The 71,523-nt window shown below is 37.4% G+C and overlaps 4 protein-coding genes across 6 annotated transcripts; 3 read left to right on the top strand and 1 right to left on the bottom strand.

The window, feature by feature from the left end:
• Nucleotides 1-1,586: 1,586 nt before the first annotated feature.
• slc25a28 (solute carrier family 25 member 28) lies at nucleotides 1,587-10,282 on the bottom strand. The gene is made up of 4 exons (XM_028469325.1): nucleotides 9,748-10,282; nucleotides 5,468-5,696; nucleotides 3,468-3,524; nucleotides 1,587-2,327 (listed from the first exon to the last, which is right to left on the bottom strand). Exons 1-4 carry the CDS (start codon nucleotides 10,090-10,092, stop codon nucleotides 1,780-1,782), a joined length of 1,179 nt encoding a protein of 392 aa, XP_028325126.1. The 5' UTR covers nucleotides 10,093-10,282; the 3' UTR covers nucleotides 1,587-1,779.
• Nucleotides 10,283-16,285: 6,003 nt separating this feature from the next.
• On the top strand, nucleotides 16,286-27,992 carry pyroxd2 (pyridine nucleotide-disulphide oxidoreductase domain 2). The gene is made up of 17 exons (XM_028469609.1): nucleotides 16,286-16,419; nucleotides 16,652-16,874; nucleotides 17,722-17,741; nucleotides 17,851-17,944; nucleotides 19,890-19,963; nucleotides 20,046-20,201; nucleotides 20,338-20,491; nucleotides 20,610-20,671; nucleotides 20,754-20,851; nucleotides 20,920-21,061; nucleotides 21,828-21,959; nucleotides 22,040-22,112; nucleotides 23,134-23,287; nucleotides 24,733-24,884; nucleotides 25,842-25,948; nucleotides 26,221-26,341; nucleotides 27,310-27,992. The coding sequence occupies exons 2-17, from the start codon at nucleotides 16,751-16,753 to the stop codon at nucleotides 27,378-27,380; spliced, it is 1,734 nt and encodes a 577-aa protein (XP_028325410.1). The 5' UTR covers nucleotides 16,286-16,419; nucleotides 16,652-16,750; the 3' UTR covers nucleotides 27,381-27,992.
• Nucleotides 27,993-28,869: 877 nt separating this feature from the next.
• LOC114476930 (eukaryotic translation initiation factor 3 subunit A-like) lies at nucleotides 28,870-38,571 on the top strand. Of its 2 annotated transcripts, none has more exons than XM_028468946.1 (19): nucleotides 28,870-29,107; nucleotides 29,918-30,108; nucleotides 30,193-30,329; nucleotides 30,439-30,602; nucleotides 31,698-31,897; nucleotides 32,052-32,260; nucleotides 32,556-32,727; nucleotides 33,157-33,261; nucleotides 33,349-33,447; nucleotides 33,528-33,644; nucleotides 33,739-33,921; nucleotides 34,006-34,338; nucleotides 35,590-35,694; nucleotides 35,759-35,863; nucleotides 35,946-36,068; nucleotides 36,147-36,300; nucleotides 37,122-37,303; nucleotides 37,592-38,096; nucleotides 38,184-38,571. In XM_028468946.1, the coding sequence occupies exons 1-19, from the start codon at nucleotides 29,059-29,061 to the stop codon at nucleotides 38,537-38,539; spliced, it is 3,489 nt and encodes a 1,162-aa protein (XP_028324747.1). In that variant the 5' UTR covers nucleotides 28,870-29,058; the 3' UTR covers nucleotides 38,540-38,571. The 2 variants fall into 2 exon arrangements, with proteins under 2 accessions (XP_028324747.1, XP_028324748.1); XM_028468947.1 differs by lacking the exon at nucleotides 28,870-29,107 and adding an exon at nucleotides 29,143-29,226.
• Nucleotides 38,572-45,272: 6,701 nt separating this feature from the next.
• Nucleotides 45,273-68,263, top strand: LOC114477171 (uncharacterized). Of its 2 annotated transcripts, none has more exons than XM_028469328.1 (16): nucleotides 45,273-45,510; nucleotides 57,680-57,759; nucleotides 57,842-57,922; nucleotides 58,030-58,083; nucleotides 58,160-58,357; nucleotides 58,483-58,596; nucleotides 60,569-60,614; nucleotides 60,748-60,838; nucleotides 60,924-61,065; nucleotides 64,122-64,226; nucleotides 64,304-64,397; nucleotides 64,505-64,538; nucleotides 64,653-64,730; nucleotides 64,840-64,942; nucleotides 65,029-65,177; nucleotides 67,391-68,263. In XM_028469328.1, the coding sequence occupies exons 1-16, from the start codon at nucleotides 45,453-45,455 to the stop codon at nucleotides 67,524-67,526; spliced, it is 1,563 nt and encodes a 520-aa protein (XP_028325129.1). In that variant the 5' UTR covers nucleotides 45,273-45,452; the 3' UTR covers nucleotides 67,527-68,263. The 2 variants fall into 2 exon arrangements, with proteins under 2 accessions (XP_028325129.1, XP_028325128.1); XM_028469327.1 differs by having other exon boundaries at nucleotides 64,502-64,538.
• Nucleotides 68,264-71,523: the final 3,260 nt, after the last annotated feature.

Below are 71,523 nucleotides of genomic sequence, written 5' to 3'. Positions count from 1 at the left end.
GATTTACCAATTAATTCATTAAAAATCCTACAATGTGATTTTCGGAATTTTTTTCTCCCCATTTTGTCTCTCATAGTTGAGATATACCTATGAAGAAAATTTTTGCCCCACTATGTGTAATTATTAATATTATTACCATCCAGTTATTGACAGAAATGTTATTGAAGATTTACTTTTTCATCCCTCCAAAGATCTGGAAAACCTATTCCCTCATCAAATTAAACACAGCAAAGAAGTTACCTCTGAGATCCATAGAAGGCTCCTTCAATTTAAGTTACTATTACTCATCTCTACAGAAAAACATATTTTCCACATTTCCATCAAAACTCCCATCCATTTATTTTGCTAATAGATGACAGGAAATGGACACTGGGGACAGTCAATTGAAAATGTTTGCACCCAGTACTTAAGTAAAATGTGTTCTCTGACAAATAACAAAGTAAAATCAAAGAAATTAAACATTTGCCTAAGTTCTTAAAAGTTGTTCATATAGTTTCAAGGATTGGTGTTGATTTGGTTATATAATGAATTGTCTTTTGTCAGAGACATGAGTTTTAAACTGCAGACTGAGTGTCAATGGGTTTACGTTGCATTTTTAGTCCCGAGGGTCAAAGTGGAAACGTGCACCTGTGCTCAGGTCTAAACAAACTGTCCCTGCCATGAACAGGAAAGCAAATACCTGCAAACACACACATTGAATCTTAATGTGCTGCTGGTACTGAAGATATATTGTATGTTAATATGTCACTTTCGTTCATAAAGACAAAAAAAAGAAGAGAGAACACGGTTTTATTGTTGATGAGCAGCTGGTGGCGCGCTGCTGCTGAGTCTTTATTCAACCAGTGCAATTCTAAACAATCAGACTTAATTTGGTAAATATGGCAGCTCTCTCTCAGGTCCATTCAATGTGGATACAGTTGGATGGATTTAAAGCCAAATTAAAGTCAAAAACCAACTGCTTACGCTGATACACAAAAAATAATGATGCTAACCAAGTCTGCTCCACAAAACAACCAAAGTGTGACAAATCATACATGTGGGGATAAAAGAAAAAGAAAAAAACATTTCTTTAAAAACTATCAAGAAATCAAATTTAAGGTGAAAATAAATAAACACATCACTGTGTAAAAAGTGATACATGTATTTTGAGTCAAATTCAGTAGTCACTCACTTTCGAATGAGAAATGTCTTAAGTCTTAATTTTTGAATGTTTTCAACAAAAAGTAAATCAGATGTTTTACTAATTCATCGCCCCAATCTCTGAAGAGAAAATCGTTTTTTAAGGAAACATTAGATGTGGATGTTGCCTGGACTTGACTGACTTCTTTCAATAAGAGCACGTTGTTGTTACATGACACAAAGGAGTCATGACTTTGCTCTTTGGTTGCTATGAAATGGATCAAAGTGAAATGTGTAGAGTTGGAATGAGAAATCTGGACCAGGCATCAGTCAAAGTCAGAAGTGAGATAACACTGTGGCTAGTTTACACAGGCTGAGCTATGAAGCCAATAATAAAGCAACACTACCGCCCTCTGCTGAACTTTTGTTCTCCTCCTACGACTGTCAATTCATTCCAGGAGAACAGGTTCTGTGATGCTGTTTAATGGGAGACAACACTACTTAAAGTTAAAGAAACAAGTGAAGATTTCTTTCTCATCTGCTGTGTCTGAAGTTGCTCCCACTCTTTTCCATTCATTGAATTATGTGTGCGTATTAATGTGCGTATTCTTTACCAAAGCAGGACAGAGAGCATTTCAAAGGCATTAATTATGCAAATATTTAAATTTCAGCCTCCATTTGTTGCACTTTCCTCTTGTGCTGGTGTTTAGTGAGCCCATACTTGAAGAACTCGTAGACGGACCAGCTGATGGCGGTGGAGGGCATCTGATAGATGATCCTAGCTTGCACTCCCTTGAAGAAGCCCTTCAGGCCGCCCAGCCTGTAAACTGTCCGGAAGGCGTGGGCTAGGCCTGAGATCTGTCTGTGGGCCCCCTGGCTTTGACTCTGGGAGGTGAAAGCCAGTGTTTCCTGGGTGTTGAGCAGGGTCTTGCAGACGTCGAGGGGCGTGGTGGCCGCCGCCGCGATGGCCCCGGCCAGAGCGCCCGACAACATGTGGGACGAGGGGTTGTACTGTCTGTGAGGGTTGAGCTGCTCCTGCAGGTACTCGTACGTCATGAAGTGGAGCGCCTGGAAGGGCACGTTCATGGTGAGCTGGGTGGTGTAGCTGCGATAGAACGCGGCTGCGCCTTCGTTCCGCCACACAGCGCGTACACAGTCCATGACGCTGTGGTAGGGGGAGTTATACATCTGCATGCGCTGCTTCACCACTGAGGAGGAGACGAGAGCCCATGGTGTCCAGGTTTGACATTCAGGAGGTGAAAAATAAGGAGAAGGAAGACAATTAGCAAAACATTTGTATAAATAAACCTGTTCAAAATCAAGTTAGGTTTTACCCACCAATTGATTAAGCATAAAATGATCATGATATTTTTTCAAAGTGCTGATCACATGTTGCATGCAGTGATGTTCCTCTGGGGTCAATTTGAGCCCAAGCTGTTTTAGCTGTCTAAAACTTGTCTGGAAAACATCCCTGGGGTCAGACTGACCCCAAGTAGGGCTGAGTATTGCCAGGTACCTCGCGCTACGATACATCACGATATTTTTGCCCACGATAACAATATTATCACGATACAGAAAAAAACGATATTCGGTGGGCATGTATTGATAACGCACCCCAAGATGAAATATTGTGATATATCATTGTATTGCTATTTTGGCACACCCCTAAACCCAAGTGTAAAAAGTGTGAGCAATATTTGAGGATAATAAGTTAAAAATCACTAGGGTGTCCCGATCCGATATTGATATCGGTCCGATATCAGCCTAAAAACAAATATCAAATTCAATTTTCCGATTTTCTTTTTTGCAATTAATTTTTTATTTATTATATTAAATTGTAGAATACTGTACATATTATGTTGAAGGTTAAAATGTATGTAACCAATTAATTAATAATAAATGGGTCAGTTTTTCTTATACCTACTGTTGCTGACTATTATCTAACATTCCATGCTAAAAAAATAAGCAATTCTTTTTTTATTAAAAAAAATCAAAACAAAAAAAGTAATAAAAGCATGTATGATTCACGCTGACATCGGATCAATATCGGTATCATCCAATACGCAAAGCTGCAATATCAATATCGTCTGTTCTGTTTCAATGTATTTTCAGGGCAGCTGCGCTGTGTGACAGCTGCACACAAGGACTCACAACCGTGTCCTTCTACTGACATGTCGGGGCAGGTGGGGGCGCAGACAGCTGTGCGACTGCAGGGCCGAGAGCATCAAAGAACACCTGGAAGTCCCTGGAACACTAAACCTCTGTGCAGACAGTGACGACGTCCTCGCACGTTTTCATTTCAGCAGCGTCGCAGTGTAAAAAAATAAATAGATAAATATTGTGCTTACCCTCAGCTGGGTTCATGGCTGCGTCGTGAAGCAATGTAGCCACACAGCCCGCTGCTCCTGAAACGCACACACTGAAGACATTACTACAAAGTGAGATAGTTGAAGAAAAAAGAGAAGTAGTGGACACGACTGGAAATAAGTTAAGAGCTTACGATGTTTTTTGAAATATAAGTAAAAGGCAAGAAATGCTTCATGTTTGTAAAATACCTAAATCAAGCCTGAGGAAAGGGAGCCCCCTAGAGGCCCATCCATATATGTACATGCACTGCAACCAGGGTTGGGATCAATTATAATAGCAATTGCGTAAATAATATTTCATTACAATTACGATGTAATTATAAACATAAGTGAAAAACTATTTTGCCAATTTATTCATAATTGACTTCAGATAATTGACTATGTAATTGGCATAAAATTGTGGACTCATGTTACAGTTATATTGGCTTACACACATGTAGTTAATTATTAAAATATATTTCAGATCAAGTTTTCCTACTACCTAGTGAATCTTTACACCCATACAGGTGGTAAGGGTTAGAGGAGTAAGGGGTTAGGGTATAATACATATTATAGTCAATGCACTAAAGTGTAAATGTAAAGATGTTAAAACTGTAACATTCAAACTGGGCAAAAAAAAAAAAGAATTAACGAATTTGTCGATTAAAACTATTTTCATTTTGCAAATTCAAGTATTTTTTGCCCCCACCAGTTTTTTTCGCACTTTTTCACATTCCATCCTTGTGGGTTACCGTAGCGCGATGTGAGCCCGCCCCCTCTTTGTTTACATTTGTTTACCCTTTGAGTAGGCTATATGTGTGCCACAGGCATGTTTAATTTTTTTATTTTTTATACTATGCTGAGATGCTAAGGGAAGAGTTTATTATTTTTTAATTGTAATGTTATAAAATATGTAGTTATCTGATTTCTTAATCAGAAACTTTAAGCTATTGTGAAGTTGCTGTTGCACTTTTGCTTAAACTTGGGTTAAATCTTAAAATTGTTAAATGATAAAACCTCAATTACTTTTTATTTTGGGATTGTTTTATGCATTTTAACTCTTGAGGACAATCACAGTAATGAAGTTGCACTTTTGACAATATATCTGATGTCTGCAGACATTTTTAAGGGCATTGGAAGAAAAAATAATAAATCGAATCAAAACTCAAATTTTCTCTAAAAAAAATCTGATTTTTTTTTTAGGCAAAATTGCCCAGCCCTAATACAGTAATCATAACAGGCCTATAAATGAGCATACACAGTACACCACAATACATACTACATGGGATCATTAGTAAAGCACTTTGGTCCCACGTGGGCAGTTTTTGATAAAAGTTAGTAAAATTGTAATTGAACTTCAATAACTGGGAAAATAATTGTAATTGACTTTCAGAGGAAAAATTATACGGTAATCATAAATAAATTGTAATTAAATATGGATCATTGAAAAGGTCATTGCAACTGAAAAATATAATTGACCCCAACCCTGAGTTCAACACTAAAACCTCTCGATGGTTGCATTTATACTGAAAATGATCATAAAACAGTGACTAAGGTCTTTTTACTTCGGATTAAATTGCAAGCGGTTGCATTTTTGGTTTTGGTGCGGACTAAACTGAACACAACTTGTGAACTGAAACATACAAAAAAAAAAAAAAAAAAAAAAAGACCACTGAGCGTAAAAGAAGACCGCATGGGAAGAAGAAAACTTACCCAGCCTCTCACTACACTGAAACAAAGAGGAAGAGGTCAATTCAAAGATTTAAAAAGTTACGCTTTGCTCACGTTGAATCAACAGTTACTCATTTGTAAAGTTAGACTGTTGACCCCCTCACTGCTTTAATATGTGGCTAAAAAAAGCCGTGATCCAATTTTTTTTGGCTCCGTCTACGCTTACTCAGCAGATTTAGAGGTGACTTGAAGTAAATAACGTATGAAAACATCTTCCAAAGACCTGCTGTGTTTGTGTGGCTCACGGATATGTGTGTGTGTGTTTATGGTACCATTAGCCAAATGACTGTTAGCCCCTGGGTGAATGACATCGCCTAAAGTCTTTTTGAGTTTCTCATAGCTGGCAAAATAGAGCGCATGGGCAGGTCCCGCTCCGACTGCGGTGGCATTCAGCCCTCTCATTGGCCGCCAGATCCCTTCTGTGGCAACGATCCGCCGAAGGGCGTCCATCACATTCCTATAGCGTGCTGCGGGGTCGGGCTGGAGACTCTGCATTCGTGTCTGAAAGTAAAAATAACACACACACACACACACGTTTTAGTATAGCATGAATTTGTGATAAAAATAGGACGTAATACATATTTTAGGTTGCACCTTATGTCGTCCTGTGAATAAACAGAGCAGAACTGGAGTTTAGGAAAATTAAAAAAAAGCTATGACAAGAATCCTGAATATTGTCCAGTGTAAACGAGGGGGGGGGTCACAAAACGGGGAAATGAGGTGTCTGACATTGTGGGTGCTGAATGTTGGTGTACAACTATAGTTGAATAGAAGGAAGTGAGCCATTGCATGTTCCAAGGTCAAAAAAGGACACAAGCTAACTTCCTGCTGCACTTCTTTGACCCTCTGACCCAGAGGCCACGCCCTTTTCTATTCCACGCAGGAAAATGTGGGATTATATAAAGACGATGTTCGAGAAGAATCAGCGATTCAGGCACCTGCTGGGGTTGTCTGGGGACACACAGCGAGAATCTGCCAGTTGTTTATCCTCATTGAAATCTCTTTTAAAGACATTTTTAATCGATATGCTTTTTAATCTTTTTTAGGCATCATCACAGGCAGGACTTCTAATTGTATGTCTCTTTATTGGCTGATTGTTTTAATTTTCCTTTGTTTTATTTAATATTTGAAAAGTTCTATATAAATAAAGATTATTATTATTATTACTACTACTCTTAGAAAACCAGTATGACCGCCTGATCACCCAAACCTTGCAAGTCAAATTAGGTCACGTCATGTGACTGAGAGGCACTTTAATAATGTGAATAAAGTCGCTTTACACCAGCAATCATTTCTTTTCAAATATACTTCACACACAAATAGTTCTTAAATCTTATTATCTGACATTGTTTAAAATGTTAAGGTTGTTTAAAAGCTGTTTTCAGGCCACTTTCTACGCACACACGACACGTGGAGGCTTTGTTAGAGGCGTATATTTGATGCGTATGCATAACTGGAAAGCAAAAAAAAAAGAAGAAGCTTTGTGCGACTTGTAATCAAAACTTTCAGTGTTATTTCATCTAATGCTGCGTTTATCCATACACACAGCACACACACACACACACGGTGTACGCTGTTTAATGTTATACACAAATGCAGCACACGACTGCAGATCCACAGCAAAGCACTGGGATTTAGGGGGAAACGGATGAACGACAGCTTTTTATAAACTGTAATTACACAATAGACATAAGTGAGAAGCTTATTGTAAAGTATCTGCTTTAGGGAGGAACATTCCTTACAAAGAAGCCACTCGTGAAAGGAAACAAATGAGACACACTTCAGGTCTTTGTCAGTTTTCTGACATAAAAGAGTTTCTTTATATTTAAGTGTCTGGGACACAATTTTAAACTACAGCATGCAGTTTAAAACCTGACTTTAAAAAAAAAAAATTAGGATTAAAAATTATCTATTTTATATATAAATACAGGTTGATTTCTGTACCATAATATGTCAAACTTTCAGTCATGGGGAATACGTTTAATAAGAAAACATCAATAGGTTTGAATGAATGAACACCTCTACACTCACAGCTTTACGTGAATAAATAGGACTGTGTAATCATAATAAGTGACACGTTAGATAAACATTTGTCTTGTGACCGACAGGTGGAAGAGACAGAAATGACGAGCATATTGTTAAACCTGACCGAAGCAGATGACGGTGCTCTTTACACTAGTTACAAGTCCAGTAGTACAGCTTCATGTTGCAAAAGAAAAGCACAACAATATTCATTACTTATATCATTTACTACCAACAAGCTACATTACTGAACTAATGGTGGGTGAAATAGTCATTCTTAATAAAACTGTACCACTATGGATGCTCCGGAGTGAAATTAAAGACATTAAAAACAATATTGTGTAATGAATTATGCAGTTTCTTTTAGGGTTGTTCCGATCCAATATCAATATTGGATATTGGTCCGATATCAGCCAGAAAACGGATATTGCATTTCATCAGACTGCATCTAAAATCTCAGCTATGATATATATTGGTTTTTTGGATTTATTTTTTCAATACCTTCTGTTTTATTTTTAAATTTATTTTATTCAATCATAGAATATTCTTATTCTAAAAGGTTAATTATATGTAATCCAATGGTTTATAATAAATTGGTCTTTTTTTTAAAATAACCAAGCCTTTTCTAACATTCCACATGACAAAATAAGTAATAAAAGTACTGTATGTATGATTCGTGCCGATATCGGCCAATACTCGAGGCCACAATATCGGTATGTATCGGAGAGTGAAGAAGTTGAATCGGGACATCCCTAGTTTCTTTACATAAAGACACTTTATAGATTCACGCCTATATCAGGAGTCTTTAGTTTAGGTCTACTGTAAATGGACAAAATAAAAACCCAGAATGTCATCTCTCCCTGTTTTAAAAGAAATGTTTTCTAATGTGTGACCTCACAGAACATGACGAGCTATCTCCTGAGCACATACTATATAAACACGTAGATTTTTGAAATATTCCTACTGTATGACTGTAAAACATTGCCTTTCACACAATGTATTTGATCTGAGTCTTTCAATCTCACTGTTTTCCCTTGGCATTTGCAGTTTATAGTCCTTTATATAATAAGATGCTGAAAAAAAAAAACAAGACACTGACATCTGAAATTGTGCTAAACAATGTTTTATCTATATGTCATGTAGATAAACCATGTATATGTTATTCCTCTATCATTTCAGCTCGGTGCCAGTCTGAACAAGATGTTAATGACAAGCCAGATCTGGCCAACAGGCCTGTTTTAAAGTGTTGAAAAGGGATGCTTGTAGGTTTAAATATGTAACTTTTATTATGTGCAATTGTTTCGAAATCCTTATATCAATCATTTATTACGTGTTTTCTACCGTATGCAATGCAGTGTTGTGGGCTCAATTCGCAATATCAACATTAATATTTTTAATACTGCACCAAGTTAAAGTTCGTTTCTACAGCATGAGTTGTAAATTGGAACGCTCCATGAAATACGCCCAATAGAATTGAATCGTGAATCAAATCAGGAAATCTGTACATATACCCAGCTTTAACTTTAGAAGACTAAATGGTTTACATATTTACTTGCCTATGTCTTGCACCAGGATCTATGTTAATGTCTGAGTTTAGAAAGGCACATTGTTTTAGGGATTATTTTTGTAATATATTGGGTATATACAGTACCCCAATGTATGTATAATAACTGGGTATATAAATAGGGCTGAGCAATATGTAACAAAATTCATATATTTTTACTCAAAATGTTTATATTTATATATATATATATTTTTTTTAACTCAACAGAGTTTTACCAGAAAGAAAATTCTGGGTTTAATTTGCTGATGAAAATTGCCACAGAGGCACATTTATTAACAAACTGCTGCATAATGTGTGTCACTTTTGGCTTTTTTCTCCTCTAAGGGACAGCACGTGTGAGTGAGCTCTGTAGTGTGGCTTGTTTAGGGGAAGGTCCGTGTTAGAACACACTCATTGATCATCTAACTGAGCTTTTCATGTTGTGAGATGTAGAGAAAGCAGCGACTCCTGAAATGAGTATTTAAATGAAAAATAAGCTATAAAGAATAAATAAATTTGGATATAGGCGATATTGCAATTTTTAATATCGCCAAAATAAGAAAACTCAATATATCTTCAATCTCGATATATTGCCCTGTGCTAGTATAACAGTATGTTTATGTCGTTGTGAAGTTTGTAAAACGTGCTACAGAAAGTACAAGTGCTGTAGAATGTCTGTCAGCACATTTCATGTGGTTATGTAACATTATATTGGTGCGTGTTGGGCGAACAGGAAAGTTTGACGTCCATTTGTCACAGTAGAGTTAGTTCTTGTATTAGTAGCGTGTTGTTTTTGAGCAGTTTGCACTGGTGATGTAGCTTCATGCTAACAGGTTAGCTGACAGTGGGGGACGTCAAACTGACCTTGTCCCGCAGCCGTCAGCTTTACGGCGTGTTTACATTAGCCTCTGAGCTAAGCTAACACACACACACATGGCGTTCCACCACCACCACAACACCCTAGTGTGAGTCAGTGAGCGGTGCTACCTTCACACAGTCGACGGGGAACATGAGGCAGTGCTCCATGATGCCAGCCACGGCTCCAGCCAACATGTGGGTGCCCGTGGAGGCTCCCTGTGGTAGACCCTCATAGTCCGCCTCACTGTCCTCTGCCTGTGCATCCGCAGCACAGCACACTAGCTCCACGGTCTGTAGCTCGGTTTCCCCTCCGATCCGCGGTGTCAGGGTTCCCACGATACTTTCAGAGACTCCCCATAATCTGCCCCCTATCCATCGAACTTCTGCCCCGGCAGAGGCTCCTGCAACCCCGGGATCAGCGCCGGCCGTCTCCGCTGTCATCCGACGCTTCCTTACAAACCCATCTGCTTCCATGAGAAACAAAACGGAGCGTAGGGTAATGGTGGCTCTCTTCGGTTGACAATTTCCCCCGCTACGGTGTTACATCCCCGGGGATGGTGAGCTGTTCTAAGGCCGCCTCTGACCCACAGAACAGACCCAGCAGGAGGCCGTGATTCAGGATCCGGGACAAGCCCACGACAGGCCGCAAAGCCAGGAAGTCTCCTCTGATTGGCCGATAGGGTCAGTCCTCCTCTGCCCATTGGCTGTTGTACCTGTCAATCAAGTTTGGTCACACATTTTGGCGGTGACTACCTGTCATGTGGCGACAGACGTGATTTACGCGCTGCAACATTTTGGAATAACAGAACATATATAATCATTCTCAGGGGTTTTAAACTCATTTTAGTTCAGGGGCCAAATCCGGAACAGTTTTATCCCAAGTGGACCGCAGATTGTGGCAATTTCAAAATGATTTTGCCCTAGTTTGCACTTCCACATATAACATATAAACAGTATCAGTAACAGGGTGATCCTACCAGATTCGGTATCGATTTACATACCCGGTGGCACAGATTCTTTTTAGTTTCCAAGGTTGATCATATGTCATCAAACTGCTGACCTTTAGTTGTTTTTGTTATTTATCCTTTGGATGATTTAGTTAAACTTCAAGCACACCGCAGACATTGTGACCTAAAAAGTTATTTTAAATGATTTCTCAGGCCACTATACAGCATTTCTCGACCCGGCGCCATTGCTGTGGGCAGCTGAAACGAGTTAGCCTTTGTTTACAGCCAAAAGAGCACAATATGGTAGTTTCGGGTTGGGTTAATGGTGCACTAATCGCCGTGACAGTTGAGTTAAATGTGGATTCTTTAGTAAGGGAAGTTGGCAAGTCAGATCCATAACTTCGGGATAAGGATCGGCTCTAAGAGCTGGGTCAGTTGGGCTGGGTTGCGAAGTGGGGCTGGGCGACAGTCTATGGGCTGGAGGAGCAGCCGCCTCGACTGCACTCTTCTCCCCGGCACTAGAGACCCGGTGCTTGACCTGCCTCGCTGAGTCGGTGGTGCTTCTTCCCTACTCCCTGGCCTCACCGCCGTTGTCGGCCCGTGAGTCAAATATTACCGCCATTGGTGGAACCGAATCATTGGCATATACCAATATATAAATGGGATCCATTACCCCTTACATGTCACTGGGACGCCAGGGGGACCTCGGGGGCCCAATTTTTCAAATAACTACTCCTCTGTTAGTTCTCGTTAGATAGGGCCCACTCCCTATTTCCGGTAATTTCCAAATTTATGGGATCATAGTCGTGTGACATATTGTTCCAAAGATAATTCAACGCAGATTATGATTATGCCTCACACAATTTGAGGGCCCTTTTTAGGCAATTTCCATTAAAGTCGTTTTCTCATTTATTTGTGTCAAGTATTGCGACAGCTGGTGGTACTGAGTCATTGACACAGACCAATATATGAATGGGGCCCATTACTCCGTATGTGCCTCTGGGGCACCAGGGGGCCCCCGGGGCCCCATTCTTCAAATGACTACTCTTCCGTTAATGCCCGTTGAATCAGGCTGAAATTTGACATGGACATTCTTTGAGCGGATGTCAAGAGCCTCTCGGAGACCTTTTTGAAAAAGTCGGGGGCCCACCCCCCTTTCCTGTAATTTCTGAATTTATCGGAACATAGCCGTGTGATAAATTGTTTCAAAGGCAGTTCAACATAGATTTGTTTTACTTGGTGGAACCGAGTCAATTCACTGAATTCTCAGGAAAGTGGTACGTGGTATTTCACGCGGAGACGTTCCGCGCCCCCGGCCATAGTTCATCAGAACTTGGTTGGATAAGATGGTACTAGATTTTCCTGTTTAGTTGATCTGTTTTGTGGTCAGATTCACATAAACCAAGTATTCAAGACTTTGGTTTGTTTAATACTAGTAAGAACTGAAATATTTTTCCTAAAATTCTGACAAATTGGGAAAATCTATAAAAAGTGAATGTAGATAATTAAATTTATACATATTTCATTTTTTGGGGTTCACTTACACTGATTTATGTGAAATGAAATAGATTTTCAGAAGCCACTTAATTATGACAAATAAAAATTTTAATTTTGCATTTTAATTGGGTGTTACTGGAATTCCTGAATTCAAATAACAATATCATATCTTAACACCTCTACAAATCATCAGATTAAAAGATTTTTCAATTCTGTGTAGAGACCTTCTGCATGTATAGTTTAAAATATGTTAAAATATATTATTTATTATTTATGTGAAGAGTTAGAAAAAAGAAAACAAAAAACAACAACAACCAACCAAACAAAAAGCTCCTAAATGTTCCTACACTTGGGGATGGTGTATTGCCAAGTATCTTCAGGCAAAAATGATTTTTACATTTTGGTTGTGGTTTCCTTGCTGGCAAAACAATATATGACAATTTTGCAAATGAATACATAAATGATGGCCAAGTTGTCTAATCTGTATATATAACATGAAAGAAGATAAAACAGCATGAGTATAAGTCTTGTTAGAGATTTAAGGATTTTCCATATTATCATATTGTATGTTGTCTGTCTGTCTGATGATTTGTTCAGATTGTATACATTTGTAAACAAGGCACAAGTTAAACGTATTAACAAAACAATTATGCAACTCTAAGTACCTGTTATGGCTATTATTATATTCATCATCATATCGTCAAATGTGTGTTCAGGTGTACAATTTGTCATGTTTTAATACATGATGACTGCATTACTCTTTGCACTTTTGAACTGCTGAGTCATGTTAGATTAAACAGTACAGATCGTATTGTATCCACAGTGCAACTCACTGTGTCTGCTGAAGGCCCAACTCAAACTCACATGCAGATATACATGCACACACACTATCAAGGACAGATAACATTGGCGCCCAGCCTTCCTCATATACCCGTCTTCATCATCCTCAAACGTTTCCACTGTTGGGCATCTGACCCCCCTCCTTCTCCTCACCTCAGGGTGGAACTTTTTCTGTTATCTGTATAAAAGCTTAAGCTGTGAAACTGTTAGTTAGTGGGTCTTGCTTTTTGCTCGGACAGGAGCCTTTTGACCATCCTTGTTGGGGGGCTGCCTTTCATTCTACAGGATGGAAGCTTCTTTTTTTTTACTCCTTTTTTATTTAATTTTATAATAAATCTTTTTTATAAAATTATCATGCTTCGACTGGACTCCATCATTCAACCAGAGCAATAAATCATGTCTCCAAATGAGGTCAACCGCAAATTTGCCGTGACATACCCAAAATAACATACTTTTTGGTGCCCAAGTGAGGTTGTCGTCGTGTCACTTATCTGGAATTAAAAGAGTTGCGGGTTTTCACCACATCATATGCAGCAGATGTGAAGACAACACAGACAAGACATTATTCAGTAAATTAATGCTGTAAAATGTGTTTCTAAATTGATATGTATTACTTTCTCTGTAATCCAACAATCACTTTTCTTTTTTACTGTGAGTTTAGGATTTGTTCCAAGAAGGTAACGGTGACAGTGTGATCCCTTTATGGACTGCTCAGGGACAGCATATGATATTTTAGAATTTTTAAAAAATGATATGATATTAACGCTAAGAGGCCTTCTCCTCTACTTGCAGGCTTGGGATCACATTTTTAACCCCCCAGAAAATGAGGTAAGTGTGTTTTGGTCCAGAGCTGTCATACCATAATTGAATTTTCTTTTATTGCCTGGGAGAGCCTTCGAGCATTGAAGTGTAGAATTTCTGCCGACAAAGGGGAATGAAGTGTTAATTTCTGCTTACACGAACAAAATCTCCATCCTGGATATTCTGATCTAGTTACTGTTGATTGGCTGTTGTCCGCAGACGTTCCTTAAAGGAAAATTAAGCAGACAGCATATCAGGATTATTCCACTTTCCTGAAAGTAATGCGACTCTAGCACAAGTCTAGCGGGAAATCTTAGATGACTATAACGCCTCTTTTCATTCCCTTTGCTGAGAGAGTGCACAATCTATGAAAACCACAGGAATTATTTTACACTGTCGAAGCAAAACCCAGACCAAAAATCTGCATCATACAGTTAATGTGAGAGGATACCGAGCTTGTTTTTAGCTGTTTAATGGTATTTTACCAATTGACATCCTCCCATTCTGATCTGTTATACCTTAATGCTCAGACATCCTCCCCAGACAGCTGCTTGGGACCACTATGGCCACTTATGTAATTATTACATAGTAAATGAACCTCTTAGTCTGCATGCATTTTCAAAAGCAGCTCATAGAAACCATTCAGGGTGAAGAGTATATCTCAAAGCTCCTCAAGTAGTCCTTTACCTTAAGATGATTCAAGTTCCAACCCACTCCAAAACATTAAATAAGCTTTAAATAAGTTATTTTTTTTAAATATCATTATTAGTCATGTGACTGAATGTATCAGTCTGAACCTCTCTGGCACTATACAGATGCAAACAAAATGTTGGTATCCTTCCATCAAAGAAAGAAACAATGGTTACTGACATTATTTTCATTACTCGATGATTCTGGTGGACCACAAAAAAAAAAAAAAGAAATGTCTGGTTTTCATTAGACAGTCTTAAAAATATATATTTATTAACACCTTTGTCAGTTTTTTTTTTTTTATCAGTGACAACTGTTGGATTTTCTTTCTTTGATGGAAGGGTTTCAATTAATGTGTCCACAATGAACACATTAAAAAAAACAAACAAACAAAAAAGCCTGTTCTAAATCGTCCAATGAATACAGTTTAATAACTAAATAAATCAAATAAACAAAATTTACCAAGAATGACAATGCAGAAATGATTCCCGCTGCCACAATATTTATACAACTACGACATTTTCTTTAGGGGCACATTTGAGATGTTAGCTGTGCTGTGTGACCAGCATATCAGCAGTGTTGAATTATTCCTAAAATGTTTGTTTAACAAAGTGTTGAATGATGAAGATCTTTCCATTTCATTACTTTTTCGTGTTAACGGAGTGGAATGAACAACATTAAAGTGGGTCACAGCCACACTGAGGTACAACTCAATGGGTCCTGATGTAACCTAATGTCCTTCATTGTCTATTTAAAGATTGACATCAAAAAGTTGTTCTTGGGTTTCCATGGATACGGTTGATGGTAACCGTGTGGAAAGGAAAATGAAAAACCGTCAATTAAACTATAGGGAAACTAGAAAGCTGTGATTTTTCTGCTTTATTAAGCAATACACACTTGATATTTTAGTGGGTAAAATGTTTCCTGAAAACAATATGTTAAAATACAATATGTTAAAAAGTGGCATATTTTTTCCCAAATGTGTCCCTGCCAATATATAGTTGTATATATATATTCACCCATTTTCTGACCTGCTTACTCCTTCAGGGTCATGTGGATAATATAGTTATATAGTATAGTTATATGTCAGTAGTTGTATTATACACACTTATACATACTTGTTGTAAATCTATCTATCTATCTATCTATCTATCTATCTATCTATCTATCTATCTATCTATCTATCTATCTATCTATCTATCTATCAGTATTTCTTTTTCTTTTTTAGTTTTTTAATTATGAAAGTTAGGGTTTTACTGCAGAAAGAGATTAATTGAAGTAAAAAGATAAAAAGGGTTAGGAATTATTCCTTAATCAACAGAAAGGCCAATTATTTGCGTGAGTGTGGTCACACATATTCCAATATTGATTTACTACTTTTCAATAAAACTTTTTTTCCTCTTTTTTTATTCTTATTAATGAACATTACACACAAACAAACATAGGCACATTATCATAAACAACTTAAGGATGCCATCTTCAAGAGGTTGAACATATATTATTGAAGAGGAAGAGAATAAAAAAAAATAAAATAAATAAATAAATAAATAAATAAATAAACAACAACAACAACAACAACAACAACAACAATAATAATAATAATAATAATAATAATAATAATAATAATAATAATAATAATAATAATAAAGTAGAATAAAATATATCACATATTTTCCAGTAACACCAATACCGTAACACCAATACCTTATCAACAATAGCGTACTGGGGTCAGGATATAAGTACTTTTACAATAAAACTATTTAAAAAAAGTAAACACAAAGTCTATTTAAAACAGGCATTTGCTCGGATGCTCCCGTCTTTACCTGAGGACCCTTGCAGCCACTTAGCTGCCCCCGATGTTGCCTGTTTGTATCCCCAACGTCCAATATAAACAGTGTGCAATAACTTATTGACATTTCAGTGAACTTCATTGACTTTATTGTCCATAAAGTTATTGAGAGGCTTGAGGAATAGGACAACAGCGCCATCAAGTGGCCAGAACAACATAATATCTTATCAACTTCCTGTAAGTAAAAAGTTTAAAAAACTAATGCGATCTATGGAATACAGTATCCAAACTGATGTTAAATCTATTAAATGCCTTTGTTTGAGCATGAGGTGTGTTTTTGTGAGGTTCTCTAAATCAAATGGGAACAAAACAACATCACAACTTAGAACAAAATTAGGATAAAAACAAACCAGGACAATATTGGATGAATAAATGACTTAGATGTGTTTTGTTTGTTTGTCTGTGTTAGATAATAAATAGAGTGGCGGGAAACCCACTTAACGCATGTGAGTGGAGTGGAGTGGAGTGGGCGGGGCTAGAGTGCACAGTGAGCTGCTTCATTTCTGCTATGGCTGCAGCCTGGAGAACCGAGCGTGCACGGAGAGCCGTAACCATTGTCAGGACTGTTACAGGATCGAGATCCAGTCACACTGAAGTAAAGTCCCAGTATGACGCACTGGTCATCGGAGGAGGTGAGCATGTTCGTGCGTCAGAGACACAAAGCGAACAGGACAGCTGCTAAGTACCTGCAGAGTTTGCAAAAGACACCAACAACAAACGCCTTATGCTCCTAGATGTCATTAATAAATAACATATACTATTCTTTCTTACTGTGTCATTGTAACATTTTAACTTTGGACTAAAATGGCGATTGAACAACAAAAATATCCATTCAGTTTTTTTTTCCCTTCTTTTTTTTTGTTTGTTTTTTGTTGCACAGAAAGTTCTGTTTAACTATGGAAGCCCGTTTCTGCCACTAAAAAAAAAAATAAATAAAATAAAAATCACCACTGCAATTCATAATTATGAGTTAGTAAAGTCAGAATTGTTTGAAACTGAGCATTTGCAGCAGTCTATACTGACACTGACTGTTAACATTCTTATTTACACTTTGAATAATAATTTATTCAAAACACATATTGTGGCTGTTTATTCAGTTCTTAAAATGAAACACATGGTATATAGTGTAGAAAATAGTAGAAGTACATAAATAAGTCTTTTTTTGCAAAATGATTCCGTCACCTTTTTTGCATTGATAGTAATTTCCTCATAATTATGACTTTCTTTCTCATAATTATGACTTTACTAACTCATAATTATGACTTCTTGATTTTTTATTTATATATATATATTTTTTTTTTTTTTGTGGCGGAAACAGGCTTCCATAGTATATCCAGGCTTTAAAAGTGCAAATATTTACTCCAAGTTTGGTTGTTTTTTTTCTTCTTCTAAAAATATATTTTAAAGAGAGATTTTTATTTATTTTTATTTATTTTTTGTCAAAATTAAATCTCAAATCTGTTTTTTCTTCCCTTGCAGGACACAATGGACTGGTGGCTGTGAGTTCATCTACTTGTTACCCAACACCTGTTTTATGCTGTAGTGTATATTGTGTAGTCATATTGATAAGCAACCGGTTAAAGGGCAGATGTGCCTTGTGATGTGCAGGCTGCCTATCTCCAAAAGGGAGGCTTAAACACAGCAGTGTTGGAGCGTAGACATGTGCTGGGAGGAGCAGCCGTCTCAGAGGAGATCATCCCAGGTTGGTTCAGGTTGTAACCAGGTCCAAAAATACAAGATCAATGGTATAATAAATAATAAATTATTTTTCCACATATCACTAGGGGTGTCCCGATACAACTTTTTCACGTCTCATACGATACCGATATTGCAGCCTTGAGCTTCGGCTGATACATGTATTGGTTCGATCCGATATCAGCATGGATACATACTATATTATTGCTTATTTTGTAGTGTAGAATGTTAAAAACAACTTGATCAAGTGATATTACTCAGAGAACAATTGTCAGCAACAGTAGAACTTATACCGCCATTATAAAATAATGGGTTACATACATTTTAACCTCAAATAAAAAAAATTATTCCACAATTTAATGCACAAATAAATTAGAAGCCCTGGGAAAAATAGATAATAATATTAAATTCAATAAATGGGCTGCTTGTATCAAATATTTTAGATTATAATATAATATATAATTTGTCGATATTGAACCAATATCCGATATCAGTATCGTATTATGACACCCCATATCACTTAGTAACAACTCTACAACACAAGTGTGTTCCCATTTTGTCCTTATGGCATTGAAAGCACCTCAGGAATGTGTAGGCCAGAGTTTTTCAACCTTGGGGTCGGGACCCCATGTGGGGTCACCTAGAGTGACTGAAAAATGAAAATACATTTTAATTTGTTTTAGTTATAATTTTGATTATAATTGTGGTGTCTTTCTCTCTGGTGCAAATGATGAAAGTGGTGCAGAAAAAGTCTTTGTCGACGCTGACTTGTAAATAATACAAAGTTTATTAATACAAGATTCAGAATGAAAACAGTCTAGCAAAAATCACCTGTACAAAGTTTTTACATACATTCAAATACATGCAAAACATCTGGTTTTAATCTCCAGGTCACATCATTACAAAGTAATAATAAACAGGAGAAGACATACATCATTTGAGACGCTAAGGCCCCTTTAATCTATAGAGAAAGCACATGATCACATTACCTCAGGAAGCAGAGCCACTCAGTCTTAACATACACGGATGTAATTCTGGTTATTTTCAGTAAGGGTTTAATATGAACAAGGTGGATGCAAATCATACATAATATTATACAACTGTATTCTATACTTTCACTTTGTAAAATATAAATCTAGTTCAACTAAAATGCACAAAATCTGTTAGTACAACATGTCACTAATCCTGGCTACTCTGTATTTGTAAATACAGTAAAACAAACATGATAAAAAACTAATTCTAGAAAAAAAAAAATAGAGGTCGACCTACAGTATATGGGCCGATGCAGATACCTATTTTTTACAAAAAATTTCAGCGATGGCCGATATTTGAGGCAGATATTTTTATTTTATTTTTTTTTTAAAGCACATTGATTATGAAAGACAATTGAAACACATATATGATATAAATGCGGGTTCCTTCTGTCAGTCAAGTGGTGGCTGCAGCTGCCCACATGGGTGCCTGATCAAATATCCTTATCTGTTATATTCTTTTCCTATTAGGGATATAATAGGATAAGGATATTTGATCAGGCACTAATATATTATATCTTTATTCTATTATATCAGCTTTTTATTTGTAAGCCTGTTGGCTTTATACTGTACCTCTCCCATGCACATGCTATTATTATTATTACTTCTTTTTTGTTGTTGTATATTCATACATCCGAATGGATGTTTTTTCTGTTCTTTCTTTTTTTCTTTAATGGCTGCTCTAAAGTGCTAAATAAAAAAAATAAAAAAAAAAAATGGAAATAAATTTTTGATATCAAATTGGTCACCTTCCAAAAAAGGTTGAGAACCACTTGTAGGCTGTCAGTTTTCCTGAAGAAATTTATCTGACCACAGTAATATTACCCTTTATCTAGTTTCTGTGATTTCAATTATTTTTTTTGGGTGTGTTTGAGTTATGATTGAAATCCTGAAAAATAACATACTTTTTAACTTTCACAGGTTTCCACTTCTCTCGATGTGCCTACTTGCTGAGTTTGTTACGTCCACACATATACGCAGACCTGGAGCTCAAGGTAAGTACGTCTGTGTCCAGCTAAACAGGTTCTAATCTGCATGTGTGCCTTTTTCAATGTGTTATATGTGTGTATGTTGTAGAAACATGGGCTAAGGGTATATATGCGAGACCCCCATGCTTTTACACCCATGCTGGAGGAGGGAGTGAACGGTGCTGCCCCACGGTCTCTCATGCTAGGTTCAGACCTGGCCAGGAATCAAATGGAAATCGGAAAGTTTTCACAGAAGGATGCAAAGGTGATCAATGACCGTGTGCAGCACATGTGGTTTAAAATGTCTGCACTATTACCACAATCTCAGAGGATGACGCAGCATTTTATTTTCTTTCCCATACCTTCAACATTCTCAAGCATTCTCACATCTTTGTTTCTAGGCGTATCCGGAATTTGTTGCACACCTTGAAAAACTGGCAGCAGCCGTCCATCCATTACTGGATGCCCCACCTGTAGATATCCCAGGTTTAACAGCTGGATCACTGAGGAAGAGAATGACTGCAGCTAAAACTCTGAAGCCTCTTGTCAAGTGTGGTGCGTAGGAAGAAATGCACTTTATTTCTGGCCTGAGTAACAGCAATTGTTTTTTCATCATTGTTTTTTTTTGTTATTATGTCATGCTGAGATGTGTTCTTTTAATTGGATTTTAAAGGCTTGAAACTGGGTGGAAACATTCCTGACTTTTATGAGCTGGTAACTGCTCCAATAATGAAGGTTTGTGAAGTTTTACACTAAACTTTGTAATCAGCAGGTGTTTACTTTATGTTTCCTAACCGGTTGTTGTTTTGTGTGAAAGATTCTCACTCGGTGGTTTGAGTCGGAGCCGCTGAGAGCGACGTTAGCCACTGATGGTGTGATAGGAGCCATGACAAGTCCCAGTAATCCTGGTAGTGGGTGAGCAATGGAAGGAGCAGGAATGAACAGATATCTGTGTTATAACGTACTCTGGTCTTGTTTTGAAGGTATGTGCTCCTGCATCATGTGATGGGAGAGCTGGAGAAGGAGAAAGGAGCATGGGGTTATGTAGAGGGCGGCATGGGGGGCGTGTCTCAGGCTATTGCCAGTGCTGCCCGCTCGTATGGTGTAGACATCTTTACTGAGAAGGTAGGCGATTCTAAAAATCTTTGATTGCATTTTCAACAGCAATCTCTTTGAAAATGTTTTTTGGCTCACACTTTACTTGAAGTTTTATACATAAATGCTGACATTACGCTGTCATTATTATGATATGACACCTGCCATTAGCATGAATAAGGTGTCATGAAGGCTAGTGTCGTTTGTTCACACCAAACGCGCTTCAGGCGTCAGGTGTCTTTTTTTTTTCTTCATTATTCTGAATATGTCACGGTTGGGAAAAGCTCCTGATTGGTCGATGCGCTGCGATATGCCCCAAAAGTTCAACAATCCCAACTCTTGTATCAGCGGCGCCGGACGCACGTCAAAATCTTGAAATCTCAAAACGCGTAGCGTCTGCCACGCGTAAAGCTTCAAAACGCGCCGCACAGGAAGCGGGACCTCTCGACGCTCCTAGAAGTGCATCCACCATGTATTGTCTATGTAAACCTTTTTATTTTCTTTAAAATTTTATTATTTTAAGTTTAATTTGAGTATACACATCTTAAGAGAATGCCCGTGCCTCACCTCTAGTTCCCTATAACCCTACTTAACCCCACTAGATCCCTCCACCTAACCCAAAAAATGCCAACATTGCTCCAAAGGTGTCACAATTTAGCGAACGACACTTAATGACAGCCTTCTTGACACGTTGTTCATGCAAATGACAAATAATGACAGCGTAATGTCAGCCTTATGTGTAAAACGTCAATAAAAGTGTTACGGTTTTTTGTTTATTGGTTTTCGTCGCTGGCAGGATGTGGGACAGATCTTGGTGGATTCAGACGGTGTGAAAGGGGTGACGTTGAAAGACGGCTCAGAGATCAGGAGTAACGTTGTTTTATCAAATGCTACTCCGTATGTTACCTTCAAGGACCTTACGCCACAGGTGAGTACAGTAACACCACATGCACACTGCACTTAATCAGCCATTTTGTTTTTAAATATAAAACTCTGCTTTCATTGCAGGCGGCTCTTCCTCCAGAGTTCATCAAAGCTGTAGATCAGATAGATTACACTTCACCTGTGACCAAAATCAACGGTTGGTCTCTTTCTTCCAGCTTTCTGGATGTTTTCTCTTCATCTCAGATACTTTTGAAGAAATGTACGAATATTTCACCCCAAACATTTGCGCCATAAGCCTTTGATGAACTCTGATTTTATTTTCTCAATCAACAATCAATTTAGGGTTAGTTTTTTGTCATAGTTTATATTTGATTTGCCACTTGTAAATTCCATTTAATATCACACAGGAAGTTGGGCCCACAATGAGCTGCAGTACGACCCCAGAAATACATAAATAAATATTTAAAAAATATATATTAATAATAACAGTATTGTGCATTTTACAGTGCTTTTCAAACAGCCAAGGGCATAAATAAAGAAACAGATGACAATAAAATTAGGTGAAAGAACATTATTACAATAATAAAAAGGACAGAGCAGTCACGGAGAGTGCATTATTGAACTGGTGGGTTTAGAGATTAAAAGTGGATTAATCAGCATTTTAACACTATTTAGGGAACCATCCTCCCCTCTCTTTAATGTATAGTATATAAACAAAGTAGTTAGAGGTCCTTTCTAATTGTACTTGTGTTACCGCGTGATATTTTCAGCTACATGTTATGGCTGCACTAAACGACAGCTTACACATTTTATTGTTAGTCGCGGAGGAGGTATTGAACAAATGTGTCATTATTATGGAGTATTTGAAGTTACTGGCAGACCTCTGAACAGATCTGTATTATAAAACTGTAAAACACAAAGTACTCTGTGTATTTTCAGTTTTACAGGCTTAATTGGTACATAGTCTGAGCTCTACATGGCTTTATTACTCAGGAAGGCTTTGAGGTCCGTATCTTTTGATGTTACATCATCTGTAATTAGGGGTTAAGTGACTTAATAAAAGTTTTCTGTTTTGTTGCACAGAGCTTGATTTGAAATTACTGGATGTGGCAGTTTCAAACAAGTCAAACTGTCAGTTTCATTGTTTTAAGTTGGTTACTGAGAACTTCTACAGAATACATCCATGTTTTTCATTTCTTGTGGCCCTTTTTACACAGTGGCAGTAGACAAACTACCAAATTTCCTAGCTGCTCCTACACCAGATAATAAACCTGGACCCCACCATCAATGCTCCATTCACCTAAACTGTGAAAGTGTGGAGGTACTGGAGACGGCATACAGAGATGCAATGAATGGGCGACCGTCAGTGAGGTAAGTATTTGTCAAAACTAATTCATTTTCTGAACTTCTTCTGACAAGTTTAGTAAAAGAGTGTTTATAGTGGAGATTATAACCCAATTTCAACTTTTTAAATATTTTTTCGAGTAAATAATTATTGATCTTTGAGTCTCAGCTTTACACATCTTTGTGAAAAAGTTACGGCCTGATGCATTCATTTAGCACTTTGAGATGACTTTTGTTGTAATTAGCGCTATATAAATAAAGTTGGATGGAATTGAATTGGATTTATTATTGAAATTAACTAACTGCAGGTAGAAGAGCCTCCATGTACTATTTTGGTCATGGGTAAGTACAATGTTTACAGCTAACACCTAAGACCCTGAACATACAAGAAATGTCTTTTGTTGATATTTTAATTCAATTAAAATCCTTTTGATTCAATTCAATTCAATTCAACTTTATTTATATAGTGCAAATTACAATAGTCATTTTGTAGCGCTTATCAAAATAAAAAATTCTTAAGAAACAAGTTCTGCTGAACTACTTCCGGGCCTGCGCCGAATAGTACGTACCACGTTCCTGAGAATTCAGTGAAACGACTCAGTTCCTCTGTGTAAAACAAATGAAATTGTGCGAGTAAAATTGTAATCTACGTTGAATTGGCTTTGAAATGATATATATCATGACTATGTTCTGATAAATTTAGAAATTACCGGAAAAGGAGGTATCCATGTGAAATTACAGCCCGATTCAATGAGCATTAATGGTGGGGTAGTCATTTGAAAAACATATGGAGTAATGTGCCCCATTCATTTATTGGTATGTGTCAATGATTTGGTACCAACAACTGTCGCAATATTTGACTCATAAATAAATGAGAAAACAGCTTTAATGGAAATTACCAAAAAAAGGCCCCGAAATCAAATTGTGCAAGGCATAATCATAATCTACGTTGAATCACATGACTATGTTCCCGTAAATTTGAAAATTACCGGAAATTCTTTTCAAAAAAGGGCTCAGAGCGTCTCATCATATTCATTCATAGAGTATTCATACCAAACTGCATTCCAATCTAAGGAGTACTAACGGAGGAGTAGTCATTTAAAAATAATGGGGCACCCGGGGGCCCCTGGCAAACCGTGACACATACGGGGTAATTGTCCCCATTTATAGATTGGTGTGTGCCAATAATTCGGCACAACCAACTGTCGTAATATTTGAGTTGCAAATATGTAAGAAATCGATACCTACCAAATTTCAGCCCAATCCGTTCACGAATAACAGAGGAGTAGCGATTTTAACTAGTGTACACAACAAGAAGAAGAAGAAGAACAAAGTGACTGGCGTTTTTAGTCTACATGAACATGCCCTACACGTTGCCAACCCCTCCCTCACTTCATTACATATGGGTTTTACCCATTACTTTGTTTTCATTCCCCTCTTCCATGTCTCTTGTGTAACTCTTTCCTGTGTAGACCGATGCTAGAAATGACCATTCCTTCAGTGCTGGATCCAACTCTTGCTCCCCCTGGGTGTCACGTGGTGTCTCTATTCACCCAGTTCACCCCGTACCACATATTAGGCAGAGAGTGGACCGAACAGGACCGGGAGGCCTATGCAGACACAGGTTAGAAGGGTCATTCCAAGTCATTTCAACACATTTTCAGGTCATCCCACACACTTTGGTCTCAAAAAATTCAAAATTTTTTACCAATTGTTCCGTGATCATTCAATAGGCACACTATAATTTATTTGTTTGACCGGATGAATACTTGAGATATGGCCAATTTAGTGAGGGAGGTGTGTTGAATTTCATGCATTTTTAGTTTCTAATATCTCAGGAACTACAACTCATAGGAAACTGAAATTTGGTAAAGTAATTCAGCTCCACCTACTCTCTTAGAATATACAGTATATATAAATGTTCTGCAATAAATCCTATCGAGTGGACATGCCAGCCTCTCAAATTTGGAAAAAAGTTTGTCAGGGTTTCGGACTCAAATATGTTTAGATGTTCAGTAAACATTTTTGCATATGCTTCAGCTCCCTGTTATTTTATGAGCTTTATGCGCATATACTGTTCACATCACTAATGATTAGTCAGATATATATATATGCATTGGTTCTTGGGTGACACGCTCTTGAAATCTGAAAAAATACTTCTTTTTTTTTTTTTTTTACTATTCATTGGCCCATAACTGCATTTAGGAATGTAAGAAAAAAAAATGTGATCTCTGTTTTAATTTATAGTATAAAGATTACTCTTTCTTGGGATATAAAACAATTTTTCTTTATGTGACTTTTTCATTTTTAATTTGGACCCCAACTTTGGGTTATTTGACCTTTTGCGAATATTGAAAATTAAATAACACGAGGCCATTCACCCAGAAGTGAACAAAGATTTTAGGTTTGTAGGGAAAGTTGCTCCTCAAACTTAGCACTCACACACTGTGTTTAGAGACAACAAGAACTGGTTCAACATGTGTCAGTTCTGTAAATCTGTACAATTGTCCTGATTTGACCTGGAAAAAGCTTTGGTTTTCCTGTTTTCTAGTAATATTTCAGGATATTATTGTTGTTATAGTTTTTGACTGGGTGGAGCAATATGTCCCAGGATTCAAAAAGTCAGTGGTCGGCCGAGACATCCTGGCTCCGCCAGACCTGGAGAGGATATTTGGTCTCACTGGAGGGGTACGTGATCTACAAGCTCTGTAAAAACATCAAAAATACATATTGATTATTTTGTTGGGCTGTTGTTTCAGTAGTTATTTAGTAAATGTCATATTAAAACTATATGTTAAGGTTTCATTTATTCACACAACTGTTCCTTAGGAAATCCACTTTGATCTCCTGACATGTTTCGACTGACAACTGCCAGTCTTTGTCAGACTGGCACCTTAATCATATTTCAGGTGCTTGTCACAGTTTGTAAGTGTATTGTTTTTTTCTCTTGTTTGTGATAGAACATATTCCATGGATCGATGTCACTTGATCAGCTCTACTTAGCGCGACCTCTGCCCTCTCTCTCAGACTACCGCTCACCAATCAAAAGGCTGTATCTGTGTGGCAGTGGCGGTCATCCAGGTTGGCACAAATATGTAATAATGTATCTTAGGGATGTAACGATTACTCGTAAGGCAGTTAAAAATCGATTCATAGGTATCACAGTTCACATCGTTGCTCTGAAAATTGAATTGCAGTACTTTTTTTATATATCCTTCTCGTCTAAAGTGTAGGCGGTGGGCGGAATCTGCTACTACTTTCTTTCTGGCCGCCATCTACTCTTAAACATGTTCATAAATGATTCCTTACCCCTTTAGCACCGAAAGAATATCTGTAATATTACGCGAATATCTGTAATATTACGCGAATATCTGTAAAAGTCACGTTTTTCTATTAGCTCTGTCTACTAGCGTAGCTTCTCTTCTTCAGTGCAAGGATATCTGCATGCCAACCGACCACTGGGTTACCAACGCCCTCTCCTGGTCCAAACAAATATCTGACGTAAAAACTGTTTTTTTTTGTTTTTTTTTTAATAAGTCCAATTGTTAAGGCACAAAATACATTTTCAGTTGCAATTTTAAAAAGAAAAGGAACTATTATGTAGTTTTGCATTGTTTACTATAGAACCAGAATGTAAATTAATAGGCTTCTTCTTCATTTGTATTATTCCTTTATTTATTTAATTCAAGATTTATTTGAGTTAAATTGCATTGTTTTGAATAGTTTATCAAGGGATTCTTTTGACAATCAAATATAAAAGGAAAATAGTACAGTATTTTCTAAAGGAATATTTGTTTACATTCCCATTATGTAAAATAAATCGAGAGAGAATCGTATCATGAACCCAGCATCGTGAATCGTTACATCCCTATTGTATCTTGTTAGTTTCTGTTCTGGCAATAAAAAACAGATTTAATAACCTTTGGACACATTTTGTTTCTACTCAGTGCTGAATATGAGCATTTGAAGATGATGTCAGACTTCTGGGACTTCCCAAAACAGGAATGAATTAAGTCATTTTCCCTTTTTTTTTTGCGTGTGATGTGCAGGTGGGGGTGTGATGGGCTCTCCTGGCTGGAACGCAGCTCTCACCGCCCTTGCTGACTTGAAACAACACTAAGACATCTGACAGCACCCACATTTAATCCACACAATGTCTCTTTTGTTTTTCATTATAAATGTGACTCTTTATGTGCAGCTCAAGAACCAAACTTTATTTGAGTGATGTGAAAGTGTAATGAAAAATTATTAGTGAACCACCATTAGGTGTATTACTACAGAGCTCCTAAAGGGACACAGGTATTTATTTATTTTTTTTAATGCGTGCTTGCATAAAAGCTACGTGACACTAGTATTGCATAAGCGAGCATGTAAAGGTAATTGTTAACACTAACCCTAAGGCTGAAATAAAGCTTTACTAGATCCTCTAACATGATTCACTACTTACGAGCAGCGCATGCAGCCTGATGACTGACGTTTATAAGAAAACTATTACGTGCTTCCTTAGAACTTTTACGCGCTCACGTATTAGTTTCACAAAGTTTTGAGCGCGCAATAATAATTTAGGGGTTCAGTATATTACATTAAATGAATTATAGTTTTACAATGTATAAACACTCATTGAAATGACTCCAAAGTGTTTGAAAATATTTGCATTTATAACCACTTGATTTGTTCAAACAATAGGAATCACATGTTTACTTGTGTGTGTAAAATAAAATCTGTTTTACTCCTCATGTGTTATGTCATTTATCATAATAAATAGCGATACTTATAGTCCATAGTCTTATATCTTTTTTCCAATGTTATTGTAAAAACTATATACATATTAGGCTATGTTATATATACACTTGTTCAGCAGACCAGTTTTACTTTGAGTCTATATGGACCCTTTAAAGTACATTATTACTTATTAGTTTAGGTTTGTTCTCATTGTTTGCACTTGATTAGTTGACCTTGTGCAATGTTAGAAAAACATACTAAAATATTAGAAACATCCATTTATTCATATTTGTTACACTTCATACTATTGTTTTATTGTAAGATTATTTTTTTCTTCGTTTTGTTCTTATTTTGATTGCACATAATTGTTCATTTTAACTTTTTAAATTGGTGAACAAAACAATTTTGTGATACCAACTACTTTTTTTTAAACCACATATTGCACAGGGCCACAAAAAGTTACAAATAACCCCAAACATTCTAAACTCTACAGCTGTAGAACTGAGCTCCAAAATAAGGATTTGACTCATTGCAAGGAAGATGTTGGAAGTATCACATTCACCACATATTCACTTTGTTTACCTTATTTATTCACCTTATTTACTGTATAAATATATTTGAAACTTAGATTAAGATATAAAATAATACAACATGAAGTACAATAGCTTAAATTATGTTACTTTTCTTACTAGGTCAGTATGCCATTTTAATCACGTTGAATACCTGCAACGATGTATGATATCCAGCAGGTGTCAGTGTTGAGCCGCAGTGACCGTATCGATACAGTACAGTTTAAGTAATAATGTAACTGTGGAGATAGTCACTCGAAACGATATAGAACCATATTAGTCGTTAAGAAATGCAGTTTCGTCCAACACACCTGTGTTTACAGGTAGTCATGGTAACAGTGGTAACAGACTATTCACTTCATTCTAAACGACTTGAAAGCACATAGCGAAGCTCTTTGCTGCACATAACCATCATTACATTCAGGAACATTTGTCAATAAAAGTCGATATAACTTTTTTTGTCAGTATAAGTCAACGCTTAAGGAGAAGTGATAAAACACCAGCAACATGCCGACGTACTTTCAACGTCCAGAGAATGGTCTGAAGCGAGCTGAAGGTAAGCAGATCACATTTAAGATGGTCTTAGAAGCCCCTCAAACCATTAGTATGAGTTACACGGACCTTCTCACCTTCAAAAAACACCTCAAAACCCACTTATTTCGGACTGCTTTTAATGTATAGCCATTTTATCTTGTAGTCTACCTATTATTTATTACATTGTGTTTTTTATTTAAGTCTATGCCTCTGTATTTTTACTTATTGTTTATCTCTGTAAAGCGTCTTTGAGCACTGTAAAAGCGCTATACAAATAAAATGTATTATTATTATTATTAATTATAAATGTATCGATCACTGCCCTACACCTTAACACGGCTATTGTTGCATTTATTAAAATAGATAAACAGCTGAAGTATTTGAAACAACACTTAGACCGATATTATTCGAACACTATCAGTGTGATATAATTAGTAACTCAAAGTAGTGTAACTCAGTTACATTTTTATCCCAGTAGCTAGTAATATAAATATATTACAAGTTTAGAGTAACTTACATATAACTTAACATATATATATATTGAAATACAATAATTGTATTTTTGTAAATACAACATAGTGAAGCTTTGACTGCCTAGTAATTATACAGAGCAGCCATGTAATCATCAACATACTATTATTAATAATAACAACATATTTATTATGTTACTCAATGCTCTGGCTGTCGATGAGAAAGCTTTAACTGCGTACAGGTCGACATCCTTTGGCAGAAGTATGACAAAATAACTTAGACAGAGGTGACCGTTCAGTGTTGTAATTGCATTTGTTCATTTTTACAGTCTGGTGACCTGTGACTTCTTTCCCTTTTGCAGAGTTCCTGAAGGCTGGCAAGAAGGAGTTAGCTTTGGAGATCTTGCTCGATGTCCTCAAGTGTGGGAATCATCAAACATGGCAGAAGGTCCACGAACCCATTATGATGAAATACCTGGAGCTTTGTGTGGAGCTCCGTAAGAGCCAAATGGTCCGAGAGGGTCTCTACCAGTACAGGAATATCTGTCAGCAGGTGTGGAGCGGTAACATCTGGATACCTGCATAACGATAACCTGTTTTGTAAGGAATAGTCTAATGTAAAATATTGCAATTGCAGGTGAACATCGGATCTTTAACTGGTGTGATCAGGTCTTACCTGAAGCTGGCAGAGGAGAAGACGGAGAAGGCAAGGCAGGAATCCAAGCAGGTGGTCCTCAATCTCGAGGATTTGGATTGCATTCAAACCCCAGAGAGGCAAGTCTGCATTTTATTTTTACATTATAAAGTGTCTTAATTTCACTCTCTTAAATTGACTATGTGTGTTCTAAGACTGTGATTAACCGTGTGTTTGTTGTAACGTCAGTGTGCTCCTGAGCGCTGTAAGTGGAGAGAACACACACGATCGAACTGATTTCCTGCGCCTCGTTCCATGGGTGAAGTTCCTGTGGGAGTCCTATCGTCTGTGCCTGGACATACTGAAGAACAACTCCAAAGTGGAGCGCTTGTACCATGGCGTTGCTCAACAAGGTAGTGGCTTAAGGTTTTTATTACTGTCAAGTTTAGTTCACGTTCATCTAATTGGCTTTATCTCAAATTAAAGGGGTGGTATTATGAAAAAATCACTTTATAATGGTTTTGCTATAGTGATATACATCCATTTAGCCTCACTCAGTGGGCCAAAGTTGAAAAAGGTATTTTGCACTAGAAGTATGGACTTAGTTACATTTGAAGCCACACGGACTTGTGTGTCGCTGCTGATCACTCAGCTGCTGCTGCACGATTAATTAAAACTCTGACAGACGCAGAGTTCTGTCCACGTTGGTTACGGTGATTCAACTATTTTCATACTATGTCCAACATAAAGTCACAGTTTGATCAACCACAGAGTGAAACGAGCTGTCATATGCAGGTGAGGATGGACCACAAACTGTTCCCACACATGTTGATGAGGCTCATCTCTGGTTGCTTTAAACTATTTATATTTAAAACTGTGTATTATGGAAGCCAATAGTTCTATTTCACTGCAAACATCCCTCTGTATTAAAGCAGGACGCTCTGCGGCCGGGTTATTTCCTCATATCTCCAGCGCATCAAACTATGTCACGCTTTACAGCGATGATGATGATGATGATGATGATGATCAAGGAGAGAGATTTTAACTGTGACTCAGTCACACTGCAATAATCTGATCAATGACCTGATCAAATCAACCTGTCACATTGTTTATCAATGAAGGCGTTTCAAATTAAAAGTGAAGTTTATAATTTTCACGGATTTCATTGATATTTACAAGTGTTGGGAAAATTCCATGTTCAAAAAAATGACATCACATGTTACGAGGGCTAAAACTGTGGAAAAGAGGCAATTTGGAAAAATAAACCTCAAATACTGTTGTTTGGGTTCTTAGAAAAATAACATAAAACCGCCCCTTTAAGATTACTTTTCTTTGTTTTAAAACCTCTAACGTATAATATTAAAACTGAACTGTTATTTTAAGCATCAGTTAAGCTCTTGATTAGACAAGAAAATATGGAAAAGCTTTTGTTCTGAGTCAGTAGTCAAAGACAAAATGGGCTCCACCATATTCTGAGAAAATACTGTATACATTTTATTTTTCTGCAGCTTTCAAGTTTTGTCTCAAGTACAACCGGAAGACAGAAATGCGGAGGCTGTGCGACAATCTGCACACACATCTGGACCAGATTCCGAATCTCTACAACCAAAGCATAGCCATCCACCTCGACAACCCAGAGACCCATTCCATGCACCTGGAGACACGCCTGGTGCAGCTGGACCATGCGATCAGCATGGAGCTCTGGCTGGTATGTGACTCAAAGCAATTCGCTCATTATATCTGTGCTGACTGGATTAGTCATTGAAAATATGTATATTCTGAAATATTGTGCTTGTTTAAAATAATCTTTAAAATAATCCATCAAATAGTACTGATGCACTTTTTGTCACTTGTTTGATCAGGAGGCTTTCAAAGCCATGCAGGACATCCATGCGCTGTTTGGTTCTTCCAAGACGCCCATTCATCCAAAAGTGATGGCCAGCTACTACAAGAAGATGTCCACTGTCTTCTGGAAATCTGAGAAACCTATATTCCATGCCTGCGCTCTCCATCAACACTTCCATCTGTCCAAGGAGATGCGAAAGAATCTGACCCAAGTCGAGATACAGAGGTAGTATATTTTTCAGTTTTCTCTGGGTGCTCTGGTTTCCTCCAGCCATCCAATAATCTGTATGTTAGGTTAATTGAAGTCTCGGGATTGACTGTTGAAGTGAATGGGAATGTGAGTGGTTATTTAATTGTGCTTACAATGGAATAGACTTGTGTCCTGACCAGGGTGTGCCCCCTATCCAGCGCCCATTGAGAGCTGGAGTTAGGCACCAACGGTCCCCTGCAACCCTGAACAGGAACAAGCGCTACAGAAAATAAATTAAAAAATTAATATTTTTTATTTTTTTGATGGTCAGGATGTCCACCAGAGTCCTACTGGCAACACTGGCTATTCCCATCACCCCCGAGCGTACCGACATTGCTTTCCTGCTTGGCATGAATGACGTCATCGTGGAGAAACAATGCAAGCTTGCCACACTTTTGGGTCTGAAGTCCCCACCGACCCGCCAGTCTCTCATCAATGACATGGTATTTATTCAAGCTTTTCCAGACTCACAGCGATTATTAACATGTTTGCAGTTTCAAGAAAAAAAATAATTTGATCTATTCAGACATTGATACTTTACTGTGTGATTTTCTACTTTGAATCAGTTGCAATGTTTAATAGTCCCTCACTGGTGGCAGTGAGTTTCTGTTTCTCAAAGAAACTCCTTTTCAGGCACATTTGATTATGTTTGCTTGGTTTTGTTCCTTGGCTGTTGAAAAAGTAAACAGGAGGATTGGTGCTTTTGAATTTTTTTTTTTTTTTTGGCAAAATATGAGGAACAAACCAAACTTTAATCCCAGAACCAATCCAATGCCTGGTAGTGGGACCCAGTGGTTGGGGATGCTGGCCTCATTGAGTTAGTACACTGTTTTAAAGACGTTGATTGGTTTTAATACCTGATCTGTTTTTAGGTCCAATTAGACATCCTGCAGTATGTTGTCCCTGAAGTGAAAGAACTTTACAACTGGCTTGAAGTAGACTTCAATCCTCTGAAACTCAGTGAAAGAGTGATGAAGGTAAGAAAAAGGAAGCAATATCATCATGCTTATTTCTAATATGTTCATCAACTTTTATCTATAAGCACACACTGGTTTTGTTTCTAGGTGCTGAACTGGGTACGAGATCAGGCTGAGAAGGAGTCTGATCTGCAGCAGTACATACCACACCTGGAGAGTAACACCGTCCTGAGGGTCCTACAGCAGGTACCGGTAGTTCTCTATTTTGGGATCCTCTCTAACCTATAATGATTTCGCTGCTCAACTTTCTACATCTCTGGTTGAAGGTTGCTCAGATCTATGAACGCATCAACTTCAGTCGTCTGGCCTCCCTCGTCCCTTTCGTGAATGCTTTTCAGCTGGAGCACTGCATTGTGGATGCTGCGCGGCACTGTGGCCTGCAGGTAGGAAGTTACTATGATAATGAGTGGGAGTGGTTTTTAAAATGGTAAAAAAAACTATCTGTGCTGTGAGCTAACATTTGGATTCTGTGTTAAGGTCCGAATTGATCACGCCTCCTGGAGTCTAAGCTTTGGTTCTCAACCAAACTCCTTGACCATAGAAGATGCTCCTGTTGGGCCCTTCCTGCAAAACCAGCCAAATAAAATCCAGAACCAGCTGGCTGACATGTCAGAATCTCTGACCAAAGCTATCCAATTGATACAGCCTGCCTCCATACTGGTTAGTTCTGCCTGCTGTTGTCAAGATGAAATGTAATTGAAGCCTCTGAAATGACCATCACTGTATATTCTTTAACCCTCTCAGCAAGAGCGTGAGGAGCAGAAGCAGTTGGCTATCGCTGCTTATTTGGAAAATTCCCAGAAGAATCGCCAGCAGATCCTGGCTTCTAGACAGAACATCAAAGAGCGCCAGGAGAGCTTGAACATCTGCCAAGATAAGGAGGAGGTGAGGGAGGCTGAGATGCAGAAGGAACGCAAGGCAGAGCAGGAATGTCGGGAGCTCGAGGTCAAGGAGCGAGAGATGGCACGCGTTGTTCAGCACCATGAACATATCAAGAAGATAGCGGTCCATGAGCGTTTGGAACAACTCAAGAAGACTGAACTTGGAGCCAAAGTTTTTAAGAATATGTGCATTGAGGTGAGATTTGCTGAAGAATGAGTTCATGGTCATATTTTCTATCCAAGCTCTCATTTATGCCCTATTTACTTCTGAAAATACATGCATTCCATTCCAAACTTTTCTACATTAATATACAGTACTATGTGTACTTATTGCAGGATTTTAGAATAATTGCAAGTTGTAAACAATTTTCAATTACAAGATTGCTGTATGTTAATCGTGAGCACAGATAGCTTCAGCTCTGTGACATCCATAATTGTCTTCAATATGTGCTGAAATGTGCGTTAATTAAATGCCGAGTACTGTTAAAAGTATTTGCATACCTGTTAAGTTTTGGATTTGAAAATAAGGGAAATTTTTAGGGGCTATGAGCCGTCCCACCACCCTAACCAAGTTTCAGTATCTCTTATATTTTAAAAGAAGTGTACAATAAATCTAAAATACCCACTTGTCAACCACTTACTAAATACAATTATGTGATTAGAATTTGGTAGGTCGACTTTTATTAACATTGAAATGCTGTGAACATTCCTACTAGGGCTGGGCAATATGGGCCAAAACTGATATCTCAATATTTTTCTCAAAATGGTGATACACGATATCAATCTCGATATTTTTATTTCAAATGTAGTTTGACCAGACAGAGAAATCTGGGTTAAATTTGCTGATGTAAAATGCTACACAGGGACCTTTATTAACAATCAGCTGATCAATATGTGCCACTTTTGGCTTTTTCTCCTGTAAGGGACAGCACGTGTGAGTGAGTTCTGTAGTGTGGCTTGTTATGGGGAAGGTCTTGGAAAGGCACTCATTATTCCTTCTAAATGAGCTTTACATGTTGTTCTGAGAAATAAAAGCAGCGACTCCTAAAACTAGTATTTTGATACAAAATAAGCTATTATTTATATATATATATGTATATATATATATATATATATATATATATATATATGCATATATATATATATATATATGCAAAATTGTAGTTTTCTATATCGGATAATTACGGGAAAATACTATTACGGGCCGATAGTGGAAAAGAGGGGTAAGATACGGGAGTTTCCCGGCCAAAACGGGATACTTGACAGGTATGAGTATTTCTCCATAGTCGTATTTTGCAGTGAGCATATATGTGTTAGAAAAAGAAAAAAAAGTTTCTCAAACAAAAACATTTTAGACACATTATGAAAACTCAATGTCTCATGGCGATTTTGTTTTTTCATGTTTTTTGCTTGACTGTGGAACTAATTTGGAGTGCTTTTTGTGTAGGATCTAGAGAAAATGGATCCAGGCACCATCTTGGCTAAACAGGTGAAGCACCTAGAAAAGGAGAAGAAAAAACATGAGCAGCATTTGAAGTTGAAGGAGAAAGAGGTCAGTGATTTATATTCAAATACAACTAAATGTGAAACTCAACACAATTTTTTCTTTCGTTCAGTACGACCACTTTGTGAGGGCAAAGCACCTGGAGGAGGTCCCTCTCATTAAAAAGGCTTATGAGGAGCAGCTTGCCAAAGAGAATGAGCGTGTGGAGATGGAAATTGTAAGAAAACTCAAAGGTCACACAAATCAAGAACTAATAATTTGCAGGTCCACAATTGATGGCTCACTTTTCCTCCTTGTAGAACCACAAGTCAAAATTGGAGCATGAATATGCTCTGAAGGAGAAGAGGCGCATGTCAAAGATGATGGAAGACAAAGAAATCGTCCTGTCCAAACAAATCGCTGCCCACAGCATAATTTATGAGGTATGATCATTCAGTCTAGTTATCAATGCAATCAGAAGAGCAGCACATTATATTCATGTTGGTTTTGTTTCCTGACAGGAAAAACAAAGATTATACTCGGAGCGTCTGGTGGTAGAGAGGGTGAAACGTCTGGAGGACAGGAAGAGGCAGCGCAGGGAAGAGAAGCGCAAGGCTTACTACCGCCAGAAAGAAGAGGAGGCAAATCGCATCCGTGAGGAGCAGCTCAAGCAAGGTAAATCATTGATACAAGTTTCATATGAACACTGAGGGGCGGATTTACTAAGATCTGAAATAAAGGTTGGTAAACCAGGTGCGTGCCTAAATCCTTTGGTGACGCAGTTTCCTCACCTGCTGCGAGGAATTCACTAAGATTGCAGCAATGATTAGCGCGCATGTAGAAGTGGTGGCGATCGCCCTATTTAAATGAGCATTTTGCTCGTTCAATGTGGAGAGGTGAGTGCACAGAAGCACACAATGATATTTGAGGAAGTTAAATTGGAGGCAGTGAACTTAAATGTCTGCTGCACAAACATTTAATAATGTAGAAAACTAAATAAACAAATAAAAAAGTTTTTTTTTTTAAACCACTTTAAAATCTACTGATATTTTCCCCCTAATTTAATGTAGCTGCTCCGTCAGGTCCTGTAACTTTGCTTTGATCAGTCCATGAAAAACTGGCAGATTTGAACAGAAAGAATCCTATTGATCTGTCATTGTTCTGAGTTAATGTAGCAACATAGTCAATGAATCAGTCTGCATCATTTGAAGATGATCACTGACCATCATCTAGCAGGTCTGAGCAGCGCTGTGTCACGCACACTGCTTGTCAGTTGTACTATTTTCCTGTGCTAAAACAATCACCGCTAACAGTTCCAGATTTGATGAATTGCATTGCGCCCACTGCATTCACTTTTTGATTGCCCTCTTCCCACGCCGTGTCATTTGCACCCCCTTTAATACCCCTAATCTGCCCCTGAGTCGTAAGTGGAGACAGCTGTGGTTCACAATAAGGAATGGGAATATTTGATGGAACAGAAATGCTTTTTTTCACAGAGCGAGAAGAGCGTGAACGTTTGGAACAAAAACAGCGGGAGGAGAAAGAGAGAGAGCGCCAGGAAAACCTGCGCAAGCTGGAGGAGCAGGAGAAAAAGCAGCGTGCTCGTCAGCAGGAGATTCAGGAGCAAGAACAGCACCGGGAGGAGGAGAGGAGAGCTCTGCTTAAAGTAAAACCCAAGGTATGAAGGAGGCTGATTGAATTGGTTACATCACATTAAGGTTTGACTCTTCTGTTTATAACACATGTGTCAAACTCAACGCCAGGGGGCCAAATCTGGTCCTTTGGAGAATCCAATTTGACCCGCAGGTAAAAGTAAAAATGACAGAGAAAACATGAATCATTGTGTAAATGAAACTCAGAAATATTTGCAGAGGCACACAGTTTTCCTGGTGCTTATATTAAAATTGGTCAATCAGCCTATGAATAGAATTTAAAGTAACGCAAGTAAGACGTTCTGCTTTTACAGGAACCTGTTGAGAAAGAAGGAGGATGGCGCTCAGAAGGGACTCGCTGTGGCTTTGGCAATGATCGTAGCCCTCGTCGTGGTTTTAATGATGCCCGCCGCCCCAAGCATGGCCTTGATGATGCCCGCGGCCCCAGGCATAGCTTTGATGATGAGAGAGGTCCATCCAGAGGCATGGATGATTGGAGGAGTGCCAGACGCGGTGCTGATGATGACTTGGGTTCAAGAAGAGGAGGGAATGATGATAAAGATGGAAGAAGAGGCATGGATGTCTGGAGGGGTGCCAGACGTGAGGCTGATGATGTCAGGGGTCCAAGAAGAGGAGGGAATGATGATAGAGATGGAAGAAGAGGCATGGATAACTGGAGGGGTGCCAGACGTGAGGCTGATGATGTCAGGGGTCCAAGAAGAGGAGGGAATGATGATAGAGATGGAAGGAGAGATATGGGTAAGGGGCCACATCGCGGCGGAGATAACACCAAACCCCAGAAGCCTCTGGACAGACCTGGTAAGTCTGCAGCTTGTGTAGGATCGATCTACACCCGTTGAAAAGGGCAGTTCATCTATAAAACATTGTTTCTTTTTCTTGTTGCAGATGGTTTGCGTGAGCAAGAGAAAGCCAGAGAGGACCACTGCAGGCCCCCGTATGGTGGCCCCCAGGGCGGTGGCAATGGAGCTGAAGGGAAGAGATCTGGTGAACGTTTCAAAGACCAAGGTCCAGTCAGGAGGGCTTTTGTTTACAGAGAGGAGAATGCTGGGAGGAGAGAAGGCCCAGACTTGCATTGTCGCAGCAGAGTAAATGCAGATCGTGACGTCCGTCGTGATGAGGTTGACCACAGAGACCGCAACAAACATCATGATGTAGGTCATCAAAATATTCCAGAAAAGAAAGCTGGTCGTCGCCACAAGAATGTGAAGGATGAGGATGGCTGGACCACTGTCAGTCGCTGAACTCCATCATATATATTTTTCAACATGTAATCCCAAACAACCAATAAAGTCACGTTTAAAAAACAAAGCTCTGTCAGCTCAGTTCTTCAAGCACCGCTGCACCCCAGTGGTCAGGGACAGGCTCCAGACATTCCAGGAGAACATGACGAGACCAAATCCTCTTGTCTTGTTATAACTCTAGTTTAACATGTTATGTTCATTTTATGTTACATTTGATTTGTTTAATCTGATTTTCTTTAACTTGTGAAAATGTGTGTAACCTCTGTACAGCACTTTAGTCAACGTCTTGTTTTTATAAGTGCTCCATACATAAAATTGAAAAAAAAAAAAGAAGCAGGTCAGAAAATGGATGGATGGATGATTGACGTTAATGATTACTTTAATTACAATTTTAATAGAGTGTGGACGTAACCCCGCCGCGTCCCTTCTCTGCCCTAACTAATTGAAGACATGAGCTATTTTGAATCTTCAATATAACAGAAAACATCAAAAATATAAACATTTTAAAGTCTAGGTAGGATGCCTTTTCTTACAGTTTTCCGGATATTTTCCCTACATCTCAGATGCCTCCTTACTTTTAAGGAAACTGGTGCAGCGCCCGTAGGAAGTATGTATTGCTATAGAAAAGTGGGAGGTTAAGCTTTTTCAGGGATGGCCAAAATAGGTTGTTTGAAGGTGGGACGTCAGATACATTCAGGTTTGTTGTGAAATGTGTAGAGTGATAACTAGTAATATATTGGTTTTTAGCAAGGACACTGTAGGGAGTTGAACTCAATTTTTGTCATTGGAAAAAGCAAAAACAATAATGCAACAGCATGATATTTGAAAGTGTTTTGAAGGCTAAATCTGGTTAGATTTACAAAATCTCTGGCTGGGACACATACCAAGTCTGCTCGGGGTGCCTCGGGCTGGAACACGCCCTGCAGGCCCTGGACGCTCCCGGTTCCTTCCACTACTGCGCCGTCTTCGTGGCGAAGAGCCTCCGTAGGCGGCTGGCACACCAAGTCAGCCTGTCGGAGCAGGGACCCTTCCTTCCCCCTCTCGGCACCAAGGACGTTACTGCGGAGAGGATGGAGATGGAGACCTCTGTGGAGCCTGCGGTGGGACTCATTTCCAGCTGGGGTTCCCAGTCCAACATTGCCCAGTCCGACCCACCTGGGGAGGACATTTTGGACTTGGACAGCGGGGGCGATGATGACGTTACCTCTGAATTCCTCATTTCAGAAGACAAGGAGGACGACATCTTCATCACCCCAGCTCGGGCTGCAAAGCCCTTTGCCTCTGTCACCTGCATGAAAGGAGCTGAGGGGAGCACACCAGCTTCTCCTCTCCTCGGCTTGGACATGTTGGATGTCTGCAGACGTACGGCCACCAGTCAGTTTATCCTGTGACCCACCGTTGTGACCGAGACGACCAGTCTTGTTACAAAGGGGTACGGCAAAGCAACTGCTCCCTGTCTTTCTGGAACTGCTAAACTAGGTGGTGCGCTCCTGGAAGGACCGGCCGTTCAGCAGCAGGAGCTTGGTACCGGGCACTTCATCCCTAGACTGTGAGGCTATGGAGAGCCTGGGCCTGTTCCGCGTGCCCCCGTTGGAACCTCTCCCCCGACCTTATGTCGTGTCCCCCCAAAAACTGAGCCTGCCCGCCAAGTCCGACCGCTTGCAGTCAGCCCTGACGAAGCACTCATACAAGGCCACAGTGCTCTCAGCCAGAGCACTCAATGTGTTGTCACTGCTCACGGCATACCAGAGCTGTGCGACAACCTTGGGTTGACTCCGGACCCGACCAGGTGGGATAAGATGTGGGTGGTCACCGACTTGTGCCTCCGGGTCCAGGCCACTGGGAAAGCGATGGGGTCTATGGTCCTTTAGGAATAGGCCCCCTGGCTCCACCTGGCTAACCTTTTGGAGAATGAGAGGGGCGACATCCTCAACATGCCCGTCATCCCGGAGGGGATCTTCGGCGCCACGCTGGCTTCTATGCAGGGGCGCTGCAAGGAAAAGAAGAAGGATGATATAGCTCTTCGCCGCTGCCTTCCCATGAAGTCCCCAATCGTGTATCCACCTGCTTACCTCAAGGCGCTCCCGGCTCCTCAAGGCACACAGTTAAAGCTCTGCCCGCGCATCACAACCAGGCCTGGAGGAAGAAGAGGGCAACCTGATGCGGCGGTGATGCAGCTGGATGTTTCCCGTTCTCCAGCTCTACCTGTTCTGCTGCCAAACGTGCACCTGAGGGCTCCCCACACCCCGCCTCGCCACTACCACGACTTGGTCCGAAGGCTATACGGGAGGGAAGGAGGTTTTTTTTTTGGTGGACAATGACATTGATATTCTAAAGCTGAGCAAAAATTGAAAATCAACCAGTTTTTAAAGTTTTGTTTATACCTTCTGGACCCTGATAAAGAAAAATGCCTTGAATTTTAATTTTTTGTATTTTAAAACAAAAATCAAATAACCACTCATTTTTCAATTTGCTTTTCTGAACAGAAAACACAATGACCAAAACACAGACCTACAAACTCTGTAATAACATCAAACTAAATATTGATTATTGTCACTACCTTGGGCTTTGGCCTATTGTTTCGGTTAATGATTAAATATCATCAAAACCATGGGTGCTATTTAAAGTTCACCTTAAAGAACTCAGTGTAATCATATTTCAGGTGCATGTCACAGTTTGTAAGTGATTTTTTCATATTCATTTTCATTTCATTTCATTTTATTTATTCTTTTTTCATGGTAATGCAACATAAAATTGGTACAACAATCCAGCAAACACAACAATAATACATTCCATGAAAAGAAGAACAGGAGTAGGATGAAGAAAAAAATCTTATAAACTCCTACCCCATTCTTAACAAAAACGTTACAAATTAGATGGCCTCACCGATGCCAAAAGATAACAATAGCCCAGAACAGATGTAATCAACTTTCGATTTTAACAATTTTCTCTTTTTTTTTATTATTTTTTATATTTTATTTCTCAATTATTATAAATGATTTTGCTGAAACAACAGTTGTTGTAAATTTAACAATTTTCACATTCATCTTTATACAAGTTACGTATGTGCTGTTTATACTTATATTTGAATTGAAGAATATTTGAACAACATTTTAGATCATTTTCTAGAGAGTTCTATTGTATCACACCAGATACTGAGACACAGATTTTTTTGAGGGTATTTCCTGCAAAAGGTTGTTTTAAGTCATTGTTTCTTCTGCTTGTCTCAATGTTTACAGTAAAAAGGAAGTCCATGCGGTAACAGACAGTGTTTTGCTTTATGAACAACTAATAAAGTTTGTAAAGAAACCAAGTCCTTCAGTTTGAGTAGTCCTGACCTCACACACAGTCCTGTGGTATGCTCTCTTGGAGCAACTCCATTAATTATTCTTATAGAAATAAGGGCGTTAAATTAGTAATATAAGAATTACCCCATATCTCCAAACAATACATTAAATATGGCAAAGTAAAGGAGCAATATAGAATTGTCATTGCCTTGTAATTCAGCATAAACTTTACTTTACTCAAAACGGCAATGTTTTTACAAATTTTATTTCGTACGTAAGCTACGTGCGACTTCCACTTAAATTTTTCATCAATGAGAACTCCTAAAAACCTAAATTCTGACACTCTCTCAATAGTTATTCCATTTAAAGTTAAATTAACACTATCAGGGCATTTTTGATTTGTGAACAACATACATTTTGTTTTGCTTAAGTTAAACGACAATTTATTTTTATTAAACCATTTCTGAAGTTGGACCATTTCTTGTTCAACAGTTTTCATTAATGTTTCTGAGTTCTTCCCCGATGCAAAAAAATTAGTATCGTCCGCAAAAAGAACAAATCGTAAAATCTTTGATTCCTCACAGAGGTCATTAATATATAAAGTAAAAAGTTTCGGCCCCAGCATAGAGCCTTGAGGGACTCCACACTGTATTGTTTCTAACTTAGATGCATGGCCTATATACTCTTTGTTGTCTATTTTCTAAGTAACTACTAATCCAGTTTAAAACTACACCTCTAATGCAATATGTCTGTAATTTAGATATCAATATACCATGATCAAGAGTGTCAAAGGCCTTTTTAAGGTCAATAAAAACTCCGTGTGATTTTTATTCTCCAGTTCTGTAGTAATGTCCTCTGTGATTTTCATCAAAGCCATAGCTGTTGAGCGGGTGTTTCGAAACCCAAACTGATTATCATGTATCAAAGAATGGTTTTCAAGAAAATAAGCAAATTTTTTAACAGTTTCTCCAGAATTTTGGAAAATTGAGAAAGCAAAGATATAGGCCTATAATTTGTGAGACTATGCCTATCACCCGATTTAAAAAGTGGAACAATCTTAGCCACCTTCATTTTATCTGGAAAGAAACCTGTATTAAAAGACAAATTGATTATATATTTTAATGGTCTATAATACAATGTATAGTTTCTTTAACAATATACATATCTAAGCCAGCACTATCGCATGAATATTTACTTTTCAATTTAGAGACAGTAGAAATAATGTCACATGACCAGCTCTACTTAGCTCAACCTCTGCCCTCTCTTTCAGACTACCGCTCACCAATCAAAAGGCTCTATCTGTGTGGCAGTGGCAGCCACCCAGGTTGGCACAAATATGTAATATTGTTTAATCTGTTTAAACTGGCATTAAAAAACTGATTTAATGACCTTTGAACACATTTTGTTTCTGCTCAGTGCTGACTATGAGCATTTGGAGATGATGTCAGACTCCTGGGACTTCCCAAAAACAGGAATTAATTAAGTCTTTTTTCTTTTGTTTTTGCATCTGATGTGCAGGTGGGGCTGTGATGGGCTCTCGTGGCTGGAACGCAGCTCGTATAACACAGAAATCTGACAGCACCAGCGTATAATCCACACATTACACAATGTCTCTTTTTTTTTTCATTATAAATGTGACTCTTTATGTGCAGCTTAAGAACCAAACTATATATATATTGAGTGGTATGCAAAGAAAGCAAGGTGAAAAGTGCAAGTATAATGAAAAATGATGGGATAAAATGAGTGAACCACCAGTAAGTATATTACTGTACAATGTATAAGCACTCATTGAAATGACTCAAAAGTGTTTGCATTTACTGTATAAACTTTTGGCTTGATTTGTTCAAACAATAGGAATCACATGTTAACTTGTGTATCTGCTTTACTCAAGTGTGTAGGTCTATATGTCATGTTCTCACATTTATCATAATGAATAGTGATACTAATAGCCAATAGACCATCCGTTTTCTGATGTTATTGTAAAACTATACACATAGTAGGCTATGGTATATACACGTCTATTCAGCAGACTAATTATAAAGTAAGTTATTCCCTGAGTCGATAGGGACCCTTTAAAGTACACCATTACTTATTAGTTTAGGTTTGTTCTCATTGTTTGCACTTGATTTGTTGACCTTGTGCAATGGTAGAAAATGTCCTTTTTGGGTAAACATACTGTACTACAATGTTAGAAACATTTAATCATTTACATTTGTTTCACTATGTTTGTAGAATTTTATTCGTTCTTTTAATTTCACATTCTTTTCCTTTTTTTTTAATCATACATCGAATTTTACTTATTTTGATTGGTGAGTAGAGCAATTTTATTACACCAATGACCCTTTTCCTTTCATTTATTAAAATGACATTTTGCCCAGGGCCGCAAAAAGTTACAAATGGCCCCAAACACATTCTTAAAATATATACAGATATAAATGATTCTTTCTGAAAATACTGGGAAGGGCAGACTCACCAAACCTTTTCAACTTGAGATCTAAAAACAAAGATTTGATGGCTCATCATCAGCACCTTAACAATACACGACTTCTGATAATTAAAAAGAAAACCTTAGAACCACTTTAGGTTACTTTTGATCAGATTTACAGCAATATTTTTGAAATTGTGATTTTTTTTCTCGTAAAAATATCATGTAGATTTTAAATTTAGATGTTAAATCTAAATGTTACATTTAAATCTAAATGTTAAATCTAAATGCAAATTGTTAAATCTAGTAAATGCTAAATGTTAAATGTAATTCTAAATGGTAATTCTAAAACTTAAATGCTAAATCTAAACAGTGTCGTCACTCTGTTAAAATAAGTCATTTTTTGTCAAAATTGTTTTTTTCTTCCCCTAAATCATCTCCTCATGACGCCGGCCACCTATGGTAAAATCGCCTACATCCTCAGTTCATCAGATCATGCGATTTTACCCCTTTAAGATAATGGCCTATGTCAAGTGTGTTACACTTTTGGTGAAGTTTTTTGTGTTTCCTGAAAAACTTGAAAAATCGAGTTAGGCAATTATTTTAACAGTGTGACAATATTACCTAAATATTTATCTTTGCCTTGACATTTAGATTTAACTTTTAGATTTATATTTCATATTTAACATTTAGATTTTCCATTGACATTATATTATTTTAGAGAATTTATTTATTTATATATTTTAGAAAAAAATGCACTAAATCTGGTCAAAAGTAACATAAAACATTATCACATACGTTTTTTAAACGTGGTTTATTGCTAAATAGTGTGAAAAGTTGCTATTTATTTTACCATGTCCAACTTTATGATCCGCGCACCATAACATAAAAGCACATTATATTTTAAATTCCACTGTTGATTAACAAACTTTTATTGTTTTTTTTTTTAAAACGTTGCAGAAATACCCAACCTGGCAACCCTGCTACTTGTTGGTTTTGCGCCTTTAAGACGCAGCTCCGGGTGGATCCAACCATGTCTATGGATCCAACGCTCGTGTTTGACGCTCAGGAAGTGGATTAAACCACCGAGAGATTCCTGCAGTATCATCACCGATTCTCCCCGATGTCTTAAACGTGTCCAAACCGGCTTAAAGTGTTCGATTAAGTCGCTTCAGTTGGACATAGGAGAGGATAATGCTGAATGGTTGCGCTCATGAAATTCACCAGAGATATATGCAGGCTGTTGGGACTCGGGAGCGGTAAGAAACGTCCCTCTTTCACAAAACTTTTCTCGAAAACTAACTACAAGTTTAATCAGTGTCGTAAAAGTAACCAAGCAGCTATGTCGGCGAAGTCACAGAACGCGAAAGTGTCGTTGGTTAGACTTCACTTTTTTTTCTTCTTTTTTTGTTTTCTTCTTTTTTTTTTTTTCTTCTTCTTTTCTTTCTTTTTGTTCTATTTCTCGTGTAATGTAACGCAGTTCATGTTGAAACAATGAAAGTTCCCCTCCTGCCTGTTTCTGCTGTTCTGGGCTGTGCTGCTGCATTCACTAGGTCATCTAAAGTGAGACACAAGCAAACAACAGTACAAATCAGATTCATGTGCTTTTAAAAGTCGATATAAAGAAATGATGGCAAACGTCTGTTAACCAGTAGACATGTTGGTTTTAAATCTGCTCTCGAACGAATCACAACTCGGTGCCGAGTAACTAAACTACCCAGGAGATGATTCACATGGTGACTCACACAGATCAGTGTGAGGAAGTGTTAAAGACAAAAAAAAAAAAAAAAACCCTACTCAGTACTAGTAATAGTACTGGTACTTGATTGAAATTGTACTCAAATACAATAAAGTCATATATAAAATACTAAAGTACAAGTAAATAGTACTCAAAGTAAAAGTTACTAGTTCCAGTACTTGGTAATAAATCTTGCCATGGTTCCCTTGCATACAGTAAACATCTCATGTATAAACTTCATTTATTTTCCACAAAGGCATCTGTATTTGAATTAAATAAATGATACATTTTTGACAAACTTTTCTTTTTTAAAAAAAATTGAAATAACACCAATGAATTCAATTCAAAATAAATCCATTCTCAGTCTTTGAGTATAGTTAAATGTATGAACTTTAAACATAATGGGTAGAAACCCCAACCTGAACCATAGAAAGTAGCCAGGCGTTGGTCAGAAAAGGCACGACTAAAAACATATGGATCATGTTCGATGTGAAAACATGAAACGGAAATATAAAAATTATCGCAAAAAATAATTTACTCAGTATTTGTAAATGTAACAAATTACTTATTTTGAAATGTACTTAAGTACAAGTCAAATTATTAATTAGGACATTCTCATCAGATTCAGGCGTATAAGGTACTAAGCCAGTGTTTTTCAACCTTGGGGTCGGGACCCCACATGGGGTTGCCTGAAATATCTGGTAATTGTTAAAAAAAAAAAAAAAAAAAAAAACTAAAACCTTAGATTAAAAAAAAAAGTGCTTAAAATTATACATATATTTTTAGAGTTATTATTTTTCTAATTAACACATCACACTGTAAAATCAAACTGTTTTGTAGCAGGGTGGCGATAAGCCACACCCACTTCCTTACTTTTTGTAAGAAATTGGGTCTGGTATTGCTGCCATTTCTGCTCACTTCCTCTGCTCAGTAAAGACCAGGCCAATCAGAGCCGTACAGAAAGAACGTTGTCTCTCCAGCGCCAAGCAGTGTCAAAACGACTCTGGGGTCGCCGGTCATTTGTGATATCAAAATGGGGTCACGACCCGAAAAAGGTTGGGAACCTCTGGACAAAGCAGAGCAGGGACAGAAGTAAAAACTAGAAATCCCTTTATTGGATTTGTTTGCCTATTAATGGCAGAGATCATCTAGTTTCTGTGGTGGAATTAACAAACATACATAACTATTCTGCATACTCTTTGTCATGTGGTCTACTGTCAAATATAGACATAACACAAATCTGAAAATGATATAACACCGGTAATCATTGTTTGTGCAATATAAGAAAATTACTTCAACTTATGTCATCATGTAAAACATGTCATATTTATTCATTTTTTTTAAACAAGATCAAAATACTTACAGCATTTCTTACTTAAAACAGTTACTATGTACTTACCTACTTATGCACTGATTGTGCACCATGAGGACCAATGTCTGTCTCTTATTCCCAGCTATCCTGGTGCAAGTCACAATAATGTGGCACTTTTCCCACCTGACTTAGGGCTCAAAGTAAAGTGGGTCATCATGAACGACGGGTGGCCAGTGCGTCACAGAGCTAAGCTAACACACTGAGAAACGACCGCTACCTGGAGAAAATCCACACACTCTTGGAGAATATGTAACCTCCTCTCTGAACGACCCGGGCTTGTGTTGACTCGAACCAAGAATTTTGTGACAGACTGTATTTCTGACCTCCAAAGTTCACACATGATGGGTCTCTACAAACTTAGATGAGGTTTCGTTTATCCAGACAAGGTTTTCCAGGAAATATTTCATCTCCTTACATGTTTTGACTGTTAAGTGATTATTTTATCCTATTCAAAATGAAGAAAAAAGAAATCTCGCTGGAACTATTGCATGGAAGTGGAGTGACTCAACAACAGAACTCCTCTGACGAAGACTGGGAGTTGACAGTCGAAACATGTCAGGAGATGAAAAACCTTGTCTGAATAAACAAAACTTCAACTAAACATACTACCGTAATTTCCAGAATATAAAGCGCAGTGTGATATTGGCCGCATTCCAATAATTTAGCAATTCTCTAAGAAAAATCCACACAAGGGGCGCAGCCTAACATAGGCCGTACGTCACTGGCTGATGAGGGTGCCCTTCAGACAACTCGGCCAATCGATAGACGGACTGCTGTACTCAAGTTAGGTTTCACAGAGATTTCCGTGTTTCTACAGGGTTCAAAGTCTGGAAATTCCGGTATTTAAAAAGAAGACAAAATGAATCTCGCTGGAATTCTACAAACTTAATATGTTAATCATTATAACAACAGCAATTTAGCTGTTGTTTTTAATAGTATCAGAGCTTGTTGATGCAGTTGGGCATTAACTAAAGACAGGGATTGAAAATGCAGTAAATCATTTAATCCTTTGTGGTTTTATTTCCTATTGTTGGCATTGGTATTGCTTTAGCTATTATAAGGAGTAAAGGAGTGTCTTGTTTTTTTATATAAATTAACACAGCTTGAATTCAATGGTAAAAAGGTCAACTTGCTCTCTTTATCTAAAGTTTACTTATAGTAAAAAATTAACTTTGAACTTGTGTTTATCTTGTAAACCATGTTTTAAAAGAAGTACAGTCTTCTTTCAATTTTATTTGTTTTCTAAATTCCTGATCCTCCCTTTTAATAGTTATAATAACATGTTATACATGTAAACAATGTCACACAAACATTATATATACTGCAGTAGAATTTGCCCTCAAGGTATAGCTGCCTTGTGTGTGTTGGTATGATAAGGAAGCCATCACACACTATGCTGCATAGTTAGTTATTTGAGCGTGGGTGTTTAAATGTGTCCTCACTCGGTTCCTCTTTTCGGTTGCCAGTGTGGCTTCCTGTTCATTTAAAAAAGTTTGGAACAAAAAGTTCTGTCCTTAAAGCTGATATCCAGAGTTTCTGAAAAATCTATGTTTATGTATCATTCTTTTGAAATGCGAAAAATTACCTAACTAGTCTTTTACTATGGTCTACTGCCGGTGGTCATTCATATACATCAATGTATATAAGTTCCGCCTTCGTACCGTAGACCCCTATACAAATATAAAATCGTGCAGCGATTGCTCAGCCAATAGGCTTTGACTTTCTGTTGTGGAGACTGTCAATCAAAGTGAATGCATAAACTGTGCACAGAAACAAGGCCGCATGTCACATCAGCAACCAGGTATCACTCTGAGCAGCATAGCATCATGGAGGAGCACTCCAAAATTACCCATTCCATTATTGCCAACGTATAAAGCCTTTACTATAAAACAAAAGAAAAGTCCGGGTGTAAAGCTTGCGGATAAACAGAATTTATCTCGGAGCTGTTTTTCAAAGGTGGAGGGTCTTGAGGCTTTTAAAAGGATCCGAAACGGACGCTGATTTGGCGACATTTCTCAAGGACAGGTAATAAACACATTTTAATCAAACTACCATAAGTGTTTTATTAGTGAAAAACAATATTACACGTTAAGGATGTTACAATGCATGTATTTGTATTGAATCGTTTTGGTACAGGACGTTCGGTTCAGGTACAGGGTTGTGCACGGGTGAGTTTCCGGAACGGAACGGAAGTTGCGTGTGTTTACTTCCGCCTGCAGTTTGTGTACGTCATGGCTAACGCTAGCGAGAAACCAGAGCTGGAGGACCCTCCCCTGTTGCTAAAGTCTCATGCTTGGGAACACTTCGGCTTCCGGGTGAAATACTGCAACGGAGAAAGTAGATAAAACGTTCAACTGAGATCGGTTTTGTTTCCGGGAACACGACGAACATGCAAACTCACTTGAAACGGCACCATCCGAGTGCGAATATCAGCTAAAGCTATAACAACTGCCATCGGAGTTTTTATAGCAGCGGTTAAAAGCTATTAACAAGCTGTTCGGAGCTTATTTTTAAAAAAATTATATTTTATGTATTTTTTGTTCGAGAATATTATTATTACCAGGCAGCACTTTACAACAGTATAGTATTATTTTTTTAAACTTTATTTTCATACTCTGTATAATGTTAAATACATTGTTGGTTTACTAAAGTTTCGAATAAACAACAAGCAAATTTACGTTTTGCATTTTGTTCCATTCTGTACCGAAAATGGACCAAACCGAGGTACGTATCAAACCGTGATTTTTGTGTAGCGTTACACCCCTACTACACGTGTGTTGGTGTGTTAAAGACGATCAGAAATTGGATTGTCGTTATGCTATACGCGTGCACAAAAGTAGGGGCGTGGCTTCCGGTAGATTTGCAGGGGGAGGAAGTGGAGCTGTTTAGGGAGGGATATCGAGACGTTCGATGGATTTTCTCTCTCTTTTCCTCCTCCGGCTAATCGCTTTAAGTAAAAATTGGAATGATTGAAGGCAAAATGTATAAATAAAGGGAAATTTGAAAAGCGTAATGACGTTACTTACATATGTATCTAATCCGTGTACCCTTCATTCTTTGGTTATTCCATTTTAAAACCAAATCAAAATAACAAATAAGTGGTGTGGTTATTTTGTTTTACTGACTTAAAGCTAAAAAAAATTACAGAAAAATCCAAAACTAGATAAGCAGCGTGTTTCTGTTTTTTTTTAAAAAAAAAAAAAAAAATAAAACTTGTTCTGATTGAGATATTTACAGGGTAATTTTTCTGGTTCTGTTCCTGTTTTCATGTTTTAGCTCCTAAAAAGCCGCTCACGTTAATGTTTTTGATTTAAGGTTTTTTACAGTCCAAGTAGTATCCAATTAAACTGGTGACTGACAATTTGACACTTTTGCAAAAACAATTACACAGCTTTTTTTGAGGGCAGTAAACATATTTATTTAGCATGTTATAGTATTGCTAGCCGCTAACAGCAGCCGTCAGCACTCATGGAAGTTGATCACAAGACACGAGGAGCACCAGTAGATTAATTACACCGCCTCTGGCTTCTTTAATCACAAATCAGGTGCATGCTTTTTGTAACATCCAAAAAAAAAAAATATATTTATGTATTAATAAAGTTTCAATTCATCAGTTGTGACTTATGCGTTCCTTCTTTTTTCATCAGGAAGTGAAAGTTCGTCTGTGGGTCACTGTGTGGTGAGACTAAAACATGAAGCTCTCGTTCTAGTTTCCCTTAAATATCCAAATATCACACAAACAGAACAAGATTTAATTTTAAAACAGAAAAATGCTGCTTGTCTGATTTTTAAATTTTCTGTATTTCTGTTTTGGTTATAAGTCGGTAAAACAAAATAACCATGTTGTTTATTTGCTATTTTGATTTGGTTTTAAAAAGCAATAACCAAAGAACAAAGGGTACAAGGGTATGTCCTTAATTGTTAATGGTGGTAGTAATTGATTTATTAAAGCGTGAGGCACTATTTCTTTGCTCTTGAAGCTACGCTAATGTAGATTGCTGCGGTCTTTGCAAATATGCTGTTATTTTGCATTCCTGTGACGAGAGCTCATCTGTCACCTTTATCCTTGTATAGTATTAGTGAGTCATTCTTGGAGAGTAGAAAGAAAGTCATTGAGTTTACTGTTTTCGCTGAGCTCGTGTTTTTCTGCTTGTAAGAACATTTTGTTACAACAAATATTACAGATTGTTTGCAGTTCCTCTGTGCTCTTGGGCTGACATTCCTTTCTCTGACTGCATATAATGTACTATGTTAGCTATAGGCTCCTACTGTACTCGCAGCAGAAAGAAGACAGTGCCGGAATGTACCTGGATCAGTTTCTCTGCACAGTGTGGACTTTTCCCTGTATTTACAACATGTATCATTCATCAGAGTGGAACATGTTAACTGGAGTCTGAGCAGCAAAGAGAGAAACACAGATAGTGAAAGAATGAGGAAATCCAGTTCTCTTTTTTAAAATTTTTTTTTTACACCAATTGTTTCATTGTAGTGTGTGCAGGTGGAGATTTTTTTTGTCATACTTTACTCTTATTAACTTTAGTCACAAACATACAGTACTATGGATTTGTCAATCTCTTAAAAACTTTCCTAAATAAATGATGAACTAAAAGTTGGCCATTTCTCTATTTCTGAGAAAGTGCTATCTCAACCCCACCTCTCTCCTCTCACACGTTTCCCTTTAGAGGCTGTCGCTGTTTATGGTGTCATTTTTTGTGTATCTGGGTGTGATGTGGGTTGAACTCGTGACATGGTTTTAAACACAGTTGATACAACTTTGTTTGGACTAAAGGAGAATCTACGAGAATGAGTCCCAGAGTGAGTTTTTCTTTTTTACTTTCTTTGAGTCAATTTTTGATCCTATGGAGAAAGCATTTCTTCCTGCTGTTTTGTTACTGTGGTACAAACTAACAGAGGTGAAAGTAATGGATTACAAGTACTTACGTTACTATAATTGAACTGCTTGTATGGGTACTTTGAGTATATTTCTAAATCAGTAATGGTACTTGTTAGGCCTTGGCGATTATATGATTGCAAGAACTTTCAGGTCGATTACGGTGATCAGCTGTGAGCATATTTACTCGATCCCAAATGTTGGAAATGTGTGTGGTTGCAAGACACATCTAGTAGATGGCGGTAATGCACCGCTTCGGATGCAAACCGCCATAACACTCCATAACGAAGAAGAAGGCAGCCATGTGCGTGACAACAGCGAATCCTAGTCGACCTTTTCTTGCTCCACTTCCACTTGTAAGGCCGGTGTAGTGAAAAATAATCCTACGCGTGAAAGCCTCCTACAGGCGCATGCGCACTAATAACGTAGTAGAAATTTACACGTATATGTACAATATTTTGCTACCCTTAAAATTAAAGAGAAGATTATTACCTTTTTTCAAAATGATGGACGCGCATGCGCAGTTTGCCAGGTGCGCATGCCCACTGTCTACCGTAGGAAACTTTCATGGTAGGTTTATTCTACACTACACCGGAGATGTAAACAGAATGAGCAAACGTGGAGATGAACGCGGAGCTGAGAGCAGCGAATCAGATGTCAGCCATGACTTGGCGTTATCCCCGAAGATGAGGCTATTATTGAGAAGAAAAAGTTACTCAATGTCGGTTGTGTGGCGGTGGTTTGGGTATCTCCGAAGTGACTTGGAGCAAATGAAGCCGAAGTGCAAGGTATGTCGGCGGTCAGTGCCCTCAAAAACCGGCAACACAACAAAGGTGTTTAATCATGTTGCTAGCACACGTAGCATTAGCAGTTCAGCCGCTACTAGTGGTGCAGCCACCAAACCAAAGCAGCAATCAATCGTGTCATCTTTTGTGGCCATTGCGCCGTATGAGCATTCGAAGAGGAGAGAAACGATTACACGCACGATTGCTTTTTGTCTAGCAAAAGACATGATGCCTTTAAACTCAGTGGCGAAAGAAAAAAAGTAATGACGTTAACAGGATATGTAACTTGAAAATTATAATGTTTACATTTAAAGGTGTCTTCATTATCCCTGAGGCGGCGCCTTGTTTATTTTGTATCCTGTATACCTTCAAAAATATTCAGGACTGTAAACTAGTGCACTGTTATATTTTTCTACATTCATTGCACTGTTGAGTGAAAATTATTCTACTATTTTTCTGTATTTATTTAATTTAATTTGCTTTGTATTCAATTCTGCTAACTTTTGTATGGTTATATGTTTGTTTTTTATTGTGTTCTATTTTAACTTGAAACTAGCTTATCTGTATTGTTTTTAAAGATTATGCAGATTTGCAAGTAGCAATGATGCTAACAGCATATGTAGAATCATAACTTCAAAGTGTTGAGGTTTACATTTGTTTACATTTTTTCAGGGGGCAATTTCTTTATTTTGTGTCTTGCATACCTGGTTTACAGTCCGGAGTGTAAACTAGTTCCGGTGTTATTTAATATTTTTCTACCTTTGTTATACTGTTGACTAAAATGTTTTGAATATTTTTTTTATGTTCATCTTTTTTAATTTGCTTTGTCATTTACTCTGTATATTAATAAAATGTTGAAGTAATCTCTAGTTTCTTTAGTTTTCAGTACAGATGCTTTAAAACTGGCAGTTTGAAAACAAATAAAAAAAATTCTGATAATAATCAAGATTGGACGATATGAAAAAATTGTGATTAAAATTTTTTTTGCCATATAGCCCAGCCCTAGTACTTGTACTTAAGTACGTTTTAAAAGAAGTAAAGTTATTTGTTACATTTCTGCACTCAACTGTTTCTGAGTAAATTATATATATTTTGTTTTAAAATAATCAACGGACATCGTGAAACTACAAAAAATTGATTGACTAGACAACAATCAAATGCATCGCATCATAGGCGACCATTCAGATTAAACGTAATGCACGGTGACAAAACAGCATTGAATAGGGGTGTGAAAAAAAATCAATTTCACGTTGTATAGCGATTTTTTTTTTTATTGATTAATTAATTCATTTTTTTTTTAATATTTCATCAATATTTTTGTGTATTTGTGTAAAATTTCACGTTTTATTTTTTCCCAAATTCTGTTTTTTCCACTTTAATTTTTTTAATTTTGTTTTTTAGAAATACTAATACTAATTTTTTTAAAGAAAATATTAGTTTATAACTCCTGTGAGGAAACAAAATAAATAGTAATAAATAAAAAAAACCTCATAATTAAACAAAAATGTATGTAAAAAAAAAATAAAGTAATTACAATAAAAGGTAGATATACTGTAAGTTGTAGTGACATGGATTATTCTGACTGCTGCTTTTTACTGGTAATTATTTGTCATATAAAGATGTATGAGAACAGCATTGATGTTGCCCAATTTCCTGCCAGGGATTAATGGTTTACTGAATCTGATCAGGTTTATTGATTAGGTTTTGATCAATTTTGTTTAAATTAACCTAATTTAAATTATCCTATATTTTGTAGCTCTGATGAAATGTTGTTAAAATATAACATTTTAATAACGTTGCTCCAACCACAGACTTTTATTTTGTAAACCGGAAGTTTCCACTGTAACGGTTGTACTTGAGGTAGCTTGCTGACTGTGAATGTGTACCTACGACTCTTAAGAGGCACGTACGAAAGGCTGGAATAAAAAGTACTAAAGCACAGCACGGATTGAGTTATTCTTAGTTAAACCAGGCACAACAGTTCAAACACTGAGCAGGGGAAGATGATTAAAGCTGATCACATGCTCACGGAGCACCGCTGCGCTACACGAAAAATGGGCGGAGCTTTACAGGCACAGCAAAGTTAAACAGGCACTGGAGTCTCTGTCTTTAGAAGTCAGTGATGATTTGCGTTGTGTTTTGGTGGTTTAGGATAAGTTAAATGCAGCCAGGACAGGAGGGGGGAGAGCGGTGCTCCTAATAAGTGGTCGATTCCGTCCGTGATTCCGTTAACGTGGATTTTTTTAGGGCCCTACAGTGGTAGTTACAATACTTTCAATGTGTTGCAATGGTTATTTGATGCACATGATTTTATGATGGCAGTGTGTAATGCCTGCTATATTTATGTATGCACAGGCATTTTATTTTCATATAATCTGTTCAGATCAGTGCTTAAACCGACACAATAGAATCAATAATCAATTTTTGTGCATTACCAGTAACTCGGGAATTTTTCCTTAATGTTCTTACAGTTGTTATAATGCCGTCATTATGTTGTAATGGTTACTTTGAGACTTATGCACAGTAGTTCCCGTGAAAAGAAACTTGTTGCACTTTTAAGATGGCAGTGTGTAACACTGCATTTTCTTTCTTTCAGTGAAAATGTGCAAAAACACATAATAATAAATAGAACGGGTTCGGTATGAGTTCACTGTGGTTTGTAGCCTCCTCATTCTTTTGAAGACAGGATATAGTATGTAAATGGCATTTAGAGGTAGGTGGAATATGCTTAGGCTTGTTCAAAACAGGAAAATAGATTGATACCTAGAAAGAAAACGCCCAAATGAATTTTATATATATCACAGTGTACTCAAAGCTAATGTTTGTGGATTTTTTGAATTTTATTTTGGTAGTTTGGTAGAAAAACAAAACAGAACAAACTCGATTGTCTAATTCTTCAGCTGAAAGGGTGTAGGTGGAAGCAAAGTTTATTCTGTACATACCTAACCCATAACAACAAAACATCTATACAAATTTTTACATTATTCATTCAATGTGTATTCTGCACATGTTTTATAAATACACTTTATACATGCACATCAAACATATTTTTTTCCCCATCAGCCTTAGCCGATGACCGGTATGGACTGCTGATTTTCTTGAGTCAATATTTGGAGCCGATACTGCTTTTGCTCCCTCAATTTACATCACAAAAATTACACAAAGATGATAACAAATGGTACGAATGTCAGTTTTTAAAAAAGGAACATTTATTGAAACTAACAAAGGTGAGGTAGAAAGACAACAAGTAAAAAATATTTCTGTTCCGCCGATGCCGATACTCGTAAAAAATGCAAAAATCGGCCGATAATATCGACCGGCCGATGTATCGGTCCATCACTACTAATGACATACAGTATGTCTTTAAAAGCTTTTTAAACTGGTTTATGTTGGTGCCACGTTTCATTTCATCCTTTTGGCAGATTTCTATAGTTTGCTCATTAAAAACTGGTTTTTTTTTTTTCCCCTGCTCTCTGAATTGTAACAACTAAAACTCTCTCTCACGAGTGTCGCTGAAGTCTAAACACTTTCTGCATGTTTTCAAGGACACTGATGTTATGTTTTGCTGAGAAGGCCAACCCTCCCCGTCTCTTTGTCCATAAAGTAACATTTAACCTGATAGATGGGTTCACTTTTGTTTCTGTAAAACATGTTCCTTCAGGGTTCTGAATAAATCCACACAAAGACATATCGTCCACTTATTTTTATTCCATCAGACATATGTTTTTTCCACAACAATGGCTAGGTGGGAAACTATAGGAATACCATTCTGGGTGTGTCTTACTTCCGTTAAATTGGTTCTGTATAGGTTCATCAATGTCTATAGTCTCCCTTTAACCGTTTGGACCAGTGATTTGGCACACTATATATAATATAGATAATTGGGGACTATACAAAAACTTTTACAAGCTGTTGCACCATTTTTGCTACTAACCATGGCACAAGGCCTGCTCATTTTTGCGCTCTAATGGTCTTGAATAGATCTTAACGGTTCAGAACTAAGTCATGGAAATTTGGTAAAAAAATTTGGAAAATCATTTTGGAAAAAAGAGTGGGAACCCTGTATACTAAATAATGATTAAATTACTAATTTTCTGCGGCCCACTTAAGATAAACTGCTCTGTATTTGGCCCCTGAAGTAAAATGAGTTTGACGTTCCTGGACTAGTGTATGACATGGGGCTGAATGATTAATTGCATTTGCGATGTTATCGCAATATTATAAAACGCAAAGGCTGCAATTTTTAAAAAAATTTATTTTATTGTTTCTTGTCCTGTCTTGTACTGTCCTGTTAAGTTCAGAGAGTGTTTAAGAAGTGCAGTCCGTATGTTTCATGAAACGTGAAGTTAGTTATATGTTGCAGAGGTAAAGCCACAGATTTGTTTGCTTTATTGTTGTAATTTGTGCTTTAAAATTTATATTTTATATTTATTTACAGTTTAAATAAATCTGAAAGTGCTTATTATGAAACAGACTGATTTATTGCTTGTGTTCATTGAAAAATACATAACAAGAGGCCCTTGAAAGAATAATCGCATATAAAATCACAATCGCAAATTTGAGGAAAAAAAAATTGCAATTAGATTATTTTCCAAAATCATTCAGCCCTAATATGACAAGTGTGTATGCTGTGTGCTTCCAGGGACTACTGCCCGGCAAGAGGACCACATGGACTCTGGTCCCGGAGCTTTTAACACAAGCAATGAAAGCACTTTGTCAGAGGTAAACCCATGGTGTCACTGCAATGCAATGCACTGCATGGCTGACTGGACAATACTGAAGGTTTTCCTAACTGTTTTCAAAGGACATGTTGAATGGAGAGGAGGATTTAAGTGAGGAAGAGAAGGCCAGGCGAAGAGCAGTGCGCCGTAAAGCCAAGAGGAAGGTAAGCAGACCTTGCCTGTAGTATGTAATTGAATTTTTGTGAGTATTTTAGTTTGAATACACGTTAAACATGGAAAGACGTCAAATTTCTCCCTTCATTTGTTGCAGCGTCGTCGAAAACGTAAGCAGGAACAAATGAAGCAAAGCGACAGCATGGAGCAGGTATGATCTCATGAAAATCCTCCGGCATCTTTGTTCTTCTAATGAAAAGCAACAATTGTACATTGACTTGCACCAGGAGGATGATGATGAAGAGGAGGGTGGAGGTGTAGAGTCTGACATGGATGTGAGTGAGTCCGAAGCAGAAGGAGACGAGGAGGTGATGCAAAAAGAAAAGAAGAAGGAGGTAAAGCCGGCTTTGTCACAGTGCACAGCAGTCAAGGTACCTTCAGGAGCGGATGAGCAGCACAAGGCCAAATCTAGATCCAGTGAAGAGGTTTGTTAAGCTAAATGAGTGACTCGTCAACATCAATGTCATTTTCATTATTGTCTAAGACTTTGTACTACTTGATATTTTTGTTATAATCGTATAGTTTGGATTCAATATCAGTGTTTGAATAGGAGCCGGAGTGGGATGTAAGCAGTGCTTTCTTTGCCAACGCTGCCAGCCACATTAAACCCAAAGGATCCAACCGTAAATCCAAAGAAAACAAGGAGAACGAGGCTCGGAGAGAGGTGAATAAATGCCCATACTGATAAATGTAGTACTTTCCATGGAGGAACAGTGTTAATAATGTTCCAGAAAGGGTTGGGGTCAATTATATATGATGATTAATTACATTTATGGCATAATTGTAATTTTAAAAAGTCTGTAGCTGTTGTAATCATAGTTAAATTGAGTTTATATAATTGACTTTATAATTGGAATTGCCACGGAAATTCTATAAAACTTGTCAATTTAATGCAAAACTGGGAAACCATGTTACAGTTATATGTACAGTTCTACACATATGTAGTTAACGATCATTAAAATACGTTTCATATCAAGCTTTCCTACATTTTACCATTAAAAAAAAAAAAAAAAAATAGGGGTGTACTGGCACAAAAAAGGCTCAGACGCCCACACGGAAAATATTAAAACTTACATTTTCATTGATTAGGAAGCCTAACAAGGTAACCAATAGATAGGAAAGAAATTAGATGTTAGATATTTGTTTTTAGTGTATTTTACAGCTGATTTAGGAACCGTTAGCATAAGGGATGGTAACAGAAAGCTAGCACAAGAGGAAGGTTTACTATTATTAGGTTATTTATTTCAGCCTCAGTAATTGTGATTAAGTGTAATTGAGAACACAATTGCAATTTACTTTCTGATGATAAAAATAATTGTAATTGAAAAAAAGGCTGGTCACTGTAATTCTAATTATTGCAATTGTAACTGATCTCAACCCTGGTTCCAGAGCATAAATCTATTGACCAGGGGTCACCAACACGATGCCCGCTGGCACCAGGTAGTGTCCTCATGGACCTCAAGAGGGGCCCTCAGACCTGTTCTTACAGGTGCACTAGTAACCAATGAGCTCCCTATAAAATGGGATTTACTTGCCAGGCTTCAAGCTCACAAAGAAAAATACAGGTGGCAGATGTAGTAGAGTTGCATACTGCTGCACTTGACAAGTTTTTGTATTAAATTTAAATGTTGTCTTAATGTTTGTTTTCACTGAAACATTGAGACAAATGTAAGCGTTGCAAAGGGGAACATTTATTGAAATTAACAATGGTGAGGTAGAACAACACCAAGTAAAAAATTATTGACAAATAATAAAAACAGGGGATGTAGAATAAGTAAAAAATAGAGTGAGACATCTCATGAAATAGTATGAAAAAGAACTGTTTGTCCTTGTCCTGAAAATAGCTTTGACAAAAGTTGGCCTGACTGAAGATTAACAGGATTATTGAGTATAAAGATATATAATTATAATATTAAACACAAAAAGAAACCATGAATAATAGTCCATTCCAACACAACCCCAGAACATAAATTAGCAGAGGAAAATAATGTGATGCCAGATGCGCATTAAGCAACAAACTGTTCAAGTTTTTGTTCTAAATTGCATCAACGTTAATAGGAATAAATATTCAAACAAGTAGTAAACTGCTTCTCAAAGTTTTAAAAACTCTCCTTCTCAGCGCAGCGCTCTCATATTGCTGTAATGTTTCTATCCCACTGACTGAGAAGCAGAGAGGGAGGGAGAGAGAAACGCATGTCAAATCTCCAGCCAGCTGCTCGTTAAATACAACTGTGACAACAACACTGAACCATGAACCACGGAACAACATCTGAGTTAAACAGTTAAAAGATGCTTTAAAAGTTTAAAACTTGCCGTTGGGGTTGAAGAGCCTTTTTCACGCTCTGCTAGTGGGGGGAGGGGCTCTACACTCTGCAGCCTCTGTCTCCAGCAACACGAGCAGCCTGTGGCAGCCGCTCTGTATATAAAGTGGATCAGCGAACGCAGCAGCACGCATCGGCCGATGCCGATGCACATAAAACACGCAAAAATCGGCTGATTAAATTGGCCGACCGATGAATTGGTCGATTACTAGTATCTATGAAGTAGCTCGCAGTTTCACTAAGGTTGGTGACCCCTGCTATAGACCCTACATTTCTAGGAATATAAACTGATTGGAGATTCTATCTTTCTTTCAGACAAATGAAAGTGACTCCATGACCAAGAAAAGCACATCGCTCACAGGTGGATGGCACTGCACACAAACATTGTTGGAGTGGCCACAGAGAATTCAAGCAGATCATTTACATGTTGTGTGGTTTGTTTAGTCTTTGGAATATTGTATCAGTACAGACTTGTTGTTTTCGGTTTTTCCCAGAAAAAGGGATTAAGTTGGTGCAGGAAGGACTGTACTCACAAGCAGTTAGCATGTTTACAGAAGCCATTAAATGTGATCCAAAGGACTACAGGTACACCTTTTGTACACATTGCTTGATTATGATTTCAATTTTTTTTTAAAAATGGTAAAGTTTTACACTTCTTTTGTATTTTTAGGTTTTTTGGAAATCGTTCCTATTGTTATTACTGCTTGGAGCAGTATCCTAAAGCCCTGACCGATGCTGAACGTTCCATTCTACTCGCCCCAGACTGGCCCAAAGGATACTTCCGTAAGGGTAGTGCTCTTATGGGCATGCAGGTGAGTTCAAGCTGCTGCTTTTTTAAACAGCTGCAGACATTCGGGCCTTTTTAAGGTCTGTAAGTTGTTGGGAAAATTAAAAAATAAATGAACACACTGCACTCTCAGCAGTTTTAGATCCAATGTAAAAAATTAGAAAGTGTATTTTGGGAAGATCAAACCCTAAAATGCACAAGATCAAAAAGTATTTGATTTGAAAGAAGCTGCATCAAAGTTTGTATTTTAGTGAACTCATCCAACTAATCTAGTCCACTTTGAGAGACTCGTCCTGCTCTCGCCATGATTAGCGCACGTTATAGTAAACAGGGACATGCCGACAGTCCTGCTTCTTCTTTTTTTCTTCTGGTTGGCATGGCATCCTACAAAAAAAATGTAGCGCCAGCCCACTGTAAACAGGAAGTATACTGCAGCTAGCAAAGTAACGAACAAACGCACAGCATTGTAACAGTAACTCAGTTTATTTCTTGAAAAAGTATTGCGTTAGACATTGCTAGTTACTGTCAAAAGCCCAACATTGCATATGTGCCTCTTGCTACATATAAGGACACAATGAAGGTGCAAAGTGTGATGCAATAAGGGGAGATACCAGAAAACTAGGCCACATACCATGCAGGGCTCAATCGATGCTGCATGCACAACAGTCACAATGACACTAGAAAAACACATTTTTATTCTATACTTCATCAAGGTGGCTCAATTACTTGGAACCAAAGCAAAGACGAAATGTCAAACGTACAAGATGGCGTCAGAGCTGGCACTACTTCCTTTTCATTGTTCAGAAACCAGAGTTGGGGTCAATTACATTTTTCAGTTACAATTATGTTTTGAGTTATCCACGTTCAATTACCGAATTTTCCAAAAAGTCAATGATCTGAACTCTATTACAATTTTATTATGATTACAACAGCAACACATTTTTTAAAATTATAATTGACCCAACCCTGTCAGAAACTAATGTCACAGAGTTTGAACTGTTGCAGAATGTTACCAGAAACGAGCCCTGAGAAGAAACAGAAATAGAAACTCAGCTAAAACATTGGTTAAATAGTTCCTTTTTTTCTTGTATGAAAAAAGAAACATTTAACTATTACAAAAAAAAAAACAAGACATGAGGAATGCAGTCGATCTAGCTAAAGCATGTTTATTTAGCTTTTTTAATGAACAAGAAGAGTTCTTCAGCATGTTTCTCTTCACAGAACGAAAGCAGAAGTACCAAAAAAAGACTGCTGATTAAAACCGAATGCCACTCCCACTCTTTAGGTCATGAGGTTGCCAGTTTCTATTTTACATTGTAAGCAAAACAAAGCAGGTTCACCTGTGAGCGCTTTAATGCCAGAGGCTATTACCAGAGTGCACATACGTTATCACACCTGCTGCACACAAGAAGAAAATGATCTGTGTAAGCAAATTGTTCCTTCAATATGAACTAAATGCCATGCACATCAGGGTTGGGGGTCAATTTTAATTGTAATCGCGTAATTAATAATTAATTATGGCATAATTAATAATTAATTATGGCTTAATTGTTGCTGTCGTAATCTAAATGAAATTATAATTGAGTTCAGATAATTGACTTTAGTTGTAATTGCCATATAAATGCTATATTATCAATTATAATTTTACGCAAAACTGGGGAACAATGTTACAGTTCTATGTACAGTTCTAAACATATGTAGTTAACAATTATTAAAATAGGTTTAATATCAAGCTTTCCCACATTTGAACTTTTCAAAAAAAATTAAATAATAAATATAGGGGTATACTGACACAAATAAGGCTCAGACACCCACACCAAAAATGTAAAAACCTATATTTTCATTGATTGGGAAGACAAACAAGGTAAGCAATAGATTGGAAAGAAATGAGATGATAGACATTTGTTTTTAGTGTATTTTACAGCTGATTTAGGACTTGTTAGCATAAGAGATGCTAACAGAAATCTACCACTAGAGGTTAACCTTTATCAGGCTCAGTAATTGTGATTATTGGAATTGAACTTTATTTATTGAGAAGGTAATTATAATTGACTTTCTGAGGATAAGAAATAATTGTAATTTAATTTTAATTGGAAAAATAGCTGGTCACTGTAATCGTAATTGAACATGGATAATTGAAGACGTAATTATAGGTTGACCGATAAGGGATTTTCATAGGCCGATGCAGATACCGATTAAAAAAAGAAATAAATAAATAAATAAAAATTCAGCCGATATAAGGCTTTTTTTTTTAAAGCACATTGATTATGAAAGACAATTGAAACACTCATATGATATAAATGTATATATTAGAAATTAAATCAAACACACCAATGGAACTCTTGAAATTTATCGAACTTTAAATATACCCGTACACAACCAAGTAAAACAAAAATCCTTATCCTGTTAAGGATATAATAGGATAAGGATATTTGATCTGGCACTATTCTATCATATCCTTGTCCTATTAAATCGGCTTTGCCTATTGGCTTCTACCTCACCCATTATTATTATTATTACTTACAATTTTGGTGTACATTCATACATCGAATGGATGTTTTTTATGTTCTTTCTTTTTTCATTTAATAGCTACTCTAAAAAAATTTAAAAAAAATCGGCTGATGGCCGAAAAAAGTCCATATATCGGCCGGCTGATATATCGGTCGACCTCTAGACGGTAATTGTAACTGAAACATGTAATTGACCCCAACCTTGTCGCACATGTTAATACTAGCAAATAACCCTCCCTCATATAATGCATGGAGGTAAGGGAGAAGCATGGATGACAAAAGCACCACAGGTTAACTGTTATACTTTATGTTGTTATTATCATTGCAGTGGGAAGACTTGTTTTGCGTCACTAATCTAGATAATGATTTATTCTAGTTTTTTTTTTAAAGTCAGAAATCTTACAGACCACTTGAACAAGTTAATGCCCATTTAGCATTGCACTCTTGGATTTTCTAACTTCAGTGTCAAAATAATGTTCCAGCACTCGCTTCTACCACATAAATGTTCCTGTGCTGTTAAACTGAAACCCAACAGACTTTATTTACATATTTTAAAAATTCTACTTTACAGCAGTACAGTGAAGCAGAAAAAGCAATGGAGCAGGTTCTAAAGCTGGACCCAGACTGTGAGGAAGCCGTCAACGACCTCTATAACTGTAAAGTGCTGCAGTTAATGGTAATTACACCTGCAAACTAAGTCTTCTGGGAAACTGCATTTTTTTGTCTCATTCTTTTTTTTTTTTTTTCTCTTAGGAGCTTGGCTTTGAAGAAATGAAGAGTGTCTTCCTGTTGGAGAAGTTTTCAACCGTTCAGGCTGCTCTAACCGCCTGCTGTGGTAGTTCTAATGGTAAGGCCAATACTACAAACGTTATTTTCATTAAGATATGGTTTAGTCACAATATAAAAAACTATGAAAATACATATGTTTTCATTTTCCTTTTTTATTTTCAGCAGCTGGAGGCCAAGATCCATCAGCAGTGCAACCTGGGTATGTGAGCAGTTGTTCCCCAATCTAGAGCCTGAGCTTTTATTTTGAAAGGGTAGCTTAACTAATATTTATTTCTGTTTATCTGATTTTTCTCTTCTTTTTCCCCCCCTTTAGAACTCCTTGTCCTTCTCTTTGGGTGGGAAATGTAACAACAGAGTTATCTGAGAAACACCTCTGGGACCTTTTTAAAATGTATGTTGGTTTTTCTGGAGTTTAATGTAGATCTAATCAATAAATAAAACATGTTTTTGATTGATCTCAGTTGAACATTGTTTGATTCTTCTTCTTCTGTATTTTGTAGGCATGGTGAAATAGAGAGTATACGCGTGCTACATGAGAGATTCTGTGCCTTTGTCAACTTTAAAAATGCAAGCATGGCAGCTTCCGCCATGGAGAAGCTAAATGTCAGTAACGGGTTTGTCTCACTCAATCTCAAACCTCTTTGAGGTGAATGATTGTTTGTTTCATACTTGTGTATTTGCTCCTGCAGGGCTATTGTATTGAGAACACGCGGTTAGTGGTGAGATATCCAGACCGTCGCACCCAGAAAGTCCTTCCAAGTCCACTTAAAACGTGTCTTCCTGTAACTCAACATCCTGGAACAGCAGCGGCGGCGGCAGCAGCAGCAGCAGCAGCTGGGTAAGAAACAACTAGTCTCTAATTCCAGCACGTTCATTTTGTTCATTTCTTTTTTTGAAATAATATGTTAAGTTGAGGTTTTGTTTATTTAGACAATGTTTTTCAGTAAAATTTGATCTCCCGACATGTTTGAACTGTCAACTGCCAGTCTTCCTCAGAGGAGTTCTGCTGATCGCCTTTGATGGTTCCTTTGAAGTTTCATGTAATAGTTCCAGCGAGATTAATTTTGTCTTCTTTTTGAATAGTATGTTAAATTGAGGTTTTGTTCATTCAGACACGGTTTTTCAGGATTTTTTTTGATCTCCTGACATACAACCATCAAAGGCGATCAGCACAACTTCCTGAAAAACCATGTCTGAATAAACAAAACCTCATCTTAACATACCAGTGTTGGGGTCAATTACAATTATGTATTCAATTATCCATGTTTAATTACAACGCAGTTATGATTGACATTTTTTCCAATTACAATTAAAATTGCAATTTGTTCCCCCCTGAAATTCAATTACAATTTCATTATCAATTACTAAAGTCCAATTACAAATAACCACAATTACTGAGCCTTTAATAAATAACCCAGTAGAATTGAACCTTTCTCTTGTGTTAGCTTTTCTGTTAGCATCTCTTATGATAACGGGTCAGTTTTGACCCATGTCAAAAATAAGTTGTAAAATAAAACTAATATTATCTATCATCTAGGGCTGTCGTCAACCAAGGAAATGATTGGTCAACCAAGGCTATGGCACACGTAGCGATTAGTCGACCCAAAAAAATAAATAAATGGAGAATGAATGAGCAGGTGCAGATGAGGAGAAAGAAAAAGAGACACATATTTAGTTTTGGCGTTTTGTGGTGGTGATTTGCTTTTAAACACACACCATTTATGATATGAACCTTATTCAAGCTTTGACCAGAACCCGACAAAGCAAAAGTGAAACCTACAGGTTTGACAGACATTAGGTATTTAAATCAGCGCCCAACCTGAAACCAACAATTAAAACCTATGTTTTCCTCATACAAATGACATATTTATGTTTGATTTAGTGGTAATCATGCTTTTATTAATAAACTGTTAATATCAACATCAGATCAGCGCACGGGTAAACAAACGCACGTCAAACACAGGTGTGCAGTGTGCCCCGCGGCACCAGAGACAGCAGTGGATCTATTTACATAATCCACATATCAAATATAAAGATCATCCATGTTCTTGTGCAGAAAAAAGGATGGATTTAACAGTGGATGCTTGTGTTTCAAGCCTGTCTTAACTCATTTCCTCTCTGCTCTGAGGACAGCGCACTGACAGCTGAAGCACACCACTTTTTTTTTTTCTTTTTTCCCAGAGCAGCACGCACTCGCACACAGCTGTTGCTGGACATAGAATCATGTTTAGGCATTAAATACATTATATTGATATTTAATCCTTATCACCTATATCAGTGCATTTCATTTTTTTTAAATAAAAAACGCTATTGAAACTGATAACATTGCTGGTCGACCAATGAAAATCTTGGTCGACCACGACGGCATCAACCATAGTTGGCAGCCCAACTATCATCTAATTTGTTTCTCATCTCTTGGTTTCCTTGTTAAGCTATCTTATCCATGAAAATATTGGTATTTTATATTTTTGGTGTGTTTTTAAATGGTAAAATGATCCTGAAGAGAACTGACAGGTAGTGAGAAAAGTTAATATGAAATATATGTATAATATAAAATGATGTTTAATAATTATTTAGTACATATGTTTAAACCATAGAACTGTAACATGGTTCCACAAGTTTGTTTCATTAAATTGTCATTTACAGTTTTTGTAGACTTTTACTGCCAATTACAAATTCAATTATGACTACAGCAACAGATTTTTTTCAATTAAATTTACAATTACGTCATAATTTTAATGAATTCTCAATTATATGATTACAACTATACTTGACCCCAACCTTGTAACACGCTAATCAAAATCACAAAATGATTTGCGCTAATCAGTAGATGCTTTAGTTCTTTCCTTATGAAAGAACTTGTAGGGATACATCAAAGCAATCACTAGATGCCTCTGAGGAAGTTGGCAGTCGAAACATGCCAGGTGATCAAATTTCCTGAAAAAAAAGTTGTCTGAATAAATGAAACTTTAACATGTTACAACTGGTCTTTAAAAAATAACGCCGTTTACATATGGGTAACGTAGCTCCTCCCTTTGTATGTCTACACAGAGCTAGAAGACGTGGCCCAGTGAATGGAGACGAGTGTTACTTCTGGAGAACCACCGGATGCCATTTTGGCGACAAATGTCGTTACAAACACATTCCTGATCAGAAAGGCAAGGACAGAAAACCCTGGCAGCCTTAAACTCTATTTTTTTTTTCTAACAAATCATCTACTTCAGAGATCAGGACAGTGAGACATCCAGATTGTTGCCAGTGGGGTTGATATCTTCTCAACCAGATATCTGTTCTGTGTGGCAAAATGGATGATAGTATTTGTAACGCAAGAAGGAGCATTGCTGCCTCAATGGAAGGAGTGGTCACATGTGCCTCAGAGCAACTGCACTGCAGTATCAGATTTCCCAGAAGGGGGCAGCAGAGACCCCCTCACTGTTTGTTCAAACTTTACGTTTGTAGCTCTTTGGCAGTTTTCAAAGGATGAAAGCTGACCTCATTAGTTTCCAACATCAGGAGAAGATAAATTTGACGTTAAAAGGTGAAATAATGGCCTAGTTATGCACAGCAGCAGTTATTGTGACCGTTCTGCTGATTTCCTTTTGCTAAGTCTGATGACAGCGAACAGGAAATGACCTTTTGAACCTGATTTGAAACAAAGGACAACTGGCAATGGCCTCCAACTGTTTAAGTCAGTGCTTCCTTTTTGCTCTTTTTCTGTTGTTGTCTACCACGCCAAAGATTCTGCTGTGAGGATAGTTGTTGATATTTTAGTTGATCCCTGATGATTAAAAAAAAAATAGAATTAAAAAAAAAAAGAAAAAAAAAAAAAAAAGTCAATTTGGTCCAGAGACACCGATAAGAACGTTTTCAATCGATGTTCTCTAACATTGGCGAGATACTGTTTTGCATACCTGTTACAACACCTCACGGACGTGCCAGGTTTGCTAGATTTACATCAATTTCTGTAAAAACAAATAAAAAAAACCCTTATAAAACATTTCAGGACGAAACTATCTCACAGTCATGGGAGTGGTACTGTACGCTATTGATTTAAGCTGTGCTATGTATCCTTGAAATGATGAGAAAGCCGCACTTTGAGTGGTATTTCATAATTATCCCAGTAATGCAGATATCATGTGCCTGTTTTGCAGCATTTTAGTTGAAAATGTGTTGAATTTTTCGTCTGGACAAAGTGATACGTTTAGGAATGGCAAAAAAAAAAAAGCCTTTGTATCAAGTGGAGAGAGATATACTGTATAAGGACTGTGAGATTGACTCATGATGTTGCCAAACGTGGCTTCATTACATCTTTTATATTATTATTGTCTTTATTCTGCTTTTATTCACTCTTTGTGAAAGCATCACCACCCATATTGACTCTACCAAACTGAAGTGCAGCAGCAGGCTCTAAAGATTCTCTGAGCATTAGGATATTGAATCCAACCCGAGTGGGTTTGCATCACAAGTCAACATTCGGAAAATGCGTCAATCTTTGCCCCCCTCCGTCACAGCCATGACACACGTGTTTTTCCAACATGTTGAAATCAGTGTTCAGGTTTAGGACCTTTGGAGTCTCCATTTCAGTATTTGATGTCTGATGACTCTCAGTTGAAGGCCTTCAATTGCCATCGCTTTAACACTAGACAGTATATTGGAGCCCAATGGCCTGTTTCTATCATAAATTTACCAATACTGGGTGAAGTCCACACTACATTCAGCAGTCAATTGTGCACAGTGCCTATTGGTGAGAGTATTTATTTTCCTATTTATGCACAGTTTTTCTATCTTTTATAAAATACAAGTAGAAATCAATCTTTTTTTTTTTTTTTGCTGCTCACTCTTTGAATTAAAAGTGAGTTTTAGAAATGTAATTCTAACTTGAAAAGCTCATTTTTATATTGATTTATAGCTTTAAATGTGGAACATTATTCTCATGCTGCACATGTGCTTTTTCATTTTTGCTTTACTAAGCTTAAAGAGTAATTGTCCACCAAATGTCTACTTGTATATTTAACATACTCACTCAGTGCGTGTTTCACTGGTGCTGTTAAATACGGTTTAATTATGCATCTTACTGTTCAGGTTTTATTAAAGAAGTTTGATTTTTTTTTTTTTTTAATCATAACACATTTAAATCCACTGAATTTTTCTCCCTTTTAATGTCTATTATTTTTAATCCCCACATTTTGTTTCAAACCATTTTATTAGAGCACAGTAATATCAGCAATTCTTACCGTTATCCACCAAATATTTTTGCATTACTGTTACTGCACTGCAGAGAGTTCTTTATATTTAATAAATATAAATGTATATTAACTGCCTTGGTCAGTTTTTTTTTTTTTTTTTTTTTTTTTTTTCTCTGTGGGGAATAATGTGAGCTAAAAAAAAAGATTGAGAATTGTGAATCTGAATAAAATATTACAGTATCACCTGGCATTTTAAAGAAGTGTCTGACATACTGTACATGCAGTTCTCCTGTCTTTCACAAGGTGGCCAATTTGCACTGAAAATGAGTTTGTAATCATAAACACTTGATAAAGTTTTCAACTTTCAATCATTGATGCTCAAAACCTGGACACTAAATTTAAAAAAAAAAAAGAAAGAAAAAGTCAACTGGGATAAATATGCTAGCAATGTGTGACCACCATGCTGAAAGATGCAACCACTCTGACCAATGGGAGGTGAAAGAAACACAGTGAATGTGTGGGAAAACCTTTGAAATGCAATTTTTTTTTTTTTTTTTTAATTATTATTATTGTTTGTAGGAGGAGATCTGAGGGTGGCTTTAAATGCTGGGCTGACTTTTGAATATTTGAGAGCAATTGGTAACTTTTTAAAGTATTCCCCCAAATCTGAAAATATATACAGCATGTTGGGAATTCTTCCCACGCTTCACAGACGTGTGTGTGTTAAGTTCATTGATTATCAACGGTTATTAATTGGCAGCAGGGGTATGTGATCAGCATCAGTTACAGCGTAGAAACTTTTCCTTTTATAGAACATAAAATCAAAACATCATTTAAACAAAAAGTGCCACAATCTCAGTATCTGTTACAGCTTCATCTAGAATTAAGGATCTATACTTTAGGATGATTTTATTGTGAAAATTAGACAAGTTGCACTAAGTCAGACCTTTGGTGTGTGCGGTAAGTAATAAATAAGTTTAGGCAGTGCAAAAATGCTTATGAATAATTTCTACTGTAACGTGACATAGGCCTGGGCAATAAAATGATAATATGTATTGCAATAGATTTGTGGTCACAATACGTAAATAGAAAATATGTGCGATAGAATGTCCGATCAATTCTCTGAACTCCGTTAGAAAAACAAAACAAAATTGCAAGGCATTCTGGGAGATGTAGGCAGAAGAACGGCTGCACATTTTGTTTGATTAGGCATTTATTTAAAGATTATAATTGCACATTGGCCAATTTGTTTATTTAAAGGTACACCGCAGACTTTTTGACCAAAAGAGTTGACCCATATGAGTTATTTTAAAGGATTCCATAGCGCCTGACAGTATCAATGCTCCGAGTGGGGCCTCCCTCTTGAAATACCGACTATGTAAGTTTGGAGAGACGGACCGTCTTTCACCAGGTCATGTGACCTGGAGAATGCCGGGAGAACATTTCACTTTACGGCAGTCACGTGACCACAGGCTCGGATACATAGTTCCCACGTGACGTCACAACATAAGGGCATTTCCCGACCCGGAGCCATTGCTGTGGGCAGCTGAAACGAGTTAGCCGCGGCTGGAGGAACAGAATTACACAGTGTGCCTTTAATGAAAGTTTTTCTGTTCTTTTCATACTTGTGTTGACCTCTTTTCAAATGTTAAACATTACGTTTAAAATAAAAGTATTTAAATTTGACTATTTTTCTTCTGGTCCTTAAAAACAAGAATCAACAATTATCGATATCGACTGATATGAAACATGTATATCGTGATACATTTTCCAGGCATATCGCCCAGCCCTAATGTGACACATTGTAAAAATTATTATGATGTTCTCATTGTGGTAAATACACTGCTGTTGTGTTAAAGTTTGAAATGAGAATTAAATCAAAAAAGTAAAAAAAAAACTATAAAAACAGATTTAGTCGACTCATTAAAATTTTAATGTCATTTATTTGACTAAAATGAGACCGAAATAGCACTGGTGACTAAAGCTAGGTTGCATTTT

This window comes from Gouania willdenowi, chromosome 15, assembly GCF_900634775.1.
Source record: "Gouania willdenowi chromosome 15, fGouWil2.1, whole genome shotgun sequence".
NCBI lineage: Eukaryota > Metazoa > Chordata > Actinopteri > Blenniiformes > Gobiesocidae > Gouania > Gouania willdenowi.
The sequence above is the reverse complement of the archived record's forward strand: the minus strand, read 5'-3'. Positions and strand labels throughout refer to the sequence as shown.

Bases quoted from the DNA above. Each gene is read 5' to 3' on its own strand.
- slc25a28 (XM_028469325.1), bottom strand. From the start codon at position 10,092: ATGGAAGCAGATGGGTTTGTAAGGAAGCGTCGGATGACAGCGGAGACG. The intron at 5,697-9,747 runs GTAGCACCGCTC...TTTTACTTTCAG, and splicing joins TCCCCGTCGACTGTGTGAAG to ACACGAATGCAGAGTCTCCA. The intron at 3,525-5,467 runs GTACCATAAACA...TGTGCGTTTCAG, and splicing joins TAACAGTCATTTGGCTAATG to GAGCAGCGGGCTGTGTGGCT.
- pyroxd2 (XM_028469609.1), top strand. From the start codon at position 16,751: ATGGCTGCAGCCTGGAGAACCGAGCGTGCACGGAGAGCCGTAACCATT. The intron at 16,875-17,721 runs GTGAGCATGTTC...CTTCCCTTGCAG, and splicing joins CGCACTGGTCATCGGAGGAG to GACACAATGGACTGGTGGCT. The intron at 20,852-20,919 runs GTGAGCAATGGA...CTTGTTTTGAAG, and splicing joins CCCAGTAATCCTGGTAGTGG to GTATGTGCTCCTGCATCATG.
- LOC114476930 (XM_028468946.1), top strand. From the start codon at position 29,059: ATGCCGACGTACTTTCAACGTCCAGAGAATGGTCTGAAGCGAGCTGAA. The intron at 35,864-35,945 runs GTAAGAAAACTC...TCCTCCTTGTAG, and splicing joins AGCGTGTGGAGATGGAAATT to AACCACAAGTCAAAATTGGA. The intron at 38,097-38,183 runs GTAAGTCTGCAG...TTCTTGTTGCAG, and splicing joins GAAGCCTCTGGACAGACCTG to ATGGTTTGCGTGAGCAAGAG.
- LOC114477171 (XM_028469327.1), top strand. From the start codon at position 45,453: ATGGTTGCGCTCATGAAATTCACCAGAGATATATGCAGGCTGTTGGGA. The intron at 58,358-58,482 runs GTTTGTTAAGCT...GTGTTTGAATAG, and splicing joins AATCTAGATCCAGTGAAGAG to GAGCCGGAGTGGGATGTAAG. The intron at 61,066-64,121 runs GTGAGTTCAAGC...TCTACTTTACAG, and splicing joins GTGCTCTTATGGGCATGCAG to CAGTACAGTGAAGCAGAAAA.